General features: G+C 46.0%; 11 protein-coding genes across 11 annotated transcripts; 3 read left to right on the top strand and 8 right to left on the bottom strand.

Annotated features, from left to right (window-relative positions):
* Positions 1-341: 341 nt before the first annotated feature.
* On the top strand, positions 342-2,581 carry EDB91DRAFT_1246258 (FAD binding domain-containing protein; the record flags this gene model as incomplete). The annotated part of the gene is made up of 12 exons (XM_041322637.1): positions 342-371; positions 425-544; positions 605-763; positions 818-1,019; positions 1,074-1,180; positions 1,235-1,269; positions 1,321-1,497; positions 1,556-1,611; positions 1,665-1,674; positions 1,728-1,752; positions 1,803-1,829; positions 1,883-2,581. The coding sequence occupies 12 exons, from the start codon at positions 342-344 to the stop codon at positions 2,579-2,581; spliced, it is 1,647 nt and encodes a 548-aa protein (XP_041179341.1).
* EDB91DRAFT_1120571 (uncharacterized protein) lies at positions 2,477-3,425 on the bottom strand. The gene is made up of 3 exons (XM_041318199.1): positions 3,095-3,425; positions 2,800-3,036; positions 2,477-2,753 (listed from the first exon to the last, which is right to left on the bottom strand). Exons 1-2 carry the CDS (start codon positions 3,379-3,381, stop codon positions 2,886-2,888), a joined length of 438 nt encoding a protein of 145 aa, XP_041179340.1. The 5' UTR covers positions 3,382-3,425; the 3' UTR covers positions 2,477-2,753; positions 2,800-2,885.
* Positions 3,426-4,422: 997 nt separating this feature from the next.
* Positions 4,423-4,888, bottom strand: EDB91DRAFT_1021685 (uncharacterized protein; the record flags this gene model as incomplete). Its single annotated transcript, XM_041312572.1, has 3 exons — positions 4,423-4,581; positions 4,632-4,793; positions 4,847-4,888. Coding segments are annotated over 3 exons (363 nt in total), but the record flags the coding sequence as incomplete, so codon positions are not given.
* A 17,230-nt stretch (positions 4,889-22,118) lies between these two features.
* EDB91DRAFT_1080311 (uncharacterized protein) lies at positions 22,119-22,522 on the top strand (the record flags this gene model as incomplete). The annotated part of the gene is made up of 2 exons (XM_041315211.1): positions 22,119-22,205; positions 22,262-22,522. The coding sequence occupies 2 exons, from the start codon at positions 22,119-22,121 to the stop codon at positions 22,520-22,522; spliced, it is 348 nt and encodes a 115-aa protein (XP_041179338.1).
* Positions 22,523-24,448: 1,926 nt separating this feature from the next.
* Positions 24,449-25,519, top strand: EDB91DRAFT_1246249 (uncharacterized protein; the record flags this gene model as incomplete). The annotated part of the gene is made up of 2 exons (XM_041322636.1): positions 24,449-25,126; positions 25,190-25,519. 2 exons carry the CDS (start codon positions 24,449-24,451, stop codon positions 25,517-25,519), a joined length of 1,008 nt encoding a protein of 335 aa, XP_041179337.1.
* A 5,775-nt stretch (positions 25,520-31,294) lies between these two features.
* Positions 31,295-32,612, bottom strand: EDB91DRAFT_1080309 (uncharacterized protein; the record flags this gene model as incomplete). Its single annotated transcript, XM_041315210.1, has 6 exons — positions 31,295-31,743; positions 31,838-31,888; positions 31,945-32,028; positions 32,089-32,134; positions 32,186-32,403; positions 32,456-32,612. The coding sequence occupies 6 exons, from the start codon at positions 32,610-32,612 to the stop codon at positions 31,295-31,297; spliced, it is 1,005 nt and encodes a 334-aa protein (XP_041179336.1).
* Positions 32,613-32,935: 323 nt separating this feature from the next.
* EDB91DRAFT_1246243 (uncharacterized protein) lies at positions 32,936-33,868 on the bottom strand (the record flags this gene model as incomplete). Its single annotated transcript, XM_041322635.1, has 4 exons — positions 32,936-33,333; positions 33,387-33,440; positions 33,493-33,668; positions 33,723-33,868. The coding sequence occupies 4 exons, from the start codon at positions 33,866-33,868 to the stop codon at positions 32,936-32,938; spliced, it is 774 nt and encodes a 257-aa protein (XP_041179335.1).
* Positions 33,869-34,344: 476 nt separating this feature from the next.
* Positions 34,345-36,967, bottom strand: EDB91DRAFT_1236322 (uncharacterized protein; the record flags this gene model as incomplete). Its single annotated transcript, XM_041321437.1, has 7 exons — positions 34,345-34,548; positions 34,612-34,852; positions 34,874-34,946; positions 35,045-35,391; positions 35,439-36,032; positions 36,083-36,657; positions 36,707-36,967. 7 exons carry the CDS (start codon positions 36,965-36,967, stop codon positions 34,345-34,347), a joined length of 2,295 nt encoding a protein of 764 aa, XP_041179334.1.
* Positions 36,968-39,102: 2,135 nt separating this feature from the next.
* On the bottom strand, positions 39,103-40,045 carry EDB91DRAFT_1049942 (uncharacterized protein; the record flags this gene model as incomplete). The annotated part of the gene is made up of 3 exons (XM_041313501.1): positions 39,103-39,654; positions 39,713-39,847; positions 39,896-40,045. The coding sequence occupies 3 exons, from the start codon at positions 40,043-40,045 to the stop codon at positions 39,103-39,105; spliced, it is 837 nt and encodes a 278-aa protein (XP_041179333.1).
* Positions 40,046-40,311: 266 nt separating this feature from the next.
* Positions 40,312-40,623, bottom strand: EDB91DRAFT_1246240 (uncharacterized protein; the record flags this gene model as incomplete). The annotated part of the gene is made up of 2 exons (XM_041322634.1): positions 40,312-40,545; positions 40,612-40,623. 2 exons carry the CDS (start codon positions 40,621-40,623, stop codon positions 40,312-40,314), a joined length of 246 nt encoding a protein of 81 aa, XP_041179332.1.
* Positions 40,624-50,436: 9,813 nt separating this feature from the next.
* On the bottom strand, positions 50,437-54,267 carry EDB91DRAFT_1080305 (uncharacterized protein; the record flags this gene model as incomplete). Its single annotated transcript, XM_041315209.1, has 19 exons — positions 50,437-50,505; positions 50,558-50,914; positions 51,081-51,170; positions 51,218-51,397; positions 51,448-51,544; positions 51,592-51,724; positions 52,078-52,093; positions 52,236-52,274; positions 52,343-52,522; positions 52,578-52,658; positions 52,743-52,796; positions 52,827-53,014; positions 53,095-53,214; positions 53,284-53,374; positions 53,723-53,767; positions 53,886-53,913; positions 54,049-54,076; positions 54,106-54,121; positions 54,166-54,267. The coding sequence occupies 19 exons, from the start codon at positions 54,265-54,267 to the stop codon at positions 50,437-50,439; spliced, it is 1,914 nt and encodes a 637-aa protein (XP_041179331.1).
* Between the last annotated feature and the right edge of the window lie 656 nt (positions 54,268-54,923).

Here is a 54,923-nt window from a genome sequence, read left to right as displayed (position 1 = left end):
AAGGCACGTGGAAGTTTCTTCAAAGTTACTAATTTGCTTAGAACCAAAACCAATATCGTCACGTCAGCAAAACATTAACCGTCTAGTTGGCATCAAAGCTGCATCAGCGTCCGCGCAGCCGTCCAGTCAACGTCATGAAGTATTTCATTTTGACAAATCATCTGATCCGGGACTGCTGGGATTTGTAATGTTGGCAAGTTATTTTTGTGAGGATGTGACTGATACGCGTTTCAACGATAACGGCACATGGCGCGCTTTGATTGGCTTTGCCCCTGTATTATAACGACCCGATTTCCCTCTATGCTGATCCAAAAACGGCTGGACTCACCATTATTTTACACATGAGCTACACTAACCATCCTGTGCTAATCGTAAGTGACTTGCCCATTGCAAGTTGGCCCTCAGCTGAATTCCTCGTTCTTAGGTAGGCGCTGGACCAGCGGGTCTGGTAGTAGCGTTGACTCTCCTCCAAAACGGTATACCAGTTCGCATCATCGATAAGGACCCCAACCCTCGCATCGGACAGCGTGGTTCTGGAATATGGGTTTGTTTGTCATACACCCACTCTCGGATACCCTGTGATCTCATTGAATGCACAATCTAGCCACGCTCCCTCGAGCTCTTCAACTTCCTGAATGTCCCGGAAGTTAACAATCTAGCGAAACCAATACCTCTCGTCCGTTTATACAAGCCCGGGACGTTAGAACCTCTGAAAGACTCTTCGTTGGCATCGCATATGGAACTTACACCAACGGTACCATTCGTGTGTACCACCGTTGTCTGTTCAAGACTTCATGCTAATTATTTTGGTTTCTAGCACATCCCAAAGATGATAGGGCAACAGCTCCTAGATGTGGTTCTGCGACGCCACCTAGGGAAGCTCTCTTGTTCTGTCGAGATGGGCTCCGAACTGCGCTCGTTCAAGCAGTCCGAGGAGGGCGTCACAGCTGTTCTGGAAAAGAACGGCATATTAGAGACTTTCGATACCAAATGGATGATCGGCGCCGATGGTGCTAAAAGTGAGTGAGATGTAGTCGAATGCACGGGGATGAAGGACACTGAAGGTTTTGTAGGCGTCGTGCGCAAACAGCTTGGGCTCACATTTTTAGGCGAGACTAGAGACGACTACTGTGTTGTCACTGGAGATATTCGTTTAAAGGGAGTTGGTCTTGATAGAATAGTGAGTCCGTTTTCTACTTATTCGATGGAAAGCTATCCTGATCTAGTATTGAAGCATTTTCACGTATTTGGAAACTTTGGTGAACGATCGTATGTGCAATTTTTGTTCTTGAGGCTTGAAAATGTCTTCATGATCCGCAGGCTCTCATTGCGTCCAACGGACGAAATCGGCGAGGATGGCTGGCAATTCTTCATCTCCGATCGCGAACTAGAGTTGACGAAGATCATTCAGAGCGAGGAGCTTATCTTCGAGACCATCGCGTCGCTCGTCCCCACTGAGATTACGTTCAACAAGCTGGTTTGGGTGAGCGAGTTCCGGTGCGTTCTTGTCTTTTTAGTATCTGTCGACGCGCGTTCATCAATTTGTTGTATGTAGGGCTAATATCCGTATGGTGAATAAGTTTAGCGAGGGTCGAGTGTTCGTTGTAGGTGGTATGTGATTCTATCCTAGGTGTGTGTACCTGTGCTGACGGAAGTCGTCATAGATGCTGCTCAGTGTGTATATATTTGAGTGCCCTTTGGCCAAACATTTGCTGACGTGTATTCAGTGTTCACAGTCCTACCGGTGGTCAGGTATGGTGTTCTGATCAAATGCCGATGCTTGCTCATTTTTCTATGAACAGGGACTTAATTCAGGTGTACAAGATGCCGTGAGTATAGCAAATTAAATGCAATATGTACGGGATGGCTGACGCCACACCAGTTCAATCTAGGATGGAAACTTGCGCTTGTCGAAAAAGGACTTGCCGATAAGTCTCTTCTCGAGACATACAGCGCCGAGCGTCTGCCTGTCATCTCCGAGATGCTCGAGATGACCACTTCGATTCTCAACCAGGCAATAATAACAGGAGACGTGACGATCCAACGCAGCCCCAAGCTTTCCATGCTCGGTATCAACTGTCGGTTCAGCAGCATCGTTCTCGATGAATTTGTAACTCCAGTCGAGGGGAAGCCTATCAACGCATACGGGGTATTTGACGAGGGGCATTTAGAGGCTGGGGACAGGGCCCCTGATGCACCAAACGTGCTCCAGGTGGGACGTGGAGAATCTGACATGAAGACGCTTTTTTGCCTCTACAAACCTTGGTATCACACGGTACTTGTGTTCGTACCGAGTCTCGCAGACGCTATCCCGATTTTGGGTGCGCTGGAGGCATGCGACAAAGGTGTTGTGCGCAAGGCTGTCGTTTTGCCGTCATCGGCACCAGCGGCGCCCGTCGCATCTCCTTGCGATGATGTCGTTCTTGTTGATCAGGAGGGTTATGCTTATTCGGCTTATCTTGTCGAAGTTAACCAGACGAAAGTGTTTGTGATACGGCCGGACGGGGTGATTGGGGCGATCGTTCATGGTGCAGAAGGCGTGAGGAAGTATTTCTCGAAAATATTTTTGGACCTGTCGTAGTCTATTCATTTTTTTACTCACTCACGACTTTTACATTCACAACTCATCCATATATATATATAGGCGATTTGAGATAGGCAAGGCGGGCAAGTGGATTCGTTTTGTCGTCCACGCTGAGCATGGAAAGCTCTTTAGAGTGGTATTGTATCGTACTGCTACGTTATATGGCTACGGCTTTGGAGCTTGAATGAAGTTGTTTGGCAAAAGTCTTACATAAAAGACATCGCACGAATTCGTAGTCGCTGCTTGCCCAGCTGGTGATACTCCGTCTTGCTACAAACCAAGTTGCATAATGATTGCAACTTCACGACACCGCCTGGCCGGCTGCCTGCAACTCGTAGACGACCTTGTCCTTGATATCATGCAACAACGGCTCCTTCCCTTCCCACCTATGCGAAAGTGACACAACGAAAGTATGTCGCAACTGCTTCTTCGATGGGCTCCGCTTGGAGGTCCTGCATGCTTCATGATTGACAAGAGAAGCACACTGTACTCTGTTCTTTTTGAAGATACTTATCTGCGCTTCTCAGGTCACATAGGAGTCCGGTTGTGGCGTTAAGTAGACGAAGCGGGGCAATGTCGAGTTGAACATCGATGACCTTTCGAATGGCGTGTTCTGCTTCGGAGGGGCTGACATATTGCTTGCGCAGCTCTGAAGAAAAAGTTGAGCATCTCGACAACATGGGTTGCTTACTGCTCACTTCGCATTTGCATGTTAGAAGAACTGTCCAATTTTGACAGCATCGTTTGGAGGGTCTCGATAGCTTCATCGTAGCGTTGTGCACCATGAAGTGCTGCATGCTTTAGTTTGTATCCAACACGAGACGAAGGGTCGAGTTCGGTGACCTATGCGTTGCTGAAATGAGGATTGCCAAAACAATGGTAACTTCAATTCCCGTCTACGTAAATCAAGCTAACATATCCATAGATTATATTGTTATCAGGTACTAGACTACTTACATACAGTCCTTTACTCGAGACTGAGATATTATATTCTTATCAGCTCCTCCCGTTCGCGTTCGTTCGGCTCGAATAACCACACACCTCTCATTGTTAAACTGGATCACATTCTTGCAGCCCTGAAGGTGTACATCAGGAAAAATACCCTTGACTACATGGAGCTATACAGTCAGTTTAGTACCTGTAGCCCAATGTGTCAAGTACCTACTACACAACTACATAATCACACGGTTAGCTATATAGTGCTACAGCAACTCCTGTAGTAACCAGCTACAGGTGCTACAGACTACTACAGGCTACTACAGGTGCTACATAGTACAACAGGAGTAGCTTTATTCAAGCTACAGTCAGCTACACACTGCTACTATAGCTCTCACCAATCACACCAGAACCACAAAACAATGAAATTGAATGTATTCAAGGTGCACAAGCATGCATACACTCGTGAAAATCCAGTGGCCTCCTAAAGTGTCAATCATCACCAACTTCTACACCTTCACCATCCTCCTCTCGCATCATACTCTCAGATTGCATTGATGAATACATCATCTGTGAAGCCGTCAACAGTCACTCCTGTGCTGAGTGGATTGACACCAGCATGGAACCTTCTGATCAATGTTAGTTAGTATCATGATCCACGCAAGTACCTAGACACTAACCAAGCAATGTTGAGGAGATTGTCACTAATTCTACCCAGTAGTTTGTAAGCAGCAGTCCACTCCTCAAACCGCCACAAGGAGTCAAGCTGCACCAGGTAGACTGGAGAATAAGTGACCGACACAAATTTAATGTCTTCCCTCACTCCTGTGGCCCACTTGTTGATACAACATTCTATCTGTTAGAATTCAGCCGTGGTGCTAAATCTAAGATGGCTCAAAGACACTAACCACTGTGAGTACAAGTGCCATCATCTTCACAGGCAAAGGGTCGAAGTATTTAGCATAGACTATACCTTCATCAAGGCGGTTCACAAACCACATATCATTTATCCCTGACTGGATTAAATCGGATTTGTATATGCTGAATTTCATTTCCCAATCCTTTTACTCGCCTGGTCAGACAACGACTAACAAAGGTCAAGCAGACATACCTTGAAAACGAAGGACACTCCTTCCTTGAGTGCCTCAGCCAAGTCACAGTTTGCTTTAAGGGCCGCAATAGAACAGCTTGTGCGGAAGCCAAAAAAGGAGGCTGTGAGACCACGCATCTTGGTTTTGAGCTCCCCACGCACATGTGAGGTGTGCCTCATCATCTACACAGTAAACATAACATCAACCAGGGTCACATAACATGCTGACTACTCACCATTTTGACCAATGAAGGCGTAAGTTGGACTGTAAGTCCAGCCACATCAGAAGCCTCACACCAGGCATGCTTTGCTAGCTTAGTCTCGATGAAGAGTGACTCAGGAAAAGGTGTCTGAAGACTGAGTGATGATTAGACAGTGGTAAATAGATGTGGCAGTGGTGAGCACATCCTTTGTGACCTCGTCAAAATCACTGGCCCTTAATCGCTGGTGTCCTCCATTTAAACCTTTGATGATCTTTGGTATAGTTTCTTCGTCAATGTCCTCCAGCTGGTGTTTGGACCTGACATGCTCTTCTGAAGTGGCACTGACCACTTTGGCATTGTCATTGATGGTGTCATGACCCCCCCGGATGTTACAATGGCGCTATATTTTCTTTTCTCTTTCTTTCTTTACTTACTCATCGAGTCTCATGACTGCTTATCAACACGTCCAACACGTGAATGCTTACCTATATGCTTACTCATTATGCTTACACAGATGATTACTCATACTGTTCCCTGATTGGTTGATCCAACATTGTACCATTTCTCATCTCCTTTTCTGATTGGTTGATATTGTCTTCCTATTCTCGCTTACCTTTCTTGATAGGGTCATCTACCTACAGACTGGCCCTAAACTACCTTCTTGTTACATATATATATCACGTTTCCTGTACTTGTATTCCTTAACTTGAATCTACTAGGTTCTCTCCTGATACTTTGAGTTCACTGATCTAGCTGCCTTTCAGCAGACTAGCCTGAATACTTGATCTAGCGAGCCCTTGACACTCGACTAGCCAGAACCCTTGATCTTAGAACTCACGATACGCTTCAGCTGTTACGTGTAACCTCTCGGATGAGATCCAGCGGCGCTAAACCCATAAAGGGTGTTTGAAGCGTGGCCTACGGCACTAGCCCAGCAAGGAGCTTGCCTGCGCTAAGTCTGAGTAAGGGTTGGGACCCTTACTTGCGTAGAGTCGATTAGAGTTTCTCAAGGATACGATCCAAGAGACAGAGTTCAACTCAAGAGAATTGTCTCAAGAGAAGATGGTTCTTTGTACAGAGGGAGTTCTCTTAGGCAAGAGAAGTTCAGACCCAACGACAAGATCAGATGAGAACCGAGTAGATTCAAGTTAGAGAATCTATCTACTGTACAAATGGGATATATATACGTAAGGGTGATATACCGGTGGAACGGTAAGGGTACAGGGTATGCGGAGGCAATACCGAAGTAGTGGTAAGGGCGAAGGGTTGTATGAGTCATAAGTATAGATAGGTAAGAAGTACCGGTTGAGCGGTAAGGGCAAAGGGCATGGGGAATCCCCATCAATGAGAGAACCGAAACAAGGGAACGGGCATAGGGTTGGGGAGAAGTGAGAGCTTCTCGCATTTCAGAATAATGGGATCAAAAGAAGGAATGAAAATAGAATAGTCCGGGTCTGGACGAGCCTGAAGAATGAAATGACGTGTAACGTTCATGTTACTGTAACATCACCTCCCATTCTACGTCTGAGCTGTCACCGACAACTCACATCGTACCCTCATAACGCGGTGGTTGAACCGGGCAATCCTCGGGTAAGTGCCCAGGAGCACACACGTGGCAGGAATGGCACATGAGGAGAGTGCAGTTGAGGGAGTGGAAGCCACTGGTCTGGCTGCAGATGATGCAACGTTCTAAGGGTTCGGGAGTGTTTGGCTTGGTGGGGATAAATATGCGGGTAGCTTCATATGTTAATAAGACAGTGATGAAATCACTTTCGTCAAGTGTGGTCATGATGTATTTGGCTTGGGTATGAAGGGCAAGGACAACGTTGTCCTGAAGCCAAGGAGACGTGACTCCTTCGTCTGCGGCAATCATTGTGCAGATTCTGGCATTCTGGATGTATGCGCTCCAAAGAGCATTGAGGAGGGGAGAATCGTGAAGGGTTGTGGTAAGAGCAGCACGGGCATCTGGGTCGAGCAAGTAACGGTGGTAGGTTTCGTGGATGTAAGGGGTGATATGCGTAGTGAAGGGAATGTTGCTCATGTGTCTGTTGTTCATGGTGGTGCTTTAGTTTGTGACTCTGAGGATTCGAGAGATATGCATTCTCTTCTTATATTCCTTCAGGGTGTTGATGGCGTTCTCCAGTTCCTTCTCGGGAAGCCAAGAGTTCTCGGAACTAGGGTATCCGTGCCAAGTCACCAGGTATTTTCGTTTCCCTTGTTGTCCCTTATGAGCGACGATCGCTTCGATCTCGTACTCTTCTTCTCCATTGATCAGGTCAGGAGGTGGTTCCGCATAGTTTGGCCCATGGATTGCCGTTTCCCGATAGGTTGAGAGTTCTGTTGCATGAAACACGGGGTGAACTCTCCATGTTGCTGGGAGTTTCAGCTTGAACGTGATGGGGGAGATGACTTTCTCTACTTCGAATGGTCCGTATCGTTTCGGAGCGAGCTTCTTTGATGGTAAATGCATCAGCAGGTGGGCTGCGGAGAGCCAGACTTTGTCTCCTTGTTTCCAAGGTGTGTATTTCTGTCCATACAAGTGTTCTGCCATTCGTTGCATGGCGATATTATGACATGCCAGTGCTTCTTCTCTCATCTTCTGCAGGTATTTGATATGATCTTCTGCTGCGGGAATTGATGAGTGTGGGATGATGTGGGGAATACCGCGTGGTTCATATCCCATCATGAGAAAGAATGGGGATGCGTTCCGGGATTCGTGTCTTCTATGATTGTGCACGAATTCTGCCATTGGCAGGTGTTTTACCCAGTCGGTTGGTGTCGTCCAACAGTATATCCGAAGATATGTCTCCAGTTCTTGGTTCAATCGCTCGGTTTGTCCGTCTGTCTGCGGGTGATATGCGGTGGAGAGGGCAATCTCATACCCTAAGAGCTGTCCTAGTTCTTTAGCGAACTTGGACGTGAATTGTGGACTGCGGTCTGAGATGATTTTGTCGTAAAGTCTGAATCGCATGAAGACTTTCTTGAAGAAGAGTTGCGCTACTCCTTCAGTGGTGATAGTTTTCTTGCAAGGACAGATAATTGCCCCCTTCATAAGGCCATGGTCGACCACGACCATGATGGAATCGTAACCAAGGCATGCTGGGAGATCAGTGATCAAGTCAATGGAGAGTTGAGCGAAGGGTCGGGTGCAGGTGGATGGAATAGGGGACAAGGGAGGGGTCACTGGGTGGGTGTCAGATTTCATCTGCTGGCACAAGGCGCAGCCATCCACATATCGCCGAATATACGCTCCCATGCCGGGCCACCAGTGGTCACGCTTGACTAACTCTTCAGTTTTGAACCGGCCAGGGTGCCCAGCAGTAGGGTGATCATGGTACAGTTTAAGGACTGTAGGACGGAGGGAGTCGGGGGTATAGGCACGATTCTTGAAAAACAAGATGCCGTCGGTGTATGTCCAGTCGGACAAGGCAGACTTCATAGGAGGGGCGCAGACGCCGTTCAGTGCTTCAAGCGCGGTATGGACGACAGGGTCAGAATCGGGAGTACTAGCCTGTTGGAATTCGTCCATCAGGGAAGTGTCAACAAGTTTGACGAACAGATCATGGGGCAGAAGGGTGACGTGGTCATTGTCGGGATCATCAACATGATGGTCAGGGCAGCGGGATAGAGCATTGGGGGCAGCAAGCTTGGTACCAGGGACATGGTGGAATTCAAGATCAAACGAGGTGAGCGTCAGCTGCCACCGGGCTTGTCGTCTTGTCAGCTTCTGCTCGGAACGGAAATAGAGCAGATTTTTGTGATCAGTGAAGATGATGACCGGATGTGGGTTTCCTTCAAGATAATGTTGCCACCCTTGAAGTGCGCGAATAACTGCAAGGAGTTCGCGGTCATAGACCTGATAATTTCGTTCGGCTGTGTTAAGCGATTGTGATAGATATCTGCATGGGTGGTAGTTCCCGTTACTGTCTGTCTGCAAGAGGATTCCTCCCGTTGTGCATCCGGATGCGTCCGTGGCAAGGGCAAATTGCCTGGTTGGGTCGGGGTTTCTGAGTACCGGTTTTGAAAGGAAGCATTGCTTCAGCTTTCGGAACACTGTGTCACATAGTGGTGACCATTCGAATATTCTCGTTTTCTGCGTTAAGTCGATCATAGGACGTGCAATGTCAGAGTAGTGAGCGATGAAGTGGCAATAGAAGTTGCAAAATCCGAGGAAGGATCTTACTTCTTTGACCGATGTGGGGGTTCTCCAGTCGTTAATTCCAGCTAGTTTGGCTGGGTCCATCGCTACTTGTCCAGGTCGGATGATCATCCCTAAGTATTCAACTTCTTGGGTGTCGAACATGCATTTCTCTGGTTTGAGGAAGAGTGTCTCATTCCTGAGGATTTCCAGTATCTTCCTGGTTCGTGCTTGGTGCTCTTCAAGTGAGTTGGAAAATATCAAGATATCGTCCATATAGACAATCATCCATCCTTCGTTGATCTGTTGTCTGAACGTCTGATTCATGTAGGCTTGGAAGGTAGCGGGAGAGTTGCATAAACCAAAGAACATGACCTTTGGTTCAAAGAGCCCAAAGGAGGTTGAAAATGCTGCTTTCCAGCGATCATCGGGGTGGATGAGGATATTATTATATCCTGATCGGACGTCCATCTTGGTGAAGTACTTTGCATTGCGAAGTGCGGAAATCAGAGGTGGGATCAGGGGAAGTGGATAAGTGTTTTTAACTGTCCATTCATTGAGGTATCTATAATCTTGACAGGGTCGAAGGGAACCTCCTTTTTTTCCTACAAAGAAGAAACTGCTTGCTTGGGGTGACTTTGATGGTTGTATGAAGTCTTTGGCAATATGTTCGTCAATAAATGTTTTGACGGCTTCGGTTTCTACTGGCGAAAGGGGATAGGTTCTTGCAGACTTTGGTATGAAGCCTGGTTTTGTTTTGATCCTGTGATCAACTCCTGGTCTTGACGGGGGAAGTTGGTTAAGGCCGTCTTTAGCAAAGGTATCCGCATAGTCATGCAGGTATTCGGGGACTAGTTCTTCAAAGGTTTTCTTCTTCTTTTCTTGAGTTTCCTTCATCACAAATTCTTGTGCTTTGTTGCTGATCTTCTGTATTTCTTCCTCGTGTGATTCTGCAAGTACCCAGACGTTTCTGAGGGGTACAGCGAGGGTTGTTCGTTTGAGTTCTCTTTTTGACGTTCCATCCCGAGTGAGCGGGGAGTCAAATGTGAGGTTTTCAATAAGGTGGACCGTAGTACCATCTGCAGCATATTCAACCAGGATTTCGTCGTCATTTAGGACGTATTCCATGGTGTCAGAAACTGCTGGGGCGAGGTCAGCCTGTCCAATCCATACGTCTTCTACCTTGTCAAATTGTTCTTCAACTTTTTCTTCGTTCGGCTGTTCTTGCTTCAGTTTGCATTTCTTTCGATCCTTCTTCTTCGCTTGTTGAATTTCTTCGATGATGTGCTGGGCGTTGAATGGGAGGAAGTTTAACGGTGCAAAGTTTTCATCATCATCCATGTCATCTTCAACTGTTGCCCGCCATTTCTTGTGGTCAGGTGAGGGCATCAGTGGGGGAGCAAAGTGATTTTCCAAATCAGCGGATGCTCTATCTTGCTTTGGCATGCTAATGACGGGTGGCAGCGCAAGGGGTGCAGGAAGAGGAGTATCGTCAATTTCTTCCATATCAGCTGGTTCTTCTGGTAGTGGGGACAACGGTAATGGTGTAGCGAATGAAGAGGGTGACGAAGCAGGTGTTTGCGTTGGGGTGGTAGGTGGGAGTGGTACTTCAAGCTCCGCGGTTTTCGGTTCTTCTTTTGGTTGCTTTGGCTTGATTGGTTTTTCTACCTGGGCTTGGTTTTTCTTAACCCGTTTCTTCATTCTTCTGCTGAACTGATAGGGTTTCTTTCCATTTTGTCTTCGTCCATCGTTAATGCCGTCTTCGAGCTCCCACGAGCGCCAAGTGGCTGGGAGTTCAATTGTGTCGAGGGCCCAATCAATGTTGGGACGCATGGCGCTTAACCAGGGTTTTCCAAGAAGGAAGTCATCGTTTCGTGAGAGTTGGGTGATATTAAACTTTCCTTTCATGGTTCATTGATCGATGTGGATGCCGAGGACACAATAGTGTGTCACTTTCCCAGCTTTCAATGAGCTACTGTCCACAGTGTTGATGCGGAAGGGAGTCATATGTTTGTGGGTAGTGATGCCATGCGCTTTGACAAATGCATTGCTGATGAATGATCCTCCTGCTCCAGAGTCGATGATGGTGGTGGTTTTGATGAGGGGTCTGGAGCAAGATAGGAGTGTCATAGGGACGCAGAATTCGTTCTTCTTTCCTACCATACTAGTTAGGAGGATAGGGGTTACGGCTTTCTTGCCTTTTTCTTCTTCAGGGCGCTTTTGGGCATCCCTTACCTGATCTTTCCTGATTGGTTTCTTTCTTCCTTCCATCTTGGGGTTTTCTGTCGTGAAGATGCCATACCGGTTATGGTTGGCGTTGTTTTTCTTGGGAGTCCCAGTCTTGGGGTGATACTTTTGATCATGGGCTCTATGGCCTTTCTGTCCGCAAGTGAAGCATAATCCGTTCTTCATGCTTTGAGCACGCTGGGTCTCAGTTAGTGCTGGTTTGTTAGCGATGAGTTTGTTTCGGGAATTTTCGGGGATGTGACGCCATTTGGCGTTGCTTGCGAGGTTGGATCTGAGTTGGGTGGATGGAGTCATATTGAATTATCCCAGCTGTCCTAACTGTCCTGTTAGTCTTCCGCTTGTTAGTCGGGTTTAAGCTCTACGGGTGGTAGAGTTCGAAGGAGAACTTGAATCTTTTGTTACGTGTAACCTCTCGGATGAGATCCAGCGGCGCTAAACCCATAAAGGGTGTTTGAAGCGTGGCCTACGGCACTAGCCCAGCAAGGAGCTTGCCTGCGCTAAGTCTGAGTAAGGGTTGGGACCCTTACTTGCGTAGAGTCGATTAGAGTTTCTCAAGGATACGATCCAAGAGACAGAGTTCAACTCAAGAGAATTGTCTCAAGAGAAGATGGTTCTTTGTACAGAGGGAGTTCTCTTAGGCAAGAGAAGTTCAGACCCAACGACAAGATCAGATGAGAACCGAGTAGATTCAAGTTAGAGAATCTATCTACTGTACAAATGGGATATATATACATAAGGGTGATATACCGGTGGAACGGTAAGGGTACAGGGTATGCGGAGGCAATACCGAAGTAGTGGTAAGGGCGAAGGGTTGTATGAGTCATAAGTATAGATAGGTAAGAAGTACCGGTTGAGCGGTAAGGGCAAAGGGCATGGGGAATCCCCATCAATGAGAGAACCGAAACAAGGGAATGGGCATAGGGTTGGGGAGAAGTGAGAGCTTCTCGCATTTCAGAATAACGGGATCAAAAGAAGGAATGAAAATAGAATAGTCCGGGTCTGGACGAGCCTGAAGAATGAAATGACATGTAACGTTCATGTTACTGTAACATCAGCCTTGATCATCCTTTATTGGAACACTGAAGAATAACTATCCTAGTCATAACAAAAGATTCAAGTTACCTCTAGTTGCCTTACTTCCAAGTAACACTGAACCACTTGAACCCCAGAACAGAGTAGCCCAACATTTCAAGGCGACAACAGAACAAACCTTCTCACAGTAATTGGAGAAGCAAGAATGAATCAGAAGAATCCTCAACATCAGAAGGATCAAGAACCCCTCAGACCATACCATCCTCACCAGTTGTCCAACCTCAGAGTCCATCTTCAATCTCACCCACCCTAGCAGCATTCTCCCTTTCCCCTCCACCTTCATTCCCACTGCTACTACCCAGAAGACTGACAATGTCGACAGCTACTAAAGACATCGAGTACAAGATTGGAACCTCCACCTTTAACGGAGACAGAAACAAAGCTAGACGATGGCTCCTTGCCACTATCGCCTATCTCAACATCAATGACAAGATCTACAATGACGACAAGAAGAAGATCATCTTTGCACTGTCTCTCATGACTGAAGGAGTAGCCTCTACATGGGCAGAGAGTTTCCTAGAGAAAGCCCAAGATCCAACCCACACCAACACATCTGGACAACAGATTGGATATGGGAAATGGGCCAATTTTCTGAAAGATTTCAAGAAAGCCTTTGAACCCACCACTGCAGTTGCTGATGCACTTAACAAGCTTAGGGCTTTGAAACAGGGGAATGATCTGGCTGAGTATATTGCTAACTTTGACCAATATGCAACTCGTGCAGGGATCACTGAAGACACTCCCAAGATTCAATTCTTCATTGATAGAGCTCACCCGGGACTCATCAAAAAGCTCTACAACACTGGAGTAATCCCTGAAGAATATGACAAGTTTGTCGAAAAATGTGTCACCCTCGACAATGCTTGGTTCCACTTCAACGCAATTAGTGCTCGCAATGGAAACACCTACCAGAAGAAGAAGAACTTCGGTCCTAGCTGATACACGCCCTCTAGAGATCCGAATGCCATGGAAGTAGATTGCTTATCTGAAGCTGACAGAAAAGAGTATATGAGAACAGGGAAATGCTTCCGCTGCGCCAAGACAGGACATTGTGCCAACGACCCTAACTTCCACCCCCGAGGAGATGATAAAAGATACAACGGGAAAGTACCAGTAAGGCATGAAGCGCCTGAAGAAGAAGACACCGAGGAAGAAGAAGAGGAAGCCACCCGCCGAATGGATTTTTAGAAGGAAGGACTGTTTCAACGTCAGTACCTTCCATTGATATATGCCTTGTACGAACTGTAGGAGAAAGAAAAGAATTTCGGGTACTGGCTACCCTGATCCTCACAGAGTGTGCGCAAACCGTCAAAACAACCGTCATCGTAGACTGCGGAGCAGCAGGAACATTCATCAGTTGGGACTTCATCAAGGAATACAACATCCCTGTCAAACGACTCTCCAAACCATTCTAGATCAGGACCGCCAATGGATCTTACTCTTCTGATGGACCAGTCTCCTTCTACTGTGTCCTTGGACTCAAGATCAATCAATGAACCATGATAGGAAAGTTCAATGTAACCAAACTTGGACGAAGGGATAAAATTCTCCTTGGAATACCCTGGTTACAAGCTATTAACCCTGACATTGATTGGACCAAGCAGACTATTTCCATCCCTGCAACACCTTGCTCCAGAAAGATAGAATGATCCCTCAAAAAGCAACAAGATGCCAAGAAAACCCCTGAACCCTCCAAGAAACCATCCAAGAAAGTAACAATAGAAGAAGTATGAGACGAATCCCTTCCCCCTCTAAACTCCGAAGAACCACTCCCCAACCTGATCCCTGACCCTGATGATGACAAAGAAATCGAGATGCCTGACTTTAATCAGAAAGAAGACGTATGGGTTGCTGACCAATTTGTCCAAAAAGTAGAAGACATCACAACCTACCCTCTATCCGATGATGAAATTCTCATAGAATATGCACAAGATGGCACTACTATCTGAATCATCGAAAACCTCTCCTTCGATTCCCCACTTACTGCTGATGGAACCTCTGCTGCCGAGATCCGACGAGCAAGCATAACTGCCCCGCTATGAAACTCTTGGATTCTTCCCACTTCAACAGAAGAGGAATACCACAAGACAAGTAACAAGGTGCAAGAGTTTGCCATGGCAGGAGAACAAGGAAAGAAGAAGAAGTCTTTTGAAGAATTAGTTCCCTCTTATCTCCATGATTTCACTGATGTATTTGCCAAAGATGGGCTAAATAAGCTCCCTCCATCTAGGCCAGGATTTGACCATCGCATCGAAACAAAGCCAGGATTCATTCCCAAATCATTCAAGATCTATCCCTTATCTGAAAAAGAACGAGAAGCAGTCAAGGCATTTCTAGATGAACACATCCCGAAGGAATTCATCACCGAATTGAAATCTCCCCAAGCCAGTGGTTTCTTTTTCGTGGGAAAGAAAGATGGATCCCTCTGACCCTGCCAAGATTATTGATACATCAATGAATGGACAATACGAAATGCCTACCCTCTCCCTTTAATTCCCCCGCTTATTGCCAAACTCCAAAATGTGAAGTACTTCACCAAGATGGACGTTCGCTCCGGATATAACAACATCCTGATTCACCCAGAAGATTGTTGGAAAGCTGCATTCACAACAGAGTTCGGTCTCTATGAACCAAATGTGATGTTCTTCGGACTTTGCAACTCCCCAGCCACATTCCAAGCATACATGAATCGCACCTTCCAACAAGAACTCAATGAAGGATGGTTGGTAATCTATATGGATGACATCCTTATCTTCTCAGATTCCCTTGAAGAACATCAGAAGCGAACCCGTAGGATCCTGGAAATCCTAAGGAATGAGAAACTCTTCCTAAAACCAGAGAAGTGCCTTTTTGATGTACAAGAAGTTGACTATCTTGGAATGATCATTCGTCCAGGACAGATAGCGATGGACCCTGCCAAACTAAAAGGGATTGAAGAATGGCCTGTGCTGAAGAACGTGAAGGATGTCCGATTGTTCCTTGGCTTCTGTAACTTCTACCACCACTTCATCTCCCATTACTCCGACATCACAAGACCCCTTGTAGACCTGACAAAGAAGACTTTCACATTCGAATGGGCACCTTCCTGCAATGATGCCTTCAACAAACTCAAAGAAAGCTTCCTTTCTACACCTGTCCTTCGAAACCCTGACCCAACTCGGCAATTCGCCTTAGCCACTGATGCTTCCCTTGTCGCTACTGGTGCAGTACTTCTCCAAACTGATAAAAATGGAGTATACCACCCATGCAGGTATCTTTCCCAATCCTTCAACCCTGCAGAACAAAACTACCAGATCTACAACAGAGAACTCCTTGCCGTCATCTGCACCCTGAAAAACTGGTGCCACTACCACCATGTGAAACCGCAGATTGTTGTGACAGAGGATTGAATGGGAATTTATTCATCCTCACCAAATCTTATGAAGATCCTTAGTACATTCCTTGCATGTTAGGATTTAAATGAGATCTATTGATTCTACACTGATTATCTATCAATCCTATACTGCCAAAACACTGAATTAGACTTAGAAAGAAAAAAAATTGTGCAAATGCCACATGCATGTGATCATCCATGTGACTCAATCGCGTGAATGCGACAAGTACTTAAATACCCTCAGTTTTGATTTCTCCCCTGCAAGACCTCATGTCCTTTTGAATGCACTCCCTCAGTTGTCGATAACACCATGGTCAAAGCCCAAAGTTCCTGCGTGGAAGGACACTGCAAATCCTGCTACTTGGAGTGCTCCAAGGACCCCCAAGCTTCAAAACTCAGTCTCAGATTACAACCAGCCCCCCCACACCATAGAGCTCCCAACTGCCCACCAAGAGATACCAGCCGGGCCATGCGACGCTGAGATTCCCGCCGTCCCCTGATTAGCAGCTCGACGATGATGGCCGGTTATGGGGTGCTCTTCCTATTGGCCTCAAGTGTGTCATTAATGGACATGTTCAAGATGTTGAGGAGTCTCCTGAGTCGAAAAGGAACTGACTTGATTGTGAAGCAGGACTCAGCATGACACTCAACATCGACTGGTGACGCATATAATGTGCCCTTTTGTGACAATTGTCGTTACTGACTTGAAATCATTATGCAAGGTTCAGAACCACTGACAACAGACCCCATTCTAACAATATATACGGGTGAGTACTAACTTCTATTAGATTGCTCTACTTGACTTCTGTCTCTTCCAACATTGCACGTTTGTAGCGGAGACGAGTTCTGAGTGCTGAGCAGTGATTATCGGAAAACTAAGCAATTTCGAGCGGAGTGAGCAACCACTTTATTCCCCTTCCTTCCATCTATTGTGTTTTGTCTACTGGAACCTATTTTTCTCCTTTCAACTTGATCAATCACTCAACATAATTCCTGTTCTGCAGGTCCATGCCTATATGTGCATGCATAGAGAACAAATTTATGTGAGGAACGCTGGGCAAATTTCTTGTCCCGAATGGCAAGTGATCAAGCTAAGAATGCTGGTGCTGTGGCACAGGATCATCATATGCCACCATACCAAGCATACGGTGCCTACTCGCCACCTTTCCCAGTCTACTATGATCCGAGTCATCCTGAACCAAATGGCACACTACACTCAGCACCCCCATACATCTACAATTATCCGCCTCCAGGGATGATGTACCCTTATCCTCCTCCTGGTAGGTTTAATTTCACAGTGTGGTTCTCTGTTGTTCTCTCTTACATTCATTGGGTCGATTTTGGATAATGACCCTCCATTCTTCCCATCTAGCCCATCTCTTCATTCCGCACACCAAGCATAGTCGCTTTCCACATTGCTCTTCGATCTCTCATTCTCTGTATGTGACACAGCCATCCCATTAGTTTTTTGATATTTCGTTCCTGCACCTGCAACTCCTCCATCACTGACACTGCTGCATTCAAGCGCTCGACATTTGCACTTGGATTTCTGGATCCATTGGTCATGCTTGATGGACTGGCCGCAGTTGACATCGCGCACGATAACACTAGATTGTGAGGGGGGAATTGAGTTAGAGGCTGAGCGCTGCATATTGGTGGTTTTGCTGCCCGCCCTCTTCAAACTAGTGTCTCGTATGTCATTCTCCTTCCAAATAGATTGTTATTGCATGTTCTAGACTGCGTGAAGAAGCATGAAGAGCAGCAAGCATGAATTAAGTAGTGCATAGGGCAAAATAGTACATGAACAGCCGAAATCCCTGATGATATATGATGTGACAAGGATCCACACATGATCTGTAGAGAATGTGGAGATGTTTAAGCCAATACCAGAATATCCTCGTGGCTAGGGGATTTTCATGTGATTGCAGCAAGATTTTATTGGAATCTGCTGATTCCCACCTCATCCCCTGCCACAACAATCTGCGTTTTCACGTGGTGTACCTCGAAGGGAACCCACACCCTGTTATTATTTTCACTGATCACAAGAATCTCCTTTATTTCCGTTCTTCTCAGAAACTTACCCATAGACAAGCCAGATGGCAACTGACACTTTCCGAATTTGACCTAGAATTTGACCACGTCCCTGGGAGCAAACTAGCCGCCCCAGATGCCCTTTCACGATGACCAGATCACCTTCCCGATTCTCTTGATAATACAGATATCACTCTTCTTCCTGATTCTCTTTTTGTTTGCCTTTTAGATACTGATTTCGAAAATGCCCTCCGTTCGCCTGATCCTATCTCTGATCCGATCATATTAGCCACCAGCAAGGCTCTAGACAGCCTCTGCCTTCCCCCTATGACTTCCTCCCTTTCCAATTGGTCTTTTACCAATAACATATTATGATACAAGAACCGCGCTTACATACCTCCTCATCTCCGCTCCCGTGTCCTTTCTTTTCACCATGATCACCCCACTGCAGGTCACCCGGGTCGCTTCAAAACCGAAGAACTCATCAAACGCAACTACTGGTGGCCTCAGATGGGCTCCTTTATCCAAAAATATGTGGAGGGCTGTGCTATATGCCAGCAGATGAAATCTGATACCCACCCGACTACACCACCCCTGACACCGATTCCATCCTCTGCCATGCGGCCATTTTCCCAGATCTCCGTGGATCTCATCACCGACCTCCCTGTTTCCTATGATTTTGATTCCATCATGGTTGTGGTAGACCATGGTCTTACAAAGGGGGTAATTCTTGCTCCTTGCAAAAAAACCATCACTTCTGAAGGAGTTGCCCAACTTTTCTTCAAGAAAGTCTTCCTCCGATTTGGCCTACATGACAAACTCATCTCTGATCATGGCCCACAATTCGCATCGAAGTTCTCCAAAGAGCTTGGAAGACTCCTTGACTATGAAGTAGCCCTTTCTACTGCCTATCACCCCCAAACTGATGGACAGACTGAACGACTAAACCAAGAACTTGAAACTTACCTTTGCATCTATTGTTGCTCAGCACCCACTGACTGGGTAAAGCACCTTCCCATGGCAGAATTCGTTCATAACCACCGAAAACATGATGCATGCAATGCTTCCCCTTTCTTCCTCATGATGGGATATGAACCCTGAGGAATTCCTTATGCCTTCCCTCCAACCGACATCCCTGCATCAGAAGAACGAATCACTTATCTGCAAAAGATCCGAGAAGAAGCCCTTGCATGCCATAACATTGCCAGACAGCGAATGGCAGAACGCTCTCATGGAAAGAAGTATGAACCCTGGAAAATTGGGGATAAGGTTTGGCTCTCTGCCACACACCTCATGACTCACCTTCCATCAAAGAAGCTTGCTCCAAAGCGATATGGCCCCTTCCTGATCACCACCGTCCTTTCCCCTATCACTTTCAAACTCCATCTCCCAGAACAATGGAAGGTTCACCCAATGTTCCATGCTTCTGAGTTATCATCCTATCGGGAAACTGAAATCCATGGTCCGAACTTCCCTGAACCAACACCTGACATAATTAACGGCAAAGAAGAATATGAAGTGGACACTATCCTGGCTCACAAAGGACAAAAAGGGAGACACCACTACCTCGTGTCATGGAAAGGTTACTCATCCGCAGACAACATGTGGCTTCCGGAAGATGCCTTAGAAAATGCCCCTGAAATCCTGAAAACCTATAAGAAGCGACTCAAACTCTCTCAAATCCTCATCCCAGAAGACCACTAAATCACCATGTCCACTTCATCCAGCTCCTCTTCTGCCTCTTCCCATCGCAATCTCAAAAACTATGAACTCTTTGAACAACAAGAATGTCAAGCCCTCTTTGATGCCACCCTCCTTAGCTGTCAACATGCTCTTGAACTCAAAAAGATTTTCATCAACAGAAATGACCATATCTCTATGTACCTCCTTTCCATGTTCCGTGATACCCATTCCATAGAAGAAGACATCATCCCCAATGTTGCCAGTGTTGACACTGCTACTCGCCTTCGCTACCTCAATTGAAAGATTAGCAACACCATTCAGATTCTCTTCCCTAAGACTTTCAGAGATGATGTAGCAGTCGCAATCCACACCGTTGCTGAACGCCTTGCCACCACTACAAACACGCCACCTTCCCCTCATATCCTCCCAGTCTTACCACCTACCACTCCATCCCCTATAGAAGAACCATCCCCTCGTAAAGCTGCCAAAATGAGCACTGGATGAAAACACCCTACCAAACAAACAACCATCACGACCATTGGTCTTACTTGTCCTACCCCCCGATAATATAAAGATCATTGCTCACGGCCAGAAATCTGTACTCCTCCAACAACAAACCCTGCAGTTCTCCCAATGACCCCACCATTGCCGGCTCCCGTTCCTAAGGAAGAGACCCCTAGTCCTCCCTTTGACAACATTGTTTGTCGCATATGCAAGGAACTCGGGCACCGTCACAAAAACTGCCCATCTTACAGGTGTAGGGTCTGCAGGACACTCTCTCCAGGACACCTTTCCCCATACTGTCCTTCTCTACAAGGAGAAACCATCAGCACATTCAGAGGGATGAGCAGCAGCACTGAAGGGTTCTACACCCATCTAGCCGAGTGGGAAGCACAAGAGGACGCGGCACAAGAAGAGGACTTACTCTCCTACAACGACGTCGATGTAGACCCCGTCTACCTCAATGATGCAAGGCTTGACTAGGTTGCAGTCGGTGACTTCAATGATATGAAGGGGGTAATGTTACAATGGTGCTATATTTTCTTTTCTCTTTCTTTCTTTACTTACTCATCGAGTCTCATGACTGCTTATCAACACGTCCAACACGTGAATGCTTACCTATATGCTTACTCATTATGCTTACACAGATGATTACTCATACTGTTCCCTGATTGGTTGATATTGTCTTCCTATTCTCGCTTACTGTTAGGTACCATGCCAACTCAGGAAGCAGAGGGGTTGGGGCTTGGCTTCAGCTCTTGCGCTGTGCCCTTAGCCAAGTATGTGCCCCGAATTTGGAGTGGGTCTGACGTTATCCGACGGTAGGACGATTGGACCGCTTTGGTCTGCTCTGAGGGTCGGGGAGTAAGAGCTACTAGTGGTGGGCCAACTAGGAGTGGAGCGGAGAAGGCGGGGAGTGATGCGGAGAGGGGATAGGAGCAGGGGAATGTTGGTAGGGGTGGGAAAGGCGGAGGATAATGCAGAGGGGCGAAGGAGGATATTTGATAGGGGCAGAGTAATAAGGGGAAGACTTAGAGCATGGCTCTAAGTCGGAGCGGAGGGTCAGAAGGTCAGAGGGTCGGAGGTGACAACAAGTTGAGACTTGTGTCCAGAGGAGGCAAGGTCCTACTGAGAATTCTCACAAGATATAACTGCGAGAAGACAAGTAATATTAAGACTGAGGAAAAATATCTAAGTACATGATATGTTATATACTACTATGTATGAGGCAGTGATTAGGATAACTATGTAGTAAAGCTATGTACCAAGGATATAGTTTGTAAGTATTTTACATAGGCGAAGACATAAGTCGGGGCGGATATCAATATGTACGTGTTGGATCAGTGATTGAGTGGTAATAGGAATTACTGGTCATCCAGAAGTAAGGGTCTATGTACCAATGGGGAAGGTATATATCTAAAAGGGGAAAGAGATCCAGTTGAATGGAGAGGTTATGGAAGGGGACCGGTTGAGCGGTTGAGCGGAAGTGTAGGGCAGAATGCGGACTTGTGATTGGACAGAGCAGAGGATGGATGGGGCGGAAGGGTCGGAAAGTGGAGCGGATATCAGTATCGGAGTGGTTGGATCAGGTATATGACACTTACCTTTCTTGATAGGGTCATCTACCTACAGACCGGCCCTAAACTACCTTCTTGTTACATATATATATCACGTTTCCTGTACTTGTATTCCTTAACTTGAATCTACTAGGTTCTCTCCTGATACTTTGAGTTCACTGATCTAGCTGCCTTTCAGCAGACTAGCCTGAATACTTGATCTAGCGAGCCCTTGACACTCGACTAGCCAGAACCCTTGATCTTAGAACTCACGATATGCTTCAGCCTTGATCATCCTTTATTGGAACACTGAAAAAGAACTATCCTAGTTGTAACACCAGACAGACTCAAAAACAGGAAAACGTGCCTTTAAATACCCTTGCCATGGTGTCTGATCAACAGACTGCTTTGAGTTTTGTTGATTTTGAAGTTAGAGTTTCCATCTGACCAAGCAATATCAATGCAACAGCATAAAAAGAGTGAGAAAATGATAGAAAATGATATACTTTTAACACCTACAGCAGATACTACCAATCTCACCAAAATACCCAAATAGTAAGTGACTGGCTTGTCTGAGACTTGTCATGCATTAACTAATGTGGAAGTTCGGTCTTCTTGCCACTCAGTGAACCAAAATAAAGTGAACTTGAAGTCAGCCCACAGTGGGTTGCTCCAAGAACTGCCATGACCCACGCTAACCATCCAGTAGGCTTGTATCTCCTCCAAGTCAACCCTTCCATGTGGTTGTGGCTCCAGGATGGGCTAGGGAAGGTCCATGTCCTCCCAGTCCTCCCGAGTTCCATTATCCATTGCAACCATTTTGTCAGACACCAGGACCCATCACAACTTCTCAAACTTACCTGCGAACCCTTGTCCTAGAACATTGGGATGCAGAGATTAGGCATTGTGATGAGGCATGCAAAGCACAGCTCTCTGACTGCATCCAAGGGCCTGTGACTCACCAATCATATGTCCGAGAGTTGATAGTTAGGCTCTGGAACATGGAGAAGCAGTGGTGCCAAGAAGCATGCAAAGTTCAACTATTGGAACTCCTACTTGCAGCTCATGGTATTACTACCCTAGTTTAGTCAGTTAGTTATGTCAGTGGTCAGTTGGGATGGAAGGAGGCGCACAGGTATGAGATAAATGGTAACCAAGGCCAAAAGGCCGAAAAAAACAAGCAAAACAAGCAAAAGAAAAGCCATGTGAGGTGGCAAAGTGTAAACTCTACATTTGCAAAGGAAAGATAAAAGAAAAATGAGCAAAAGAAAGGCCATGTGAGGTGGTGAGGCACGAGGGTATGAAATGAATGGTAACCAAGGCAAACAAAATGAGAAAACCGAGCAAAAGAAAAGCCTTGCGAGGTGTGAACAATGAGCAAACTGAGTAAAAGAAAAGCCATGTGAGACATGAACTAGCCATGTGAGGCGGCGACACGTGAACTGCGAGGTGTGAGGGTATGAGATAAATGGTAACCAAGGCAAAAAAAAAACAAGCAAACTGAGCAAAAGAAAAGCCTTGCTAGGCGCGAACTAGCCATGCAAGGCATGGCTAGGTGTGAGGATATGAGATGAACGGTAGAATACAAGCCGAAGAAAAGCCAAACCGAGCAAAAGACAAGTGAACCCGAGTAAAAGAAAAGCCATGTGAAGTATGAACTTGGGGCAAAATTGACAAGACAAGAGTTGCAAAGGGAGAAACAGCAAGATGAGAGAAATTGTCAGCAACAAGAATCATCATGCAAAATGGAGGGTTAGAGTTGATGAGAGGTATGGTCAAAAGAACGTGGTCAAAAGGAAGCATCATGAACTGCATCCGTGATCGAACACTACAAAAGAAAGGTGAGTAATGGGTCACAGGGCATGAAAGGTGGTGCACCGTTCTGAACTGCATCCGCAATTGCAATTCTGTTGGAAGTTTTGGTGTTGGTCACTACGTGCTGAAAAAAAGGGTATTAGGAAGTGAATGGTTGAAGTTAGTGACAACAAACCAGTGATGCCTCAATGTATGTTTTGTGGGAAGGTAACAACTATGGCCGAGGAACTCAAGAGACACATTGTGGGGTGTCCTGAATGCCAAAGGGAGTGGACATTAATGATTGAAGAGGCTGATGCAGAAAACTTGGACGCACCAGATGTCGACTTCTCCCATGAAGGCCATGTTCATCTCCAGATACGGACCACAACCCTACAATCAGCAAAATTCGTCAGGTCACTGTCGAAGAAGTTGATGACGAGGACATGACATCACTTGTCGCAAATTCCTAATTTGGATTTCAGGGCCTTGCAACATCTAAAGTGGGAGTGGACCTTTAAATGACTTGTATTAACAGAGGTTGTCCTTGAAATGCTCATGTAAATAACAGTTAAAATGGTTGCAATGCATTGCAACCGACCTTAGTCATCTTGGGATCGCTCGTTTGGGTTGCTGATGTAAATGGCTTGAAATGGCTTCACCTCGACATCACATAATCTTGCCTTAATAAGAATGCCATACTCCCAGGGACTTGCCATTCTAATTAGAATAGATTACGCCAAAGCTCTACACTGCCAGTAAATAGTGTAATAATGCTGAATATTTACTCTTCAAAAAAAACCACCAAAGTCCCACACCAGCAACATCCGCTAGCCAATGTTACCAAATACAAACCAGCGCAAACATACCAAATATGGTGTAGTAGGGTGCCTGAGTCACAGGGGCATTTCCCAGTTGAGTAGCACGCGGATTTGGCCAGATTGGAGCTTGAAGTAGCATAAGTAGAGCCGCTTAGAGTAGAGAATAATCAGGCAATTGGAAGCCGAGTTGTAGCACCAAGTCTCGAGGCGGACCCTCTCCACCTGGTGACTGGAGCGAGATTCACCACGGCCATTACCATTGACAACCTCTGTCACCTGTGAAATATTCAGAAAATTCAAAGTCCACCAGCACTCAGGCGCGTTGCCTCAGACACTAAGCTATCCCCACCTCCCTTAGTACCATGATTTTTCTGTGACATTGCCATCTCATTGCCCGAAATGCCGAAACCACAAGTATTGCAGGCCAATCTACGGTTCATACAGCACAGAGCTGCCTTAGCCAAGACATTTCCGCGTCACACGCAGCAGCAACAGGTTATGCCGGTTCCATCTGTACCTCCCATCATGGCAACCAGCGCTTCCGCAGTAGTCCCCCAACCAAGTTTTCACGGTGACTACAAAAAGGAGGAAGAACCTACCAATTGGATAAGAAAATATCAACTATCATTGCCGCCTTCATACTCAGATGCAGATAAGATTGCCCGGTTTGAACTGCAGTGCGCAGCAACGAGCCCAGCAGAAGAATGGTTCACAAGCTTACAAGCAATGGACAAGGCAACCTGGGTAACATTTTTAGCAGCATTCAAGATACAGTGGCCTCCACCAGTCCATGCGAAGCTCATGGTCACCCAGAAGAAGGAATGTCTCAAGTCTGTTGTACTGAAGGAGGAGGACATTGGAGTCATGATTGAGAAGGACAGAGGGTGGGACTGGGGCCACGTAAAGTGGGCCAAGCAGGTCGCGCAAATGGCACAAGGGTTCGGTGATGTACACTGCCACTTCCTAGATGTAGTTCTGGAAAACACACCCAAAGTTTTGCGGGACTTCCTTGCAGATCACTATACTACATGGGCAGAATTTGAGGCCAACATGGCAAAAACCTCTGCATCCCAGCTCGTGAGGGCAAAGCAACGCATCGCAAACAATCGAAAACTCTGAGAAGATGTTGACAAACTACAGAACCAGACATCGAGCACCCGCAAAACACCAGATCCATCATCATCCCAAGCCATGCAACCTTCATTCTCCCTCCCAGCTGCCTATCGCTATGGACCTCGTTATATTCCTAACCCAACCATCCCACCACAGCCGGCACCTCCATACCAGACAATACCACCAGCCCCAACGCACGCACAACCACTCCCAGCAGCACCAGCCCCCCAAACCCCCCAGAACCCGTTTAGCAGGACAGCGCCAGTACCCAGAACGAACCTTTTCTACGGTTTTCGGGGAGGATACCCGCAAACACCATCGCGTGGAAGGGGGGCCTCAGGAGCAGATCGTGCATGAGCAGCAGCACAATATGTGGTCTTGACACAGTACCTGGACTCTGATGCAGGAAGACAAGCCTATGCCCAGCAGATCCAAGAATGAAACATGCAGAACGGAGCAGATGCCACTCCAAACACTGCAAAACCTTATTCGCTCAAACCTGGAACAGCGCCCTTAGGCTCACGGGAATGCTTTAACTGCGGACTGGCAACAGTACCCAGCCACCAAGCGCACAAATGTCAGAACCCACCAGTTCCCCAGCAGGAAACACACTGGAGGGAAATGGTATCATGACTCGTAACACAATCGCTCGCACCACCCCAAACACCATCAACACCATCAAACATTCAGTACATAGCACCCGCAACACCACAGATGGGCCAAACACCAATGCAGCAATACTACCCTCAGTACTTTGCGCCCCAACCATGGCAGTACGACCAATATGACTCATCAGGAAACGTGTATGGGCCGCAACAGTAGGGGAGCTTCCCGCGGCCCATATTCAGGAAATCCAAGCAACAGATATTGAAGTCCCAGCTAGTCACAGCACAGCCCAAACATCCTGCGAAGGTTCCACATCTCCCAAACTGTCTAGTTATTCACCCAGGCTGCCGCCAACGCTACCGACGTCTCCATGGTTATCAAGCCTGGGATCATCCCTGGTCAACACACCAGCCCTGCCTCTGCCAACAGAATTAAGCACAGAGGACCAGATGTCAGACAGCGAGTTTGTTGTCCCCACCTTGGAAATTGAGATTGTCTCGCCACTGGCTGCTTCCATTGTTTCTAGTTCCAATTTGCCCGCTGTACATGACTCATTAGAATTTGTTCCCACTTCTCGTTTTACCTCTTCTGCTTCCTCATTACCATCTGCTGTCAAACTGGAGTCTGCGTCGAACCTTGACGAACCAGTGCCTCCCACCATGATACTCGATTCTTCAGATACCGACACAAGTTCAGACTTTGTTACGGACTTTTCGCTAAGTGATACATTCATAGTAGAAACGACAGACACTGCTGACTGTTATTCAGGCGTGACCAAACCAGAAATTGTTGATCTGTACAGTATTTCTGACGACTTAGAAGAGGTCACAGAAAGTGTACCATTCACTACCCCAGCTATCCTATACGGGCCCGGTGGAAAAATGTCATGTTTCCAGGCGAATGTGGATGATGGAGCCATGGTAAACGTCATCGACCTGAAGGTGTTCCATAAGGTGGAGCGCAACTTAAAGAGGCTCATATGGTCGAACCGAAGCCTCTGAATGGCAGACGGATCGATAGTACCATCACACAGACTCTGGTGGGGGACCTTCCAATGGAACAAGATCAAGATTCGCATGTCCTTCAAAGTGTTCGACAGCGGAGGAGCATGGTCAATGCTAATTGGCAAGCCCTTACTGGAACAACTAGGAGCCATGCATGACTACACTCAAGATGCCATAATAATACCGTACCAACCCTCACCTATCATAATGTACAACATCTACGGAACAACAGCAGCGCCAATACCGAAAACCCGAACACCACCAGAACCAGCTGTACATGACAACGGTGGAGATGACCTTCCATTTGCACCAATATTTCTAATTGTTACTATACCCCCAGATAAAATTGCTGATTCCAGTTCACAGGAAAAACATGGACAGTCAATACCAAACACTGAACATTACGTATTTGAAGTCGACGTGCAAGTCACAAAGGACCAACTGGAGCTGTGCACAGAAGGCCTGGCAAGAGCAGGAGCACACGTAGTACAGGCAGACCAACGGCCAATAGTTTCACCGGTAACAGAACAAGCACCGTTATCACCATGCTCACCTGTCTCCTTCACAGCAACCAAAACCAAGGTCGGAAATGCAAATACACCCATATGGCCAGTTTTGAACCGACTTGAGCATGAAATATTGGGCGAAGTACCTGAATTCCCGACAGCCTCAATCATGCCCAGCGTTTATTCTCGACATACCAACCCATTCAATCCAGTGCGAGTAGCGGAAATAATGAGAGTGATAAAAATTGGCGAGGATCTCTCAGATGACCAAAGATCACAGGTGCATACTCTCTGCAAAGAATTTGCTGACACATTTGCCCTTAGCGTCAGCGAAGTATACCCGGTGGACTTCAAGACATTCAAGCTGCACTTTCCTGAGGGAGCCACGTTCAGGACAAAGGTTAATCAATGACTGTTGATGCCACTGCAGCGGGAATTCCTCTATGAAAGACTCAATGAGCTCGAGAAGGCGGGTATCATCCGTCAAATTGAGCCAGAAGAAGTCAAGGCTGCAAGCCCTACAGTACTAGCACAGAAGGCACACGGGGCGGATGGACTGCCATTAGAGGAACTACTGCACCGCGTCAACAACCAATGCAGCAAGCATGGGCTACCTACCAGAAACGACCTCCCAGCACGTCTGCTGAACAGCAACAGTGAAAAAGACCGAAAGAACTCCATGCCGAAATGGCACATATGTCAAAACTTCACAGAAGTCAACCACGCTAGTCAAGTCCCCCCAGTACCGCAAGGAGACATCAGAAATAAGCAGCAGCGTCTAAGTGGCCACAGGTGGATAAGTATCATTGATTTCACAGCCGGTTTCTATGCAATTCAAGTAGACCCAGAATCTCAACCTTACTTAGCGTTTTACACAGAAGGACGAGGGTATGACTGCTATTGTCGAATGCCGTTTGACCTGACAGGTGCACCCACAAACTTCAGAGACATGGCCGCCATCGCCCTAAAAGACTTAATCGGTTTGCTCTTTGAACTATACGTTGACGATACAGGAATGGCAGGTAATATATTTGAAGAAAAACTAGCTTGCCTACGCACGTTCTTCGAACAAGTATGAGACATGTGCTTGTCCCTATCGCCTTCAAAAACACAATTGTTCATGACCAAAGTCATATTCACAGGAGCTCATGTAGGACGTGAAGGCATCAAACCGGATCTATCCAAGATTTCAGCAGTTGTTGACTGGGCAGTACCCAATTCTGCTCACGATCTAATGCAGTTCTTAGGGCTCACAGGATATTTCAGATCATTGGTGAAAGACTATGCATGGAGAGCTGCACCCTTGACGGACCTAATCTGAAAGTTGGGTACTCCCCCAGGAGGACAACATGTCGGGAAGCACAAGTATAGACAGCACCTTCATCACGTGCAGTTATGACCACATTGGGGGCCGCGACACACAGAAGCGTTCATGGACCTGAAGCAAGCCCTGGTATCTGAACCCGTCCTCAAAGGACCAAGATTCAATGGGTCACCATTCATCATCACAACGGATGGCTCCCAAGATGGGTTTGGAGCGGTACTCGCCCAGAAACACACGTCCACACTACCGTCAGGCAAAGTTGTTACCACCGTGCATCCCATAGCCTTTGCATCAAAATGCACCTCACCTACTGAAGAGAAGTACAAGCCATTCATCCTAGAGTTCGCAGCGCTAAAATACGCCTTAGATCAGTTTTCAGATGTAATATGGGGAGCGCCAGTAGAAATCGAAACTGATTGTCAAGCCCTACGTAACACACTCCTTAACCCTAAGTTGAGTATGGCACACGCACACTGGAGGGATGGCATACTTGCATACCACATAGTGGACATAAGACATCGACCCGGAATCTCAAACACGGCAGTGGATGGCCTAAGTCATGGGTTCATGACAAGAGAACACGCTACAGGCGATGGCAGTGACTGGACAGTCAATGAAGACTGGGAGGAGTCACGAGGGATCATACAAGACCTCTTCACAGTTGAAACTGCAATGCAATCAGTATCGTCCCCAGTATCAGAACCCTTACGCCAACACTTTGCTAACAAACCATTGTTTCTAGAAGTTATTGATGCAATCCACAACCTAGACTCGGACAAGTCAGTCAGGGAGAAACGGTGCGCTCGCCATCGGGCCCAACACTTCTTCATTGCAGAAGATAAACTGTGGCAGGTCCCAAATGACTTGTCAACACGAGTACATGGGAAGTTAGAATGCATCACGCAAGAGGAGGCTATAGAGCTCGTGAGGGAAGAGCACTCAATGAAAGGGCACTGGGGAAGGGACTTGGTCAAACTTCAACTGGTTGACCAAATATACAGTCCACGTCTTGACCGGTCCATCACCAACGCCATAACAGAGTGTGGGCAGTGCAAGAGCTTCGGTGCTACAATCCGCCGACACCCATTCGAACTACTTGTCGCCAATTATCTCACCATGCCCAAAGCAAAAGGAGGATTTCACAACATCCTTCTGATCATCAACACCTATTCGCAGTACGTCTGGGGATTCAAGCTCAAAGTACACAGCACAGCAAAGACCACACTAATGGGACTTGAGAGCATTTGACACAACTTCCGAGCTCCAGAGACACTGATGACGGACGGTGGGAAACACTTCGACAACTCGGACATGGGCAACTGGTGCGAAACAAATGACATCAAGCATCATGTCACAGCAGCGTACGCACCATGGATCAACAGATTGGTAGAAGGAACCAACCAAATCCTGTTAACGTGGCTGAAATATATGTGCGCGCCGCACCTGGGAGAGGACGACTATGTAAACGTGGAACCGCAGTCCATTCCCAGAACATGGTCTGACCACTTCGACAAGGCAATTGAGGACCTCAATGGACGAGTGCTCCCCGCGTACCAATTCTCCCCAAGGGAACTCCTTCTCGGACTCGTCGTCGACACCCCACAAACGCCTTTACCCATCACTGCTAACGACCTCTCACCACCGGACATACATGTTCACTCCGCATACATGGCTCAACAATGGCTGGACGCTCTAGCCAATCATGTTGCAGACACCCTCAAGCGCAAGGCAGCATTTGACAAACGAGTCCTATCCTCCCATACAGGACACGTCGTGTTCAACCCAGGCCAACTAGTACAGGTCTATGCAAGCAAGGTTGACGGAAACTTCAAGTCATCAAGAAAAATCATACCTCGATGGTCAGCGCCAAGACGAGTAACGTCACGGCGCACAAACTCATACACGCTGGAAACGCTAGAAGGATTCCCAATGGCGGGCTGGTATCACGCCTGACAGTTAAGGTTATTCCTACCACACACGGGCACATTGCTGGAGGAGATGGAGAAGGAATGAAGAAAGAAAGAAAGAACAGGAAACGGAGGGGTGACGAGCCATATGAAGTTGTAGAAAGGGAAGAAGACATCAGAGGGAAGGAAGCAGAAACACCTTCGCAAGCACGGACCACATCTTCATTCTGACACCGCAACCCTGGGGTGTCGCATTTTTGTGGGGGGTATTTGTAGTAGGGTGCCTGAGTCACAGGGGCATTTCCCAGTTGAGTAGCACGTGGATTTGGCCGGATCGGAGCTTGAAGTAGCATAAGTAGAGCCGCTTAGAGTAGAGAATAATCAGGCAATTGGAAGCCGAGTTGTAGCACCAAGTCTCGAGGCGGACCCTCTCCAACGGTAAGGGTTTGCTGTTCATTGTCGGCAACGTCTGTGAACCTTCGTGCTCACTGTTCTCGACGTTGAGCACAAGTACATCACTCAATTTTCACCATATTTTCAGGACCTTTTTAATTCTAATGTCTTGTATGCTTCTGAATCTATTAGTGGTAGTATTGGAGTGTAGATATATGACAAAAGAGTGAAATATAATGTATGTACCCAAAGTCTCAGCATGTATGAGGTTTCACATAAGAGACCACCTAAGCATTCACTCCAGCTGTGGAGGGGGCAGATGCAGACACAGATTTGTCTTTCCTGGGGCCGTGCTTCTTGCCCTTATCAGAACGCTCTTTCCGTGCCTTCTTCTAGACCGGCATGGCCTCTCCCGAGACAGAGAACACACCATTGAGCTCCTCCCCAGGCCGCTTTCCACTCTGCATTGCTGAAAGTGGCTGAGACTGAATACCCGCTGTCAACGTAGTAGGTGCCTCCATCAAAGGGGGGGAAGGTGACTGCGCAGGAGGAGTAGACATATTGTCTTCATCAACATCCCTCGACATTTCAGCCATCTTATCATCACACCTTCCATTCTCCCAATCCTTGAACTCGACATCTGAAAGCTGCCGAAAGCAAGTAGTGTTAGTATTCCAGGCATGGTATAAGACACGAAGTTCATTGCATGAACTTATGTCACCAGGGCAGCAGAACTTCGATAGTGGCCACTTCTCGAGTACCACGCGGTACTTTGCTGTAATGTTGGTATCGAAGTTAGTGTAATACATGCGCTGTGCCTGTGCAGGTGCCGCTGCGGCCTCTACGATGATGACAAACAAACAAACCGAACATGAAAATGTGTCAGAAAAAGATCAAAATGACACACTCACAAAGCTTTTATAAAATCATTTCACTTAGCTTCTTCTTCAACTTGAGGACCTCATCCAGGTGAGTCTTCGCAAGGCCTGTTGTAGGTAGTTGAAGTCAGAAGATAGATTAGACATATACTGTGAATCCATACCTTGTACACCTGCAATACAATAGCCTTCGAAGCGAAATGCAAGTGTGCCAATCGAAGTCTTGAAGCAATAATCGAAGAACTCAGCTGCGTGAGCCGTGTGAAAAATGTGAGGCTGATTCCAATGTTCTGTGTCTCCTCATACACCAAGCAAGATGAATTCAACACCGGTACGACTATGTAAAGCTGTCAACTAGACATAACCATCAGTAATATAAATCTCGCTACACAAAATAAACCTTACCTCGCAATCTATCTTCTCGAGGGTCCCCTGAGTGTCATTGAATGCATGAATCATGGTGTTGTGAGTGGCTAATTCCTTCATTTCACGATGCTCAGTAAGGGTCTCGATGACGTCTTGAGTTTCGAGGGTGCATTGATCTTTGTCCATCTCCTGCCAACATGTGCGAATTTTGGACATGAGCTCACATGCCTTGTGATGTTTCTCGCCGGCTGGTAATGCTGTAGCGATACAGTGAGACGGCAGGAAAAAAAGATAAAAGTAGAAACATACCTGCGTTATGACGTTCGACTTCTTTTTTAATGAAAGTGTTCCATTTGTTGGCCTTGCATGTGCCCTTGTGTAGCTTCGAGCATTGCATGATTTCCTCGAAGTAATAGTCAACTGAGTGGCGACCAAACTTCTCATGCAGTAAAGTAGCTTGCTCCATCACAACATTCTGGGCTGCAGAAAGAGCCTCTGTGTATTCTCTACGATGCTGTTTTCATTTATATTTTAACAAAGCTTTCTCTGCCGAAGTTTTTTTGTAGCATTGAGCAGCATGGTGTCTCCATAAAGAATGAGTTTTTGTAGTGGAGATTTTTTGCATGCGTGATGCATAGCGAGAGAGTGCATTGTCAGGCTTCACACCAGCCATGGATGTTGTACAAGCAAAAAAAACAGAGCAAACATTGAAACATTATAAAGACACGTGACTTTGAGGGCGGAGCATGTAAAGTGACGACATGACCAGTGACAGAGGCAATGATACTGTTAGACATCAGGGGGACTGTCTTGAGCAGTGATAAGTCCCCAAAGGAAGAATGCTTCGGCCCTAGCCATCCCCTTGTCAGCAAGTTGGTCAACAAAGTCTTGGGCCGAAGAAGTCATATCATGAGCATAAGCAACATGGAGCAAAGCCTTCACAGTGTATCCATGAGCTTGAAGATACCAGTCAGCCATGGGACCAAATGACGGGAGTGGGGTGTCATCAAAGTGCGGCTGGAGTACAGCACCACTAACTCCATTGATCTCATGAATGTGCTGATATACTGGTGCCGAGTTGGTGCCGGATGTTGAGGGACCAGTGGGCATCCTCCAAGCACGTGCTGACGGGTTTTGTGTGGTGGAAATATCCACATGAGCACTGGTGGATGGTTGATCTATGTGCACTATGTGCACCCAAAGTGTGAGGGTTAGATGTACACAGCAAAGAGAAGCTTACCCGTAGCGTCAGATATGGAGCTAGACATGGAGCTCTTCGTTCGTGATGTTGATCCTAGACACTTCGTTAGCAAGAGAATATAAAGGATGAAGGTAATAGTACATACTGCTGGCAAGAGAGAGACCAGCCAAATTTAAGGTAGGAGCACACAGACTTGCGATATCGATAGCATCACCGAGACGGTGGGCCTTTGTGATAAGAAACTCTAATGCCGCAGGGAGACTTCCCAGCTTCTTAAAACAAGGACTGGAAAATCCAGCAACAGCTTGATGACATTCCTCCCTACAGGTGAAGATGTCAGACAGGATGATTGATGCACCAAAAACTATCACCCACCATTTCAAAAAGATGCCAGACTCGTGGCCTACAACTATGACATAAAACTTATTGGACATTCCTTTATAGAGTGAAGCAGCCCCAGGCAATTTGTAGAAGGTGCGGGCGGCATCAGTGGGAGATGTATCTTCTGAGATATTTCTCATGAGAGGCTGCAAAGTAGAATGGACCTTTGAGGCCTGTGCATGATTGTCACATTTGATGGCAATGGGAAATGGTGTGCTTCAGAAACCACAAGTGATAGAAGGTCTTGAAAAAAACCGCTGGTTAGTGTCAAGTGGGATCATGTACTTATAGATAGACTCACCGCTGTCTAAAAATTCCTGGATCTTTTCCACCAATCACGGTCCAATGGGATTCCATTATTTATATCTGAATTGTTATGTTGTTGATGCGCTGATGGACAGTGGATGGTAGCTGGTTGATGAGTGATGGTGGTATGTGATGCGAACATTGATCAATTGATGAGTGTTGACCACTGTTATCAATCAGTGATGTGTAATGGCTGTCCCTGTCACAACCTTAGGGTTTTCAACTTCACACACAGATGGGCCTATGCTGTGGGGTACAAGGCCAACAGATGATTGCAATTGTGTATGAAGTACAGAATCAAAAAATGCTATCAAGGACACAGTGCCATGTCAGAGATAAATTCTACAAGAGTCCCTATGTCCCGCTCCACTTCATCATCCTCATCTAATCCTTCTTCAGTCTCATCATTCTCAAGTGGCTGATCTGTTGTCACAGTGGAGGGAACTTCAACACTGTCAGACCCCTTTCTAATACCAGAAGACTTGTCTCCACTAAATGCATCAAGACAATGAATCTGGGCGATGCATTATAAGAGTTGTTGGTTGATACGACATCGACAAGTGCAGTGCTCATGCACGACTACAAAGATAGGCGAGTTAGACGTCTTGAGTGCATCAAGTATGCGGGCGAATGCTTCATTCTCACCAACAATTGCAGTGTGTAAGCGACAGACTTCAACGTTACAACGAATAATTTCCTCCTTAGCACGTTGAATGCGGAGATATTGGCGGATAGTCTCCTGAACCACAGGTTTGGTCCATGGCTTCTCGCAAATGTCTTGCCATGTTTCACGAAGTAGGTTGAATTCGTCAAGGAAACTGAAGTGTGATACCTTCGACCACTCAAGTGGCGGCCACGGTGGTTGCAACTCTGATGCTACCTCGTTATATTTTTTGACAGCATTCTGGATAGCTCAACATCGGGTTTGAAGAGATTTTGTAATATGAGTGCACATCTTGTATGCTATAAATTCCTTCAGTGACGTCTCAATCGACAAATCATAAACTTACCAGTTTGTGAGACATTAAGACGTTGCAACTCAAACAACTGCTGCACCACAAGATGCTGTAGATTATTGAGGGCCTTATGATACTTGCGAAGCGTCATGTATTTTAGGGTATCTTGATATTCAGGTGATGATATGTTCCAGCAATTTGCAATACCAAGCTTGATTTCCATGGAAATGACTTTGCGTTGAATGACAGCAAAGTGTTTGGCTGCAAAGTGTTGCTGTGTCTCGAGTTTCCGTGTCTGCGATAGATTGGCTGAATAGAAGTTGGACTCTGAGACAGCCGTGAATTGATAGTCATTCAGGGCAGCAGAAACAAAGCGATTGAAGCTCGCAGAAGCTTGGCACCTGCAAAATACATCAGTTGCGGGTGCATGCAAGAAGGAAACACTTACTTGAGCTCTTGCATTTGTTGAAGCAGTTCAACATACACAACAGCATGTGCATCCCACTCAGGTTCCTTCCCAAGCGTCCAGAAGTACTGAATTTCTTCAGCTCGCCAATCCACGAGGTCACTGTCTTGTACACCAAGAGAAGTCTTTGCCTCCTCCAATGCTACAGTCTCCAATGATATGATTCGCAGTGCTTGCCGATAGTTATTGAGTAGCATGGTGCCAAGGTTTGCGTACTTGTCTTCATCCCACTGCTTGAAGAACAGATCCAGGAACATATGACAGTGGTAGGCACTAGCATAGTGAATAACAGGCGATAGCGCATTCGAAGCGCTGAAGATGTGCTTGGCAATGCCAAAGTCTTCGAGTCCTGTGCCTTCGATGCCGAGGGGATGATGTTGAGTTTGACACACGTAATTGTGTGCGTAATCATGGAATGAGTCAACACACAAGCGTGATTGCATTTCTGTGAAGGTAGTACCCAAGGACAATGCACAAACTGTGGATGAGAATCCACACCCAATGTCATAGGCACCAAGAGTGCGCTCTCCAATGACTTCAAGAACTTTGGCAACAATCGCCAATGGATACTTTGCTCTGCAGTGTGTGAGTCAGTGACGTAACAACAAGGAGAAGGATTCACGTACAATTCACCACTCTTAATCATATCTGCGTGCCATAAAATGAATCCATGTCTACAGGCTGCAATGAAGATCCCTGTCTCATTGAAGATTGCCCACATCCTTTTATTATCATTGTCTGCTGCTGCTTTCCAATTTTTGCTACAATCGTCAGCTACTATGTGTGCCCGGGAGACATCTTCTTCGGCATCAGAGACAATGTCATCATCAGGGGCCAGGCGATCATTGACCCGATGTGCAGAGCAAGGTTGCAGCACTTCATTAGTGAAGTGATCAATGAAGGTACGTGGAAGCATGTAATCACTCTCAGTGTACACCTGAGTGTCACCACATTGTCGGTCACCAATGCCCATCATATGCTTGGCTGAATTGCCACCATCCATCATATACATGCATGTAAACTTCAGTGGCGGTTCACCGTTCAATTCATGGGAGCATGGAGGACATGCATTGAGTACCCGCCAATTTGGCGTATCACGTCCAAGGGCTGTGTCCACTCGTCTCCCAACTTCATGAAGAATGGTGAGGTACACATCGAACGAGTCTGCCAAGGCAGTGCGATATGAGCGGCAGTAAGCAATCTAAGTGTTGTAAGTGTGGATTTAAGGCACATATCGATGAAATACATACCAAGTAAGAGTCACATATGACCTTTGTAAAGGCTTCAATGCTGAGTGATGGCTTGCGCAAGTGAAGGAGGCGGTAATGCTCAAGAGTCCGCAGAGATATTGCAATTGAGGGATTGTGGGGTGCATTGCCCAGAAATCCAGTGGATATGAGGGACTGAACTGGGGATATGGAATCCTCCAACCGGTGAAATGTTGTGCGCGTAGACAGGGTGAATATATCGACCGTGTTGATGGAGAAGGAGTAGTCATTCAACTCTGGCATCGGAATCCTCTGCTGCAGTTCGAGGGTGGTGCTGGCTTGTGATGACTTCCAGGTGAGATATGTGCTCACTAGCATAGGAATCAGAGGGCACCAGTTAGCCTGAACAGATTCTAGCTGGTGACGCCATGTACGAGTATCTTTATGTTGACGGTATGCCTATCTGAGAATGATGAGAAGATATTAAGTTAACAGAGAGAAAAACTTATGGGTTATCGACGTAGTCACGGATAGCATATACAATGCTTTCCTCATTGCTCATATGGTCTGGGAGTGCCTCTACATCCATCCCAATATCTTCATTGTCAATCCACTCGGTGTCTTCACGTTGTGCTGGCGGTTCCTCACACATGTCGGCAAGTGCATTGATAGTCTCATCAACGAGCCCTAGGACCAATCAGATGTAGAAAAGTAGACAGAATTATGATAAAGTACTCACCAGTGATGTCTAGTTGATAGTGTGCTTGTGCAGCAGCCCCTTCCATGCTAATTATTGCATGAGAGACAATGCGGCATTGAGTAATGTGGGTCCTATTGCCTGCATGAACAATCCGAACATTGCAAGAGAGACCTCGACGAGTCCTTGAGGGTGGCATAAAGGTGAGAGGGAGGGAGAGATAAGAAAGGAAAGTACCTTGTATTTAACTACTCATGGCCTTTAAACAGTGGGGTGGGAACAGCTGCAATGTGTTCGGTGTTGTAGGGCGTTGTGGAAAAAAAACACGCATAATAGTCATGCTCAATGTTGAAGGCAATGAGGAAGGACATTGTCAATGATGAGTGGCGAACCCTTACCGTATTTGGTATGTTTGCGCTGGTTGGTATTCAGTAACATTGGCTAGCTGTCATATCCCGTACCTCCGGAACCAGAATTCCAGATCTACTTCATTAAAGTCCGGTCCTCCGTCTTACTATTCCGCCCGGCGCTCCGCCTTCATCTCCGCACTCACCCCTAACTCCTTTTAGATTAGCTATTGCTCCAGTTACCGGTTATGTTCTTTCCGCTATGCTTATTGATCCGTCCATTCCTACTCCATATCCGACCTCACTGCTTTGATCCGTTATACTTAGTAATAGACTTTCCACATGCTTCGTACATAGCCCTTACCTTTGCTGACTGATTCACGTACATGTTACCTACAGTATATAAACCCCTGTAATACTCCGGAACTCCTCAGTTCGAATATCATCTTAGTTCTGCTCATTCCTGCAATCTCTGGACTTGAGTCTCACCTCTTGTCCACCTCCGAGTCTTAGGGGTTAAACCTTAGGACTACTTCTCCAGCTCTACCTTAGGGTAGTCTAACCTCTGTTCAGTTTCTACTCCGGACTTCCATAGTAGCCTTACTCCATCCCTGCATAAACCTTCCAGAGTTCCGCCGAACTCCACCGACACTAAGTCCTCCAGAACTCCCCAGACTTCCGTCGGACTTCCCCTCTGTCCCCTGGAAATTAAAGGGCACATACTCGGGTAAGGGGCGCAGCACACGAGCTGAAGCCGAAGCCCTTTGAGTAACCTCTCCCTTGAGCATGACCTTAACACTAGCGGATGTTGCCGGTGTGGGACTTTGGTGGTTTTTTTCGAAAAGTAAATATTCAGCATTATTACACTATTTACTGGCAGTGTAGAGCTTTGGCGTAATCTATTCTAATTAGAATGGCAAGTCCCTGGGAGTATGGCATTCTTATTAAGGCAAGATTATGTGATGTCGAGGTGAATGGCTTGAAATAGCCTGCAAGCATTGTAACAAAAATAGAATGTTGCAATTTCTGCTGTTATCTTGTCAGGAGGCGAGTCAACTTTCAATTATCTTATCTTACCTTGGGTACCATTATCTTATCTTAGCTAGCTTACCTTGTTACCTTACCCTATTGCAACCATTTAGACTTTGTTATCATCGAGGTTCGAACTCAAGGCCTAAGACTTATTCAAGTTAATATTTCCTTATTATAGCGACATTTGGTACTTACCTTGAGCATAGTTTCCGCTACACCATAGGGCCTTGTATATAGGTAAACCCTGGTTGTATATGAATAGCAATTGAGTCCTAATACTTGTAATACCAAAAGTGCGGTTTAATCAAAGTAACTATGGAACAATTACAAGACACAATTCAAATGAAACTGATATAATAGTACTACTTGTGAGAATGAGTTGCACGAGTCACTGTGATTCCAGAAGATGCAGCAGCAGCCTTCTTCTTTCTTCCCCTTCCCCTTCCCCTGCCTTCACCTCCTCCTGCAGCCTGTAATTCCTGAATGACAGGATCAGTCTCTGTGTCTGGCCCAATATCAGGTCCACTCTCATCAATGTTGCTAAGGGCAGACATCCCCGAGATACTCTCAATGAGCTGCAGTATGGAGGCAGGCTCTGCAGCTGCAACTGTATTGGGTGTGCCATGAGTGGGTGCGTCCACTGACCTGTCGTCACTATTCACATCAAGTGCCACCATGGCCCGATTGATAGCATTGGTATGATCTTCATGATCAGCATCAATGGTTGAAGTTCGTGCAGCGGCGCTGAAAACATAGTTGTTGATCTTAGTCACGATCTCCTCGATGCACTTACTCTTCCACTTTGTGACAAGAACTCTCTTATAGTTGTAGAAAAGCTCCTTGTAGCTGATGTTGGATTTCTTCCCCACACCTGAACCAGAAAACTCGGTGTCAGGTGAGAGGAAAAATATTGTCTGTGTCATTATGTCAGTGAGAGAATCCAACAGCAAGGACAAGATAACTCTGTCGTACAATGACGGCTGCCCATGCAATCGATCCTGGCATGACTTGGCAGATATCCCACTTCTGCAAATTCGTGTGAGCGCCAATGCTGTGACTGCTACCCTGGTGGAGTGATGTAACACCACACAATGCTGCTTTCAATATCTGAGTGTGTTGTGAGACATGCAAATGAGAAGAGAATGACTGTCTTACCTGTGCTAACAGTTTCCAACTTCCAAACACGGTCTTGAGAGACTTGTCTTCAATCAAGTCAGGAAACAGAACTGGTGGGAATGTTGTATACCGTCGGGTTGGTTGCAGACATGACTCCAAGCAACTTTTGGATTTCAGGGACACCAGCATGGTCGTAACTGATGTTGGTAAAATATTTTGAGGGAAGGTCAAAGATCATGCCAGCAACATTCCATAGCTTCTTGATCTCACTTGAGCAGGCGTCCATGATACTTTTAAGTACCTACCATAGTATAGATAAGCGCATAAGTCCAGCAAAGAAAACTACTCACCAGCTCAGCAAAATAAGAGCTCTCCATAACTATGTGCATCTGCACTGGAAAGCCATGGTACAGCTCATCCAAGAATGCCAATTCTTGTGTGAGTGCAGTCTTGTATCAATCGACACTGTCAAAAGGAGTTGGAGACAAAGGCAGAAGCTTATTGAGAAGGTCTTTGGAAGGAAACATCTCCATCATCATTCCATACTTGCAAGTGTTGATGACAATCACTGTCTCATGGGTGATGAGTTCTTCAGGAGGTGCTGCATTAACCTTCCGTTTGCGCTTGGGCTTCTCTGCAAGCAGAACTTTGTTCTCTTCCTTGAGAGCCCTATTCTCTTCACGGAGCTTCTGTCACGAATTCCAAACACAAATCATTTTTCATTCCTCAGCTTTTCTCCGGCTACTTCCAGTTACCAAACCGGTCATGTGACTTCACTTCCTGTTCCATCTTCACATATCACCTATTGTTTCTCCGATTGGTTCCCCAACTCCACGGGCTAGAACAATCTCGCTTCCCAAAGAAGTACCGGTCAGATCTTGGGCTTCTATTTAGTCACTGTCTGACTCATTGCTTATATATCATTATGTCATGATCAGTCATCTGCAGTATCATATGACTCTTTTATCATTGGCTGATTTCTTTCATACTCAAATATCTCCTCTTCAATGTTATGTATATAAGTAGGTTATTTAGCATAAGTACTCCTTAGACTTAACCTCTTCATTTCTACACTGGTGGTAGACTTAGATGTTCACACTAGTCATAACATTAGGTTAAGTCTTCTTACCACTCCAACTTGAACTTTGTCTTGGACGTCACTGTTCTTGACAAACTTCATTGTGCTATTCGGCTGAGATTTATCTCGCAGATTACGTTTAAAATAATCATTTTCCCCGACACATTTTGTTATATCAATCTCTTTATGATTACTCTTTAGTAGAAGTAGACCAGGCCCTTGCCTTCAGTGAGCCGCCAGTCTATAAGGATCAGTGACACATAGGTCCTGTTTCCGTACGTCTACAGTTCGGCCCAAAACCCTGCCAACTGTATGCTACATATCTGCATTCTACATAACAGAACGGCACTCGTGACTGTCCTCTCACAGTCTAGTTACATTACGATAGGAATTTTTGGGTACTAGAAGCAGACCCAAAGTTCACTGCGTCTTTTGCAAACTCCTCTCGAGTTCTACTTAGGTTGACGAACTGCTACACACGCTGTATTCGCACCTTTGTCATCATTGCCCCACCATACAGATCCCATCTCGTCAGAGCAAGAGCTCTCATGTTACACGACAACTCTTCCTGTCTAGCAAACAATTGTCCATTCTTCAATGTCCTCGAATCTAGGAGAAACTGGGATAACCGCTTCAGAGGATATAGAAGTGCCAATCGCTCTGCCAGCAATACCACCAGTAACAGCTCCAGACAGGGATCAAATCCACTCTCTGGCACCGCAGGGATGGCACAACCGGGGTCCAGTCGTATCTGTAGAACCATCCACCACCCCACATCGAAGCAGAAAGAGCGTACACCAGAGCCTTGATAGACCAAATGCAGAAGGAGATTGACAAGCTTCAGGCAGGCCTGGTACATGTGGATGATGAGATTGTGAACTTGAGGATCAGGATAAGGGACTCAGAGGACGATATCACAGCTTTGAAAACCTCATCTACCACGAGGACCCAAGGCGGTATATCTGGGACTTCAAGCTCTGATCTCAAAATGGCGAAACCCGCAGATTTCACAGGGGACAAAAACTCCATTGATGTCGATACCTTCCTCACCCAACTTGAGATCTACTTCACAGGTTACCCTGGAGCGACAGAACATCAGAAAAGCTCATGCTTAATTTCCTTCTGTTGTGGGTCAGCAGTGAAGTGGGCAGAGAGCGTCACACCACAGGCTCTTGGTGGTGCAATCGGGTCTTATGACGAAATCAAAAATGACATGAGAGCCATGTGGGGACTCATCAACAAAGAGGAAAAAGCAGCAAGAGAGTTAGACGCACTTCGCCAAGGAACCTGCACAGTAGCGGAGTACGTTTCCCTCTTCCGGCAGAAGATTGCCTACTGTCACTTCTCCGACTACGAGCTCATGCACAAGTTCCGCTTCGGAGCAGACCAATGGGTTAAGTTCCAGTTGGCATTTGTCCACCCTGGTAGGGAAGACACTCTGGAGGGGTTGATCAGAGAGTCGCTCATCATTGGGCAAAACCTAGAGGAACTTGACAATGAGAAGAGTGGCTGGACGCCCCGCCGTCCGTGGCAAGGTGCTGCTGCAACATCTGCACCAGTAGCACCCAAGACCACGTCGCAAGGAGGAAATGCGATGGACATTGATGCAGCCAGGACAGGAGGTAGACCCTGACCTCAAGGACAACCGGTGTGGGGAACGTCCCCACTGTAGGCCCGTATCCTGCATATTTCCCATGCCTTCCCACCATTTTCCCACGTGTTCCGCTACCCATCCGCGTCTTCCCCGACCCGTCCGCTACACGGAACCCAGCGGAACCCAGCGGAACAATCACGTACCACACGCATTATATTCCTTCAGCCTTCGGAACATCCTCCTCCGTCCTGTCCATGTCCTTCCATCCTCGCTGGTGAGTACTAGCTACGTTCCCTGTGTCACTAACATGTTCCTATCTCATTTCCCATGTGTTATGGTACTTATACGGATCCTTCCGCTACTTGGGACCGATTCCTTATCTCACAGCCTCACCCGGTTGTAGCATATCGCATTTCAGAACCCCTTCCTATATAGGTAGCAATAGATGGGATCTTAGTTTTTACCTTCTGATAGACTCAACTCCACTTCCACTTACAGAGTACTTCTCAGTACTCCACTCACTGTTTAAAATATCTTCCCGAATCTATTCCTGATCACATTGCATCGTTCCCACCCCCGTGAGTTCCGCTTGAAACGCCTGACATCGGATCCGACGACTTGGAGCAAGTACCAGACACAAGCCTGGTCCGACTTTGCCCAATCATCCTCCTGCAGGCTTGTAGTTTCTTTTCCTTCCGTTTGTTCCCTGTTTGTCTTGTTTGCTCCGCGTTAGTTCCGTTAGTTCCCCGTAGTTCCGCTCGTCGCGCGCTGAGTTCCGCTCGTCGGGAACCCTCTGCATCTTTGTGTTCCCAGTCCTAGTAAGGACCGGAACCCTTCGGGTCGCTAGACAGAGTCTAGTCTTTGTTTCCTCGCACTTATTTGAGGACTCGCTACCCAGTAGCAATCCCCTCGGGACGAGTATAAGCCTCGCACCCTTGTTAGACTTCTGATTCACACAGAGTCTATTTTCCTCACCCACACCGGGACATGATTTCAAGTGTTATCGTTGTGGAGAAGACGGGCATATGGCTTGTAATTGCACAGGAAAACCTCTTGACAAGGGCAAAGGACCAGCTGTCCACACTGTCAAAGGAGAAGAAGTTCCAGCTGTGAAACCGCTCACACTGGAAGATATTAACCACATCGTTAACGAGAGGATTTGCTTATCCACCATGTACAACCCAGAGAAGAAGGGTTTTTAGATAGATCAAAGTTAACTGTGAACTTAGATCAGAAGAATTGTTTCTCCATTCTCGGTGACTCAGCAATTATGTTTACAGAAGTATCAGAAGTTTGTTCTGGAATAAATGAGAGCATTTTTACTTGCCAGTTACGTTGGAAGGAAAACAAAGGAAAGCAGCTGTCAATGCTCTAGTAGACTGCGGAGCAACAAACCTCTTCATCAGCGAAAAGTTTGTAGAAAAGAACCAAGTCCAAACCAAGCAGTTATTGTGAGCACTGCTGGTCCGCAATATCGATGGGACTAAAAATTCCACCAGACCAATCAAAAGCTACGCCGATTTGAAGCTCACAATAGGGATCATGAGGAAGAAGTAGCTTTTCTGATCACAGATCTAGGAACCGATGATGTCATCATTGGAATAGATTGGCTATGATACCACAACCCCAGTATCAATTGGAATGCGGGAAAGGTGGCATTAGACCATTGTCCAGTTAAATGTCAAGAAGCCAAGATCAAGGACAAAAAGACCAAGGCAAAGAAGTGAAGAGCCACAAACTCTTTGATCCCTTCGGTGTTGCCCAAGTTGATACTGGTAGAAGATGACGAAGATGAGGATATTGAGGAAGCCTCTATCCATCATCAGATTCAGTCGACAAGCTTCAACTCTTCACCTTTGTCACATGAATCGTGAGGACATGTCAGGATTAAGGAGGAAGAACAATCGGACCTTACTACTACTGTTGGGCATGGAGCTACCAAGAATGTGCCTAACATTGAGGAAGTCGAGGATGAGGATTCACCACAGAACATGTGGATCAGATACAAGAGCTCTGTAGCGTCAGAGTTAGCTCAACAGGAGGAAAAGAAGGAAAAGAAGCCCATAGAAGAGATGGTGCCAGAGTGGCCTCATGACTACCTTAAGGTCTTCTCCAAAGAAGAATCTACTCAATTCCCCAAGTCTAAGAAGTGGGATCATAAAGTAGATCTCAAGGACCCTAATGATCTTCCTCCCAATGTAAAAGCATATCCCCTGTCACCCGTCGAAAATGAAGCATGTGAGAAGTGGCTCAAACAAGAATACAATTTAGGACAACTGAGAGATTCCGAATCTCCAGTAGCAGCTCCTTTCTTCTTTGTTGCTAAGAAAGACGGAAAGCTTAGACCTGTCATGGACTATCAGAGGTTGAATGAAAAAACTATCTGAAATGCATACCCTCTCCCTCATTCTCAGGATCTCATCGATCGTCTCTCCAGTGCAAAACTCTTTTCGAAAATGGACATTTGATTGGGTTACAATAATATCAGGATGAAAGAAGGAGACCAGTGGAAGACTGCCTTCAGAACCCCTTTTGGACATCATGAACCAGTTGTAATGTACTTTGGCATGACAAACTCCCCTGCTACTTTTCAAACTATGATGGACCAGATCTTCCAAGATCTTAAGGAAGGAAAGGTCGTTGTAGTATACATCAACAATATCTTGGTCTTCACCAATGACAATGTAGAAAAGCATAGAAAGGTGGTGCACGAAGTATTGCAAAGATTGCAGGACAATGACCTTTATCTCAAACCGGAGAAATGTTCCTTTGAGAAGAAAGAAGTGGAGTTTCTCGGTTTGATTGTTAAAGATGGACACGTCTCATGGATCTGGTCAAGGTTAAAGGAGTCCAAGAATGGCCAACTCCCACCTGTGTCAAGGATATCCAAAGATTCATGGGATTTGTGAACTTTTACCGTTGATTCATTCTTGGTTTCTCGAACATTGCTAGACCTATGAATGAACTCATAAGGAAGGATGTGCCATGGGAATGAACGGACAAGCAAGAGAAGGCTTTTAGAACACTCAAAGACAATTTTACTTCTGCACCAGTGCTAGTTATGCCAGATGCAAAAAAGAAACAGAAGATAGAGAGCAATGCATCTGACTACGCTACTGGTGGTGTACTTTCTCAGTTGGAAGAAGACGGACTATGGCACCCAGTGGCCTTTTGTAGTAAATCAATGCAGGATGCAGAGAGGAATTATGATATCCACGACAAAGAACTTTTAGCTATCATCTGTGCATTGGAGGAGTGGAGGCATTATGTGCAAGGCACACCTCACCCGGTAGAGATTTGGATGGATCACAAGAACCTCAAATACTTCATGACAAGTCAGAAGTTAACTCACAGACAAGCGAGATGGTCCTTGCTCCTTGCAGAATACAATTTCACACTGCAACACAAACCGGGGAAGGTTAATGACACTGCCAACACTCTGTCCAGGAGGCCAGACCACAGAGGGGGGGGGGGGGGGGGTAGAAAACAACAATTCTGATTGCGTGTTTCTAAAACCTGAGTTTTTCCATATTAAAGGCACAATAAGAGGTCAGATTCTGAAAGAAGGAGAACAATTGCTATTGAAGTGTATCAGAAACTGCACCGATTTAGATCTGGAAGTCTGAAATACTATCAAAACCCTGAAGAAAGCCCCTGTGCAGTTGAGAAGAGGACTAGAAGAGTGGAATACAGAGGATGGACTCATTCTATTCAGAGGATTGGTATATGTTGCTCAGTGCTAGAGATCTTCCATGACTCGCCTGCAGCAGGACACATGGGACATGCCCAAACTCTTGAATTGGTTTCTCAAAACTATTGGTGGCCTCAGATGCAGAAATGGGTCAATGAGTACGTAGATGGGTGTGATCGATGCAAGCAAACAAAGGTGTTACCATCAAAACCCCACGGACCCTTGAAGCCAAATGAAATTCCAGAGGGACCATGGCAAACTATTAGCTGTGATCTTATCGTCAATCTACCCATCTCCCAAGGCAAAGACAGTATTCTAGTAGTTGTTGATCGCTTCACAAAGCAAACACATCTTGCTCCAACCACCAACAATGTTGATTCCAAAGGAATCGTGGACTTATTTCTCAACCATGTATGGAAGTTGCACAGAACACCGAAGAAGGTAATTTTGGATAGGGGAACACAATTTGTGTCCAAGTTCATGCAGGAAGTCTCAAAAAGACTAGGAACCAAGTTGTCCATGTCGACAGCATATCACCCTCAGACTGATGGACAAACTGAATGAGTCAATGCAGAAGTAGAGCAATATCTCCGACTCTTCACGTCGTACCATCAAAATGACTGGGTATTGTGGCTCCCTATTGCAGAATTTACACATAACAATTCCATTACAACTACTGGACATTCCCCATTCAAAACCCTCTATGGCTATAACCCTGAATTCGTCATTGCTCCCAATTCCTCTAATACTGTTCCTCAAGCTGATGAGAGAGTAGCCGAGATGAAAGAAGTGCAGAAAGAAGCCAAGGCAACGCTAGAAATAGCAAATGATTGGATGAAGCGTTTCTATGATCATGGAGTGAAAGACACACCTATATTGGAAGTTGGACAGAAGGTTTGGCTGGACGCCAAAAATATCAAACAATGGCGCCCAAGTCAGAAGTTGTCGGATCGCCGTCTTGGCCCCTTTGAAATACTTGAGCGAATAGGCGAGTTAAACTACCAGATCAAATTGCTGCAATCATATCAGATCCATCCGGTATTTCATGTGGGATTACTCACACCCCACAAAACTTCTGCACTAACGCCTCAAATCGCCCCCATATGTCCACCCCCAGATATAGTCCAATCCAAAGAAGAGTATCAAGTAGAAGAAGTGATAAGCAGCAGAATACAGCAACGGAAACTAGAATACAAAGTAAAATGGAAGGGGTATCCATTGGAAGAAGCGACATGGGAAAAAGAGGAAAATCTGAAGAACTCCCCCAGATTAGTCAGCAAATTTTACGCCATGCACCCTGACACTCCAAAATTGCACTGAATCGCTAGTTCTATTATTCCAATTTTACAGACATCCGGTTTCCTTGAATGGAGACAAAAAAATATCTGACCATCTTACATTCGCAAGGACGCTCATCCTAGAAAGGGGGTAATGTCACGAATTCCAAACACAAATCATTTTTCATTCCTCAGCTTTTCTCCAGCTACTTCCAGTTACCAAACCGGTCACGTGACTTCACTTCCTGTCACATCTTCACATCTTCACATATCACCTATTGTTTCTCTCATTGGTTCCCCAACTCCACAGGCTAGAACAATCTCGCTTCCAGAAGAAGTACCGGTCGGATCTTGGGCTTCTATTTAGTCACTGTCTGACTCATTGCTTATATATCATGATGTCATTATCAGTCATCCGCAGTATCATACAACTCTTTTATCATTGGCTGATTTCTTTCATACTCAGATATCTCCTCTTCAATGTTATATATATAAGTAGGTTATTTAGCGTAAGTACTCCTTAGACTTAACCTCTTCGTTTCCACACTGGTGGTAGACCTAGACGTTCACACTCAAATCTATCTTGTTCATTATCATCCCTCTTGACCGAGTCCTAGTGGTTGTGTGGTAGTCTTTACCATTCGGTGAATGCTAGTCATAACAGCTTCTGAATGTCTATTTGCAGTGCTTTGAGGGCCTAAAATATAACTGTCATTCAGTGCACGCCAAATTCAATCGTCACTTACATCTAAAAGCTCTCCTTTTGATGTGCCAGGTCCAGGGATCAAAGCAACATTGGGACCGTCCCAGTCACTGTCGGTGTCTGACATGAATTGCGTTCACTCAGGTTGTCGTAAGTTTCAGGAAGGGAAGTGCAAGGAGAATTTAGCCACCTACATGACTTTTTATAACAGAGTCCAGCACCGCCTAATAACGAACACCATCAGTCATATTTCATTGTGGTAAACTTGAGCAATCACATACATGTAATGAGGTATGCTGGTAGTAAGCAGCTAGACCAAAAACAGAGGTATGGGCGCAAACCTTCACATGTAAAGGGTATCATTGGCGACTGCATGTGCCCAGAGTGTTTTGTGTTTGATGGGGAAGCACTAGAGGATGAGAATGCAGTTGTAAGCGCTGAGATGAAGCAGTTAAGGTGGGCCTGCTTACATGACTGCTGTTGACACATCAATGTTCACCAAAGCACGAACACATGATGGGGAGTGCTGAAGGGTGTAGTTGGATGAAGAAGCGCTGGAGGTAGTGAAGCATTGGAGGGTGGAGAAGCACGGTGGAGTCACATAAGAGTACGTGAACATTGCCGAATTGTTTGATGGTGAGGACCAACGTGAACATTGCTGAATTGTTTGATGGTGGGGACCAGCGTGAACATTGCCGAATTGTTTGATGGCGAGGATCAGCATGAACATTGCCGAATTGTTTGATGGTGAGGACCAGTGTGAACATCGCCAAATTGTTTGATGGCGGGGATCAGCATGAACATTGCCAAATTGTTTGATGGCAAGGTATATGTCGGTGGAGCTTGTCGGGAGAACAACCAACACCAAGCAACAATGCAGAATACAGATGGAGAAGCATGGTGGAGTCACATAGCCTCGTAGCACCAATTGGCAGATCCCTACAGAGGTCATGTCAATCAACATGAAAATATACTGATATTGGTGTGAAGGTGCTGCACCTCGCTGTTCCAATCATCAAAATCCATCAAGCACGCACCAGATGCCCTGCCTCCAAGTGCATCTCCCTCATATGAACAAACATATCAGTGTCCACAGTGTCAACCTGTCATATACCTGATCTGACCACTCCAATATTAATATCCGCTCCGCCTTCCGACCACCTCCGCCCCATCCATCCCCCGCTCTGTCCAATCACAGTCCACTCCTACACTTCTGCTCCACCACCCAACCAGTCTCCTTCCATAATGTCTCCATTCAACTGGAACCTCTTTCCCCTTGTAGATATATACTTTCCCCTTCGGTACATAGACCCTTACCTCCAGATCACTGGTAATTCCTCTTACCGCTCTATCACTGATCCGACACATACATATTGATATCTGCTCCAACTTATGTCTTTGCCTGTGTAAGTACTTACAAATTATATCCTTGGTACATAGCTTTACAACATAGTTATCCTGATCACTGCCTCATACTTAGAAGTATATAACATATCCTGTACTTAGATATTTTCCCCAGTCTTAATATTACTTGTCTTCTTGCAGTTTCTACTTGTAAGAATTCTCAGTAGGACCTTGCCTCCTCCGGACACAAGTTTCACCTTGTTGTCACCTCTGACCCTCTGCTCCGACTTAGAGCTGTGCTCTAAGTCTTCTCCTTACTTCTCCGCCCCTATCAAGCATTCCCCCTGCTCCTTTCCCCCTTCCGCATCATCCTCCACCTTCTCTGCTCCACTCCTAGTCGGCCCGCCGCTAGTAGCACTTACCTCCTGACCCTCAAAGCGGACCTAAGCGGACCACTTGTCCTATCGTCGGACAATGTTGGATCCGCTCCAAATTTGGGGCACGTACTCGGCTAAGGGCGCAGCGCAAGAGCTGAAGCCAAGCCCTGACCCCTCCGCTTCCTGAGCCAGCACGGTACCTAACACAACCACCAGATGGTCAAATGGTCCATCTGGAACCAGAAGCACTCCGCATATTATTGACCTGACTGAGAAAAATTGCAACTGTGCTCATGCACATGCTCGAACTCTGAATAAATTGAAGTTCTTATCCTTGTGAAGGTGTACACCAGTGGGAGCGTCAAATGGGTGCACCAAGGCAAGAGGAAAAGTATGTTTCCCAACTGTACACTCGAACACAAAGAGAAGGCAGCCAAAAATCACTTTCTTTGGAGTCATCTGAATGAAAACACAGTCGAAATGTGTTGTGCCAAAGAATTGTGGACTGTAGCAAAGCTAATCAGTGTGCTGCTGCCAATCGACCATTGATTCATAGTCGACTTTCAAAAAGCGAAATTCTGTTATCTTTGCCATAAATCAGTGTAGCAAATAACAGCACTGAATGAAACAATTGTACCTCATCACTTGCTCGGAGGCAAATCTGTTTCCCTTGTGGTAGAGGTATATTGGAAGCAGGTAAGAAGTCGTTCAAAAAGTCATTGAGTCTGGTGTGGAAGTTTGAAAATGTGTTGTCACTACGGTAAACGTTCTCAACCAAGTCAAAAGTCTGTGGGGGTTGTTTCGACCCAACTTTCACATGGAGAACACCTGTCAGTGGAATCAGGTCGTCTGCAGCATCAAACACATCATCTCCAGCGTCAAGTGCATCATCAGCAGATTGATTTTGTGCTTGTGAGCGATGATATTCATCGAAGTCTGACAGACGACGATGAATATCCTCCACGACCAGTTGCCAGTGATTTACATGCAGAATCTGTAATTAAATACAAGTTCAGAGAGTGTTACATTGTACCATGAAAAAATAGCATGACCTGCTCAGCAACATTTCGGAAGTTAGTCCGCAGAAAATATGAATCCTTCAATGGTCCATGCATCTTCTCATTTGGCTTCGTGTTTTAGTTCCATGTGACTCCTTTCACTTCAATGTCGTCAAACAGATGCACATCCATATGGAGTTTTGGGAAGTTCCAACCCTTATCCTCAATATTTGCTATTTTGTCAATATATTGCTGTATATATGTCAATGATATGTGATGTTGGAATGCAAGAAACATACCTTTAGGAACACAGAGAATACCTCAACTACATTTCTCCCTTCACGAACCATATTTGATGTGTGAACTTCTAACGATGCATACATGTCAACTTCAATATACAGAAATATGCACCGAAGAAGCAGGTAACCAAGTGGACAGTCCTCCTTTGTCACAACATCATGCGCAGCATATGGTATCATCTGGCTAGTCATCAGCACCATTCAAACAGAACAGTCATAAGATCGCAAACCTTCAAAATGTTCTCAGGTATGGAGCTGTCAGTAAATGCAATGTCCATGACCTGATTGGGGTGCTTCTGATTACACCAGCACAGAAATTCTTTAAACCTGCAAGATGTGTCAGCTTTAATAAGTTGCAAGAACAAATTCCAAACCTCTTGTCAATCTGAGAAACAGTGTCTCTCCCAAGGCCATTCAGGAACTTCTGGAACTTGACCCAAAGATGGTCATCAAAAAGGCCACCATCACGGAAATGAAGCTTATCATATGACAGTGCTCGGTGAACATCTGTGCAGTGTATTAGCCACAGTGAGTTCTGTCAATATATGTAGTCAAAAGGAAGATTCAGGAAGGTTGAGAAATGCTCACATCCATGTCATGAAGTCCATACTCCTTTAGCGTTTTCTCTCTCTCCTCCAAAGTGTGCTTCGTTCATGCTAAGTTGATGATTGCCTGTGAGCCTTTGCTTGTTTGAAGAGGATATCTCTTTGATGCATCCGAGAGCGCGTCTTGAGGGACCAGGCAAATAGGGCATGGCCACAGACTTTGTACTCCTCAAATCAACAACATCACACATCTATAATTTTCAGTAACCATGGTCTGTCAGCAACAAAGAAATAGCTATAGTTATTGATACCTACTGTTCCTTGTAATCAGCTGACAAAATAAGAATTGATGGGAAGAACCAGCGTGAGAGACGGTCTAAGCATTCAAACCATTGTCTCGTTTTTTATTTCGACGTTAATGATGAGAGGATCCTTGAAAACGGCTCATGCCGGACTTTATTTTCAAAATTAACCCAACCAGGCTTTTTCGCAAATTCTTTGTCCTCCTTCACCTATTAACAAATAAGCTAATGTCAGTGCAACGTTGCACATTCTTATAGTGGCAAAGATCCTGGCATACAATTGGCAGCCAGCCAACAACATAACCACCACCTATACCCTCTCCATTGCATATGTCTGTAGGCAAGTTCACTAACCAAGCGATGACAGGATAGGCTTTCGCAGCACCAGAACTTGACAACTTGGTCTTGTCGGCATACAGTATGAAAGTCAGTGGCTTAGCACCTTCAGGCAGTTGCGACTGGTAAACATGACATTTGAAAACATTACATAGTCGAAACCGCTCGAATACATACTTGAAAGTCCCAGAAGGCTTCTGCAGTGTAAGGCTCATCCATAAATCGTACAAAGTTTATGCCATCAAATTTTGATAGGTGCTGTGCATCAAATGTCATATGCGGGAAAAGACACAGGTCTCAAAGAAGGTCAGCAGCCCACTCCCAAAGGTCCCGATAATGTACTTCGAAATCCCATGATTTATCCTCATACATCATTGAAATCACTTCTTTCATGAACTAAACTACACAAGTCAGACATGCAGACACCATTACAAGAAATTGAACCACCCCTGTGACATGTTGAGATGCTGCATCCCATTTCTTGTGAATGTTCTTGTGGTTTTTGAAGGTGAATTTGTCTTTCCCAAAAGCACACTGGTGGCAGATTTTGGTGAGCCAATTGGTTTGCTCATTGTTCAGTGCAGCCTCGAGAGCTATCTTGGTGACTTCAAATTCTAGTCAAGATTTGAATGGAAGCCATGGCTTCTTGTTAGGTGGGGGATCAGAAGTTGCTGCCACCGGACAATGCTGGAACTCCTCAAACGCATAAACCTTGGTCTTGATGCCACTTTTGGGTGATGTTCAACCTTGATGTCATCCTCCGCAAACATATGATCTTTGTCTACTGAGGGTTTGTGTTCCGGGTGTGAGGGATCTGTAAGCCGATGACATATCAGCATTATTAGTAGCAAGACAGGTAGTGCTATGAGATGTTGTCACATACCAATAAATACATCGTCATGCATGCTCCATTCACGAGATGATGGTTCACGCTCAGGCTGGTGCTGCCTCGATGAACCCGCTGCATGGACAGTCTGAGATGTTGCATGTCGAAGTGCTGATTCAGAATTAGCCCCTGCTGCAGATATTATTGCAAGTAATTCAGTTCTATGCAAGTCAACATACCCTTCGCTTGAATGGCACTTGCAACAGCTTCGTCTCAAAGTTTTTTTTCTAGGTTTCTCTTGCAGGCCTTTCGGTGAGTGCTCCAGCTGCATGGTCAGATTTCTTGCCCACATATATCACAAAGTTTCATCTGCTCTGGAGCCATTTTGAGACACAAATATACAAGGATATGAATAAGGGGTACACAGAGGTATTGTGGGTATGATATGAACAGAAAAAAGTGAAGTGCTACCTCTCATTGTCGAGAATCAGCGCACAGGCAGGAAAAGGCCAGTTGCAAGGTGTTGCAATCCATTGAAACTCTATGCAAAATTTTATCATATCATTTCAATATACATGTCAACAACATGTTAATGGCAGCCCATTGCAACCGATCTTGCAAATTTCTGACACTCGCCAAAAATGGCTGGTATTTCGAACCTCAGCCAGGTGTGGGCTGGGCTGGGCACTGCATGAAGGGGAGACCGTGTTTGAAAGGTATAGAAGAGAGCAACAGGAAGAGGGTGAAGATCCATGGGCACCCTTTGAGAATGTGTGAGTGTTTGATCAGTGTGGCAAAGCATATACTAAATAGACGACTCACCAGAGAAGAGTGGGGTCTAGCCCAATGGCTTGTCAAAAACCTCAGTCAAACACAGACTGATGAATTTCTGAAACTACCCATAGTACATTCCAAGTGTTAGTCAAATTTAGAACTCACTGTGTTAATACTGTTACCAGACTCAAATCTGCTTGAAGCTTCCATTTCACAATAACCACTCATTCTTGCAAAGGGTAGATGAACTTCCACATGGTCCAGCATGGAGTTGTAAGAAGGTCACTGTGTGCGGTAATTGTTAGGATGAAAATGGAGAGTTGTTGCAAGAAGAGGTTGAACTATGGAGTCGAGATCCAGTTGAATGTGTGAAGGAGCTGATCAGGAACCCTTCTTTCAAGGTGGATGTTAAGACCGTGCTCAGGGGTAGGACAGAGTCTGAGGGGCTTGGCTTCAGCTCGTGCGCTGTGCCCCTTACCCGAGTACGTGCCCCTAATTTCGGATTGTAGTCCAACTTGAGTTCTATGGGCTCCGACAGCATGTCGGAGTGGAGGTCCTCTGAAGGAGGACCGATGGACTACTAGATAAGCACAGGAACATTGGGCGGAGATTGGTCCGCCCTACAGGGGAGAGTCGGAGGGCTACTGTAGTCGGAGCTAACAGTAGGAGTGGAGTGGAGGAGACTGCTCAGACGATGTCCAAAACAGAATAGGAACACAGAGGACAGAGGTACAAGAGTACTAGTCACAAGTCCGACACGCGGGAAAGGTGGCGGAGGTGCGGGAAGTTGGACGAGCGGAGAAAGTGGCCAACCTAGGGAGTCAATCCCCTAGGCCGGCAAACAGGAGTTGTCAAGGGGTTTGCCCAAGAACAAGGACAAGAGAGCAGGGCTTAGAAAAGGTAATATTCAGACTGAGTATCTA

This window comes from Suillus paluster (assembly GCF_016628075.1).
Source record: "Suillus paluster strain FC165 chromosome Unknown EDB91scaffold_14, whole genome shotgun sequence".
Classification (NCBI taxonomy): domain Eukaryota; kingdom Fungi; phylum Basidiomycota; class Agaricomycetes; order Boletales; family Suillaceae; genus Suillus; species Suillus paluster.
The sequence above is the reverse complement of the archived record's forward strand: the minus strand, read 5'-3'. Positions and strand labels throughout refer to the sequence as shown.

What these genes read in the sequence shown, in the direction of transcription:
- EDB91DRAFT_1120571 (XM_041318199.1), bottom strand. Translation starts at nt 3,381, where the DNA reads ATGCAGCACTTCATGGTGCACAACGCTACGATGAAGCTATCGAGACCC. An exon ending in GACCTGAGAAGCGCAGATAA is followed by an intron (nt 3,037 to 3,094) that starts GTATCTTCAAAA and finishes TGAAGCATGCAG; the next exon opens with GACCTCCAAGCGGAGCCCAT.